Source organism: Pan troglodytes, chromosome X, assembly GCF_028858775.2.
Source record: "Pan troglodytes isolate AG18354 chromosome X, NHGRI_mPanTro3-v2.0_pri, whole genome shotgun sequence".
Classification (NCBI taxonomy): Eukaryota; Metazoa; Chordata; class Mammalia; order Primates; family Hominidae; genus Pan; species Pan troglodytes.
In genome coordinates, this window is record NC_072421.2 from 48397265 (window position 1) to 48469353 (window position 72089).

Consider the following 72089-nt stretch of genomic DNA (forward strand, 5'->3'; position numbering starts at 1 on the left):
TGTGGTGGTGGGTGCCTGTAATCCCAGCTATTTGGGAGGCTGAGGCAGGAGAATCACTTGAACCTGGGAGGCAGAGGTTGCAGTGAGCCAAGATCGCACCATTGCACTCCAGCCTGGGTGACAGGGCAAGACTCCATCTCAAAAACAAACAAACAGACAACAACAAAAATAAACTTGGAAAATTTGCAGCCTGGCCATGTGGTAGAGAAGGAAAGAGCATTTTCAAGAGAGGAATACAAGTGGGCTTTGGAGCACCCGCTTGCTAGAGAGATTAGCATGACTGAAAAGGAGCCAAGTGCCAATAGCCAAGACAATGGGGGAAAGGCCTCAAAAGCATTTCAGAAACCTTCGGGACAGTCCCTCTCATCACAAGCCCAGAGGGCTAGGAGGAAAGAATTGTTTCATGGGCCAGGGCCGGGGCACCAATGTCCTGCACCACCTCAGGAGGCTGTTCCTCACATCCCCGCTGCTCCAGCTCTAGCCTTGGCTCAAAGGGCCCCAGACACTGCTCTTGCCACCATTCTAGAAGGCACAAGCCATAGCCTTGGTGGCTTCTCCATAGTGTTAAGCCTGTAGGTGCACAAAATCCAAGAATGGAGGAGGCTTGGCAGCTTCCAGCCAGATCTCAGAGGATGTATTGGAAAGCCTGTATGGCCAGGCAGAAGCCTTCCACAAAGGTAGAACTCCCGCAGAGAGACTCTACTAGCGCAGTGCCAAGGGGAAATATGGGGCTGGAGCCCCCATGCAGAGTCCCCACTGGGACGCTGCCTAGTGGAGCTGTAGGAATGGGGCCACTGCCCCCCAGACCCAAGAGTGGTAGAACTACCAGTGGCTTGCACCCTGAGCCTGAAGGCACTTAACTCCAACCTGTGAGCGCAGCCAAGCCACAGATGCAGAGTTGCCCAAGGCCTTGGGAGCCCACCTGTTGTACATATGTGCCCTGGATGCAGGACATGAAGTCAAAGAAGGTTATTTTGGAGCTTTAAGGTTTAATGTCTGTCTTGCTGGGTTTCGGACTTGTGTGGAGCCTGTTGCCCCCTTTTTTTGGCTGCTTTCTCTCTTTTGAAATGGAAATGTTTACCCAATGCCTGTACCACCATTGTATCTTGGAAGTAAATAACTTGTTTTTGATTTTTATAGGCTAATAGGTGGAAGGACTTACCTCGTGTCTCAAATGAAACTTTGGACTTCTGAGTTAATGCTGGAATGAGTTAAGACTTTGGGGGACTATTGGGAAGAACAGTTGTATTTTGCAATGTGAGAAAGACATGAGATTTGGGGGGCCAGGGGCAGAATGATATGGTTAGGATGTTTGTCCCCTCCAAATCTCATATTTAAGTGTAATCCCATTGTTGGAAATGAGGTCTGGTGGGAGGTGTTTGGATCATGGAAGTGGATCCCTCATGGATGGCTGGGTGCCATTCTTGCAATAATGAGTGAGTTCTTGCTCTATGAGTTCATGCAAGATCTGATTGTTGAAAAGGGCCTGATACCTCCTCCTCTCTCCCTGTGCCACACTGGCTTCCCTTTACCTTCCATCATGAGGTCCTCACCAGAAACAGGTGTGAGCACCATGCTTCATGTACAGACTACAGAACCATGAGCCAAACCTCTTTTCTTTATAAACTACCCGAGTTGCAGGTATTCCTTTACAACAATGCAAAAACAGACTAATACAGTGGGCTTATAAGAGAAAGAGACTAGAGCTGTTTCTCTTAGCCATGTGAGGACACACGAGATGATGCCATCTGCAAACCAGGAAGGTGGCCCTCAACAGACTTCAGATCAGCTGGTGCCTTGATCTTGGAATTCCCAGTCCCCAGAACTATGAGCAATACATGTTTGTTGTTTAAGCCACCCAATCTATAGTATTCTGTTACGGCAGCATAAGCTGACTAAGGTTCTCTCTGCCCAGTGTTGATAGATCTTTATATATTTTTTGCCATATTTGCTTCAGATATATACACACACACATATATATATGCACATACATACATATATAGATATACACACACCATTATAGATAAATGCAGTTGAAGCTCCCTGTATACAACTTCCTTCTTTCGCCTCATTCTCTCCATAGAGTTCATGGCTATCCTGAATTTGGAGGTTCACTTCTCCGTGTCTGATATTGGTATAAACATACCTACTTTCTTAGGTTAGTCTTTGCGTAACATATCTTTCGCCATCTTTGCTCTCTACTTTTTTGTGTACTCATAATAAAGGCACCCTGCTGTCCTCAGATGCTGGAGATCAAGGCAGCACTACAGTTATAACGTTAACAGATGAGCCAATACCTGAGCCCACACATGTATCTCAAGCCCAAGGATTGGTGGCAGACCCTTTATAATAAGCCCAAAACATATCCTGTTGAGTGCAGCATCCTTTGTGTGAACAGAGAAGAAAAAGAAGTTCCCATATATCTTTTACTTATCACCCAGGGATGGAGCCATCATGTGTTGTTGCAGGATTAGTGGCATTGGAGGATGAGGAATGAAGGTAGCTTTCAAAGCCTCAGTCTGCAGTGGGCCATCATGTGTTGATGCAGGGACCAGTGACATTGGAGGATGAGACTGAGGACTTCACCTGGCAGCAGTGGCACTTGGACACTGCTCAGAGGACTGTGTGTGCAGACGTGATACTGGAGAATTACAGTCAGCTGGTGTCTGGGGAGGGAAGGTAATTTGGTATTTATGATTATTGTGTCTAGGTTGACCCCTTTGGCATGCAATTGACATACCATGTCTTTCTTAAAGGAAGTGGGTCTCTGGTGGTTACAGGACATGGATACGAGCTCCTCAGATGAAAGGACATCTCCACGTCTCCCCCCATTCTTTGCTTAGCTTTGAGAAAGAACCCTGCTTCTCTTCCTTGTCCTCAGGATCTGATCCCTGCCTCCTTCAGCTGGAGCAAGCCTTTCTAGGTCATCCTCCCTTTCTCTAACCCTTTTCACTTTCCCTCCAGCCACTTGTCATCAACTCCACTCCTTATGCACTCAGACATTTATAGATCTGTCCTTTTTCAAATTTGCGACTTGTACTTCTACTTCCGTTTCTCATTCTTGTGAAAGGCTCAGGTGTTTTCTACTTGTGTTATACAACCAGATTCCACCCCACCCCAAACTCCTCCTTTCAAGGATCTCCATTAGGTGGCCCTATCAGTTGTTTCTCTCTGTTCCCCCAAACTGAAGTTATGGTGTTGTATTAGTCTACTCTCGCACTGCTACAAAGAACTGACTGGGTAATTTATAAAGAAAAGAGGTTTAATTGACTCACAGTTCCACAGGCTGTACAAGAAGCATGTCTGGGAAAGCCTCAGGAAACTTACAATCATGGCAGAGGGCGAAGAGGAAAGAGGCACATCTTATATGGCTGGAGCAGGAGGAATAGAGAACAGGGGGAGGTGCTACACACTTTTAAACAACCAGATCTCATGAGAATTCACTCACTATCACAAGAACAGCAAGGGGGAAATCCACTCCCATGATCCAATCACCTCCCACCAGGTCCCTCCTCCAACACTGGGGATCACAATTCGACATGAGATTTGGGTGGGGACATAAATTCAAACCATATCAGCTGTCTTTGTTTTCTAGTTGTTTGTTGCTGATGCAAAGAAAAACAATTTCTATAGTTTGAACTTATATTTAGCAATTTTGCTAAATTCACTTATTAATTCTAACAATTTATCTATAGATGCTTTGGATTTTTCTATGTACACATCATCTGCAGAAATTGAAAGCCTTATTTATTCACTTCCAGTCATTACTCATTTTCTTTTTCTTGTGTTAATGCACTGCCTCAGACCTCCAGTACGATGTTGATTAGAAGTGAGCACACCAGGTGTCCTTGTCTCATTTCCAATCTCAGGAGGAAATTTTTTCCATGTTACCATTAAGTTTTGCCATGCTTCTTTTAAACACACCCTTCATCAGGCTAAGGAAGTTCTCTTCTACTTCTAGTTTGCTAAGAATTTATATTGTGTTGAATTTTCTCAAATCCCTTTCTCTTTAGAGAAATTAAGATTATATAATTTATTATTATGAATATATGAATTCATATATTCATATACATTCAACACAATATCATTAAAATAGGTTATATGATCTCTAAGAAAGATCATATAACCTATAATTAATTACATTGACATTTTTACATTTATTGGCATATTTTTCATAATTCCCTGTCCTTTTAATGTTTATAGAATCTGTAGTGATGGACATTTATTATGGACATTTGAAAATTTGTATTTTATTTGTTGATCAGTCTAGAGTTTCTTGCATATATTAATCTTTTTAGAGAACTAGCTTTGATTTTTGCTATTGTTTGTCCTCTAGAGGTCATGAAAACAAATGTGAAGGAGGAAACTCACAAGAAGTGCTAAGCATAGATAGTAAGTAAGCTAGACACTTATGAAACATGAAGAAAATGCACAGGATGTGTGAAGTATAGATAAGTAAACAAGTAGCTTTTGAGACAGGCAAAATTCATAAGATGTGTTATAGTTAGCAAGCAAGTAACTTGTAAGATGCACTAAAGATAAATAGAATACATAGAATATGATAGAACAAACAAGGATATTACTTATAGATAGAAAGGGACAGGAACACCAACTCATAAGGTATCCTACCACCTTGGTTATATTATACTTAAATTAACCACCAACTGGTGACACTTAGTATTGTTCCACTGAACACAGATAAAACCCATCACTGTTCAGGCTAATTGGTAAGCTATAAGCTGAGGTAAGCAAGGTATGTCATTGACCTTGAGCACCTTCAGTCTGAATGGGGCCCTTTTTCAAACCTCAACTCTGGTCCTCGTAACCAATAAGGCTGATGGAACAGAGACAGACAGAGACAGAGGCAGGGTCTATGAATATTGCATAACACAGGACTCAGGAAATGTAGTCCTTCATTCTGTTTGTACCCTAAGTCTGTCAACTTACTCCATCTCTTTGCTTCTTCGTGTATATATATACACATATATATACATATATGTATGTATACATATACATATCTGTCCTATATGTATATATGTATACATATGTATATACACGTGTGTATATGTATACATATGTATATACACGTGTGTATATGTATACATATGTATATACACGTGTGTATATGTATACATATGTGTGTATATGTATATATGCATATACGTGTGTATATGTATACATATGCATATACGTGTGTATATGTATATACATGTGTGTATATGTATACATATGTATATACATGTGTATATATGGATATGTATATATATTTGCATTTTTCAAAAAAATTGATTTAATAAGCCATGTGACTCAACCATTTTATTTCATTTTATTTTATTTTTTTTGAGGCAGAGGCTCACTCTGTCACCCAGGCTGGGGGCAATCTCGGCTCACTACAACCTCCACCTCCTGGGTTCAAGCAATTCTCCTGCCTCAGCCTCCCGAGTAGCTGGGACTACAGGCATGTGCCACCACACCTAGCTAACTTTTGTATTTTTAGTAGAGACGGGGTTTTACCATGTTGGCCAGGCTGGTCTTGAGCTCCTGACCTCAAGCAATCCACCTGCCTCGGCCTCCCAAAGTGCCAGGATTACAGGCGTGAGCCACTACACCCGGCCTGACTAAAGCATTTTAATTTGGTCTGTGAGCCTTTCTATTCTGAGACTTCTAGGGTAGCTTGCCTGGTCGCATATTGAAGACTATCATTGTATCAAGGGAACTTCTCACATTAACAGACCCCAAAGGATAAAGTGAGAAGGGATCATAATTCAAAGTTTGGAGTTTACCTAAAGAAATAGGACAATAATATGAAATAATTGGCTAAAATATTGGGGGCCCAGTATTGATCTGGGTGGTTATAGGGTCAATCAAGGGACACAGGGCTGATCTTAGGAATCCAGGATAGTTTCGGGAGCCCTAAGAACAAGGTGAAGAAGGACCATAATTAATTTTATTTTAGACATTTTAGCTAAAGCAGTAAGACAAATTAAGTAACTGGCATAAATAATGTGGGGGTGGGACTTAGGGCTGGCCAAGGGGGCACAACAGAGCTGATTTGGGGGCGGTGTCAGGGACACCTCTTGCAGTGGGCCCTCTCCCCCTCTGAGTATATATAAGTAGCAATGGCAAGGAGATTGTATTAGTCTGTTCTCATACTGCTAAAATACCTGAGACTGGGTAATTTATAAAGAAAAAAGGTTAAGTTGGCTTACTGTTCTGCAGGCTGTACAGGAAGCATGGAAGCATCTGCTTCCAGGGAGGCCTGAGGGAGCTTTTACTCATGGCAGAAGGCAAAGAGGGAACAGGCATCTTACATGGCAGGAGCAGGAGGAAGAAAGGAAGAAGGTGCTACACACGTTTACACGACCAGATCTCACCAGAAGTCACTAACTATATGGTACCAAGGCGGGATGGTGCTAAACCATACATGAGAACTCCACCCCCAAGATCCAATCACCTCCCATCAGACCCCTCCTCCAACACGGGATTACAATTCGACATGAGATTTGGATGGGGACACAGATCCAAACCACATCAGGAATGGAACACAGAAGTGACATTCATTGAGCACTGTCTAGAACACAGGCTGATCCCATCCCATACACCTGTGGTCACTACAGGGACTTCAGCGCAGCTCCTCTTTGTACAGAAACCCCAGGGATCACCTCCCACCTCCACCCAACTCCCCATCGCCACCAACGCAAGGTCCTGCATCACTGAGACCCCAAGACCCTATAACCTCTGACACCACAGATCCCCATCACTCACCTCACAGAGTGCCTCCCATTCCAGCACAGTCTTCCCACCTTGACTGCCCGGCATTCTTCCCCTCTTCATTCATTAGCGTCATGCCATGCTTTGCCACTTTCCTGCACTGCTCTTCACCCAACCCCATTAACCACTGTCATTCACACTGTGCCTCATATCACTCCCAATTTCCTCCACTCTGCACCCACTCACTGCCACTCTACTCCCTCCTTCTCTCCCCAACACTACTCATGTTTACTTACACTCAACTGTTTCTTCTCCAGTAACTCACAACACTGGATATTTCCCCCATTTCGCCCTACTCTTCCCTGTTCACCACCCTTCTGTCCCTCTTTACTCCATTCACTCCCCACTTAGCCCTTCATTACCCTCCTCTCTCTTCCTCCAATCCCAATCCTTTTATTCACATGCTGATGTTCATCTCCATCCATTCCCCTGTCTGTGCTTCACTCATCTCCATTCATCCACATGTGGGCCATCAGCTTGCCATTTGTGTCCCAGGAAGCAGGAGTCCAAGATCTACCTGAAATGGTGAGATCTGACCCTCACCCCCACCCCACTACAGGATAGCCTTCAATGGACCTGAAACCCTAGCAAGATTCTCTATAAGTAGAAAGGCAAAATAGCTTTATTTCCAGTGCCCTTGGGCATCTTTCAAGGAGACTGCACCAGGAGCAAGCCAGTCTGCCCCACGTTTCCTCTCCCTGGAAAGGCACTGAATGTGATAGGTTTACCTTAAATAGTTCATAAAGTGAGCCCACGGTTTGTTTCCTTGCAGGATTACTCAGGGAAAAAAGAAGGCCCGAACAGGCAGGGTCTCAGGTCTAACTCACCCACCCATTTTGATAAATCCAAACATTGCCCATCCCTAGTTTTTCACAGCTTAAGTTGTCCAGTTCCAGCAAAGAGATGGCCCCAGTGAAAAGCCACAGAAGCATGAGGGCCACAAATACAGTAATTCACAAGCAGGACCTCTTGTTCTGAAGCAAATGTCCTGTTATGTGGTCTTTGGCTATGTCCATTCAGACCATCACTCTCAATCTGTCTCTCACCTTGGAAAATATGTATCACCAGCACTAGAGCAACCTTAGAGAAGCAAGTTATTCAACCTCTCTATGGATTCGTGTTTTGCAGCACTTGTAAAAAGCGTTTGTATGAATGATGTAATAAAAATCATTTCGTTAAGATATGGAAAGTCCTCGGTGGGCTTTAGTACAGGATCTTTTCACAGATGTCACTGTGCATGTTCCAGTCTCAATTATTTTAGTTACCTAATGTGGTCCCAGCTGACCGGAGAATCACTTCATTTGGCAACCTCAGGAAAATAATGCCTATGTGCCTCTGGAATTGATTGAATAACTGTTGTTCTATCTGCTTGGTTCTTCAATTTATTCACCAAAAATAAACTCTACATTGAGCATATCTATATTAAATGTTATAAAATCCTGTACCTAGACTGTGACTTTAACAGTAAAACAAAATAGCTTTTTAAATGTTTTATTTTTGAAAAGGTAGTACATCCACATAGTACATAGTACACCCACATTTTCAAAAGCTATGAAAGGATACAGTTGTCTCCCTCTCAATTCCATCCCCCCAGCCACCACTGCCCCTTCCCCTCCCAAGGTAATCAGGGTTACCAGGTTCTCATGTCTCTTTCCAGAGATAACTTATGAATTCACAATTATGTACTTACCATTTTTCTCCTTTTTATATACAAATGGCAGTGTATTATACTCACTGTCCTCAACCTTATTTTTCCTACCTAATAACATAAACTGAAGGTTATCCCACATCACTACATAAATGGTTTCCAAGTTCTCCTTATTTATTCATTGTTGTCTACCCAGGAGTAGGCTGTATGAATATACCACAATTTAGGGAACCAGAACCCTGATATGGTGTCATTTAGACAGCTTCCAATCTTTTGTTTTCACAAACGCTGCATTAATGAATACTTCTGTATGTTCATCATTTTGTACATGTGTGAGTATGTACATTCCTAGAAGTGGAATTGCTGGCCCAAAAACCAAATGCATTTGTGGTTTTGATTACTTTTGAATAATTCCTCTTTGAATGAGAAGAGTTTTTCCTGGACTTGCTATTTGCTGGAGGTTCATGTGGGAAAAGAAACCAGGGCCACATTCTAAGCAGATCAGTTTTTTTTTTTTGACAACTGAGAATTTTTTCCCCCCACAGCTGTTCGTTCTTTCTGACTTTACTTCTCCCAAGTCAGTAAATAGGGGCAGCTGTAGGGCTCTTCACAAGGAAAAGTCCCTTCTCTTCCCCCAGCATGCCATAACTGTTGCTCCCATCAGTAGACTACTTTCTACAAATATGGCTTGTCTGAGTGACTCCTTCTCGAGGCCCCAGCCTGTTTCTCCTCAGACCCCAAATGGTCTAGGAAACATCCTACCTCCTACCTACCCACGCACGGTTACCACTGTTATATCTATGGTTCCACGCCTCGGGGTATATCCCGAACCTCAGCTAAGAGTCCTTACCAGTGCTGTCTTGCATCTGCAGCCTTGAGCACGCTCACTCTGAAATCTCCTGCACCAGTGCTTCATTTCCTCTGCCTGTGGCAGCCCTCTCATTAGGGTTGCAGCTGTCTCCTAATTTTGTCAGATACAGAGATTACACTTCTGCTTTTTCTCCCGTAGCTTTTGGGTTATGACTGAGATGAAAAGAAGAAAGGCTGAATTTACTCCCATATTTAAACCACAAGTCAAAATATACTTTTAAAATGTGAGTAAAATTGACACAACTTTCTTTCAGTGTCCATAATAGATACTGCTGATTAGCTCTCTAATGTGCCATGAACTTTGACTTCCGAGTGTGGCCTCTTCCATGGGCTTTCTTTCCTGCATGGGTTCGCTGATGTACAATAAGGTTTGATTTTTGGGTAAAGGCTTTCCCACATTCTGTACATTTATAGGGTTTCTCTCCAGTATGAGTTCTTTGATGTACAGTGAATGTTGACTTTTCTCGGAAGGCTTTGCCACACTCAGTGCATGCATAGGGTTTCTCTCCCGTGTGCGTTCTCTGATGTATTATGAGCTGTGACTTCTGGCTAAAAGCTTTCCAACACACAGGACATTCATAAGGTTTCTCTCCTGTATGAATTCTCTGATGTATAATGAGCTTTGACTTTTCTCTGAAGGCTTTGCCACATTCATTACATTTATAGGGTTTTTCTTCTGTATGAGTTCTTTGATGTATAATGAGATATGATTTCTGTGAAAATGCTTTTTCACATTCATTGCACTCGTAAGGTTTCTCTCCTGTATGACCTCTCTGATGCAGCATGAGGTAGGACTTCTGAGAGAAGGCTTTCTCACATTCATTACATTCAAAGGGTTTCTCTCCTGAATGAGTTCTCTGATGTACACCAAGGTTTGACTTTTGCGTGAAGGTTTTTCCACACACATCACATTCATAGGGTTTCTCTCCTGTATGAGTTCTTTGATGCACAATGAGGGTTGACTTCTCATTGAAAGACTTCCCACATTCAGTACATTTATGAGGTTTCTCTCCCGTATGAGTTCTCTGGTGTATAATGAGAGTTGACTTATCACTGAAAGTTTTCTTACACTCATTACATTCATGGGGTTTCTTTCCTGTATGGGTACTATGATGTATAATTAGATCAAGCTTCTGTATGAAAGATTCTCCACATTTAGTGCATTCATAGGTTTTCTCTCCAGTGTGGGTTTTCTGATGGACAATGAGGTTGGACTTCTGAGTGAAGGCTTTTCCACATTCATTACATTCATAAGGTTTTTCTCCTGTGTGAGTCCTGTAATGTATGATGACAGTTGACTTTTCTCTGAAGGCTTTTCCACATTCAGGACACTCAAAGGGTCTCTCTCCTGTATGAGTTCGCAAGTGTATAATGAGCTGAGATTTTTGGCTAAAGGCTTTTCCACATTCGGTACATCCAAAAGGTTTCTCTCCCGTATGAGTTCTCCAATGTACAATGAGGTGTGACTTCTTGCTGAAGGTTTTCCTACATGCAGTACATTCAAAGGGTTTCTCTCCATTTTTAATTCTCTGATGTAGACTAAGGCCTTTCTTTCGCCTAAGACCTTTCCCACACTCTTTATAGCCATAGGGCTTCATTCCAGGATTTGTTTTCTCATACTCAGTATGGAAGAACAATTTTGCACATCCATTATCATATTTATTTTCTGCAGAACTTCTACTAAATAAGTCTAAATTATCTACCATATTATTTCCAAATGATTCGTGTTTATCGGGTCTTTGTATTGAAGCAACAAGGTTTGTACTCAGATGAAGTATGTTTCCAAACTCATGACAGTCACGAGCACTCTTGGTGATAATTGTTTTCTTGTCAGAAAATCCAACTTGCATCAGCAGACATTTATCTTGGTCATCCTGATGTTGCCTCTCAATCTGTTCATCAACTTGACAGACTTCTAGAAAGAAGTACAATAAACCACCTTTACGCTTTGACATTACGGAGCGGACCTTCTTTAGAATTATTCTGCCATATGAAAGCTGATACTATAATCTCATTTTATCAGAGTTCCTGGAGAGAGAGTTTTTTACTAAACTCCCACCTGCTGGTCTTTTTGTTACCAAGAACAATCTTACCCTGACACCTCAGTCTTTCTTACGTCTATTTATACATCATACCTGACTTCCATCAACTCTGCGAAACTTATACCCTTGATCTTCAGTTATCATATAAACTTTTTTTTTTAAGAGACAGGATCTCAGCTCTGTTGCCAGGCTGGAGTTTAGGGGCAAAATCACAGCTTACTGCAGCCTTGACCTCCTGAGCTCAAGTGATCCTCCCACCTCAGCCTCCTGAGTAGCTGGGACTGCAAGCGCGAGCCACCACATCTGGCTAATTTTTGTATTTTTTCGTAGAGACAAGGTCTCACTATGTTGCCCAGGCTGGTCTCAAACTCCTGGTCTCAAGCAATCCTCCCGCCTCAGCCTCCCAAAGTGCTGGGATTACAAGTGTGAGCCATCACACCTGGCCAGTATCATATGAAGTCTTAACTGTACCTGACTTACAGAATTTCTGTCTAGGTGGAAATGCAACAGCATGATTCCCAGACTCATGTGTTACAATAGTTAACACTGAATCCACATTCTCAATGAATGAAAGAAAAATACAGAATGGTTAGCTTGACAAAAACAAAAAGCTAAAAATATTGGCCCAGTCTGGGTTCACCCGTGTATCCATCAAAGCTTGCATTCACAGTTCTTCAACACCACCTTCTCTGCTCCTGCCTATACGATTTCCACTAAAACCTCTGCCTATTCTGTACTCCAAACCCTTCTTCATGTTCCATCACCCACATAGCCCTGTGTTCCATATTTTGCTATATTCAGAATCTAGATAACTTTCAAGAGGCAGGTCAGTCTTTTCTAAAAAGCTTACTCTGATCTTCCTATATAACTTAAATTTTTATTAACTTCTAAAGTAGTCAGTCATCTGTATCACTCATTTAAACAGTTAAAATTGCAAAGCTTTGCCTTTAATTTCATCAACTGCAAGCAGCACGTTATTTCACATTTTAACATCTCTGAATCCAGATGCATCTTACAATCAATGTCATAGGTTAACTGGTGGCAATTTTTCTTTCTTAGTGGTATGTCTTTAAATCTATGGCATCTTGAAGTTAATAAGATATGGCAAGTACTTTTTGTACATATGGTGAATTTTAAATCTTTTTTTATAGTTTACTTTTCTTCTTACTTTTCCCCAAATTTTTACATGAAAATTTTCAAGCATAGAAAAAGTTGAAAGAAGAGTACAGTAACTACTCATATTACCACTTAGATTCAATAGTGTTAACATTTTGCTATAGTGATACTGAATTTTAACATGGATTGTGCAGCTGTGGTTTTTCTTCCTGTGACTTCCTTTCTTTGGCTAGCTAAGCATTAGTTCTTAACCAGAGATGAACACAAAATCACATGAGGAACTTTTTACAAAATGCTCTCCATGGGACCCAAGCTCCACCAAAGATCTGCTGAATCTGAACCTTCTTAGGTGGTAAGAAGCAGTTTGGTCCACGTGGTTAGGGTCCTGGGCTCTCTAGCCCAGGAGAAAATCCTGGCTCAACCTTTCACTTGGTCTATGACCTCAGGCAAGTGATCTAAACTATTTGTATCTTACTTCTCCACCCATAAAGGAATTATAACAGTGCCCACCCAAATGGATGTTGAGAGAATTAAATTACTTACAACAGGGCTTGCAGGGTACACAGGAAGTACTTTAAATCATTTACCACCACTACTACTATTACAACTACTACTATTATGACTTTTAAGAATCACCACATTACTGTAAAAAGAAAGAGTATATTTATATATTTAACATGTTCTAGAATATTAAGTGAAAAATGGTGAATAAAACTGTGCATACACTGTTACCTGAGGCAGGAAACAAAGGGAAAAACTGGGTGATGCTGGAGGTTATTTTGAGCCATAGGAGAGGGAAGCTGAAGGGTTTTTAAAGTGTGTGTGGGGTGTGTGTGTGTGTGTGTGTGTGTGTGTTATGGTATAAGTTTCATCACTTTGCTTCTTTTATAGCAAGGAATGAGATGAGATCATTTGCTAAAAGAGAGGGAAAAACAACTTGGAGTGGAGGTTTGAAGGAAGCAAGAAAGGTGTTATAAGACATGGAATCAAACCTAAGTGTCCATCAAGGAATATCAACGGATAAAGAAAATGTCATCTATTTACACAATGGAATACTGTTCAGCCATAAAAAGGAATTAAATACTGTCATTTGCAGCTACATGGATAAGCCTGGAGGACATTATGTTAAGTGAAATAAGCCAGGCACAGAAAGACAAATACTGCATGATCTCATTTATATATGGGAGCTAAAGGAGTTACTCTCATAGAAGTAGAGAGTAGAATAGTGACCAGACACTGGGAGGTGAAGAGGGGAGGAGAGGATAGGGAAAGGTTGGTAAATGGGTGCAAAGATATAGTTAGATAGGAGGAATAAGTTTCCGTGTTACATTGCACAGCAGGGTGTCTATAGTTAACAATATAGTGTATCTTTCAAAATAGCTAAAAGAAAAGATTTTGAATGTTATCCCCACAAAGAAACAAATATTTGATGTGATGAATATACTAATTACCCTAATTTGATCATGACACACTGTATATATGTATCAAAACATCACACCATACTCCATAAATACGTACAATTATGTGTCAACTAAAAGTAAAACTTTTTAAAATGTTTAAAAAACTGTGCATAGTAGGAAATGAATAAATATATATTCTTATAGGCTCATGTTGTAAAAAGTGATGGAAGAATAAACCTTTAAATTTTAATAAAGGTTACCTATGAGGAAGGAAGGAACAAAGGGAATGGAATGGAAAGGGAAAGAAGCTGGACTTTTCTGAATATACCTTGTTTTCTGTGTTGGACTTTGGAACCAATAAATCTTTTGTAACTATTTTATATAATCATAAAGCAAAACTGAACATAAAAGGATTCCTTAAAAATAGTAAATATACTTTCTGCTGCGTTTCCTAATGACCATGCTGGAAAGTCTTGATTCTCAATGGCACCAAAATGATTACCTCAATTCATTCAACTCGCTATACACAAGCAACAGCCTCAAGAAGAATACTAACAATACTACTGTCAGATGTAAGATTCATAAATTAAAAACCTTTAAGCACAAAATTTGATTTGGAAATATTAATTTGAACATGAGATATTTTTTCTGTAAAAAATGTATACATAATAGTTCCTAGCTTTGTCAATGAAAAGGCCTCAAAACAATTCTCTAACCTCTAAATCGTGGGCTTAAAACATTATTTTCCACTAAAAAGAACCAGAGCCCCTTGAAGAAATCACCAATTCTAGGTCAGAGGCAGGAAATATACAAAAGGAGCCTGGGACACGTTGTAACACCAGAAAGCAAGGAAGCTACCAAAGACTCAGGAGCCAACTTGAAGGAGATTCCACTGGCCAAAGATGGGACAGTGTCATGTGTAACATGGAAAATAAGACAATGGATTAAAACATAGAAATGTATACAGCCATAAGTCCATAAATGAGTCACAAAAAAGATATAACTTAGTGGTCACCTTTGGATGATGCTACAAAATCAATTATTTTGAAAACTAGTAAATAAATGGAAAAGCTCAATCACTGAGCCTGTCTTTTCTGTACAATATGTAACTCATGGTAGCCAAATAATAGATAAGAAGCAATTTCTCTTTATAGAATTATTCCAGTGGGGCCGGGCACAGTGGCTCACGCCTGTAATCCCAGCACTTTGGGAGGCCAAGGCAGGTGGATCACAAGGTCAGGAGATCGAGATCATCCTGGCTAACACGGTGAAACCCCATCTCTACTAAAAATACAAAAATGTAACTGGGTGTGGTGACACGCACCTGTAGTCCCAGCTACTCGGGAGGCTGAGGCAGGAAAATTGCTTGAACCCAGGAGGCAGAAGTTGCAGTGAGCCAAGATCACACCACTGCACTCCAGCCTGGGCAACAGAGCAAGACTCTGTCTCAAAAAAAAAAAAAAAGTTAAACATACAGTTCCTTTTATACCACCACATGGTATAATTCCAATCCTATGTATCTACCCAAAAGAAACAAAACATATATCACCACAAAAAATGTGTACATCAATGTTCACAGCACCATTATCCATAATAACCAAAAAGTTGAAACAAGCAAAATTTCCATCAATTGAACGGACAAACAAAATGTGTTCTATCCTAACAATGGAATTTTATTCCTCCATAAAAAGGAATGAAGTACTGATACATGGTACAATGCGGATGAACCTTGAAAACATGCCAAGTGAAAGAAACCAGACATAAAAGGCCACATTTTGTCTGACTCCATTTAAATAAAATGTCCAGAACAGGCAAAACCATAGAGACAAAATAGATCAGTGGTTGCCAGGGAGTGAGGGGAAGAGGGATGAGAATGACTGCTAGGGAGTAGGGGCTTCTTTTCAGTGTGATGAACACGTTCTAGAATTAGGTAGTGGTGATGGTTGTACAACTCTGTGAATATACTAAAAACTACTGAATTCTGTACTTCAAAAGGGTGAATTTTATGATATGTGAATTATATCTCAATAAAGCTACTTTTAAAAAATAGATAAGATGTTTTAGGAGAGCAAATCTGACAAATATCTAAACTGAATGAGAAGACTGGACTCAGGTTGTTCAATCTGAAATTAGAGCATTAGAGTCCAGGCCTGTGACTAATGTGGGCCTGGCTTTAGATAAGTCGGTGACAGGTGAGAGTCGTGAAAGTGGCAAGGCCAGGGGGTTGTGGCATTTAAAAGACTCTTTCATACGGGACAAAAGGAACTGTGCAGAAACTTGCAGGTAAGCACCAACTTAAGGAGAGTGGCCTGGTGTATGGGGGACAGCGGGAGTGTCAGTTTTGTGTCTGAGGTGTTCATGTCCCTGTCCTCCAACAGTGCCAAGGGCCAGAACCTTTTCCTAAGATATTCCTGAAAGCCCTGTCAGAGGGCCTCACCTCTGACTAATAGGGTGGAACTTCATGTCCCCAGAGCCTGGGTCAAAATTCCACTTACCTGGAAAGTTCCAAAATGGGATTTTTCCTTCTGCTGGGCATTCTTCTACCTCCAACTTGAGGATGAGGTTTGGTTTGGTAACCTGCTGCCCTGTTGATGAGAAATGACAGTGATACCTCCTTGGCTTTCAGAGCCTCTGAGACAGAAGAAGTTACATATTGGGGGCAGCACAAGGAATCTATTGCTTGACATAATGGTAAAGTCAAACCATTTAACCTGCATTTTGAGCTCACAAACACTTTTTCAGGAGAGAAAAGGGGGAACTGAGAAAGGAAATGCCTTCCATTGGATGCAATAATCATAAACCACAAAATTACCTAAGGAAGCTATTCTTACCCACAAAGACCAAGTTGCTGTAGGTCTCCAGCATCACGTCTCTGTACAGGGTCCTCTGTGGTGGGTTCAGGTACTGCCACTCCTCCTGGGTGAAATCCACAGCTACATCTTCAAATGTCACTAGCCCCTGTAATGGTACATTCCTTTTATTTTAAAATGCTGACCACTAGATGATGAGGATAAAATGCACGGGAACTTCTGATTGGGTTCCTGGTTCATCATGATGACTCAATATTGGATGCCTATTTCATATCAAGTTAGTGATCTACTTTGTGGGAGAATCACAAATCATGGTTAAAAAAAACTAAGTAAGAGAATACTTGAGACAATGTCATTATCAGCACAAGGACAGACAAACAGTCCAGTGGAACTAAAAAGAGAATCCAAACATGTATGGACACCTGATTTATGACAAAGTTGGCACAGTAAAGCAGTAGGGAGAAGATGACCTTTTCAATAGATGTGGATGGGTTATTAGATATCTATATGGAGAAAATGAAATTTAACCCTTCTAGCCACACATAAAAATCAGCTACAGGTAAATCGTAAATCTAATGTGAGAGGTAACCAATTAAGTGTCTATAAAATAATACAGGAAAATGTTTTCATAAGCTTTGGAGTAGGGAAAGAATTCTATAACAAAACATGAAAAGCACTCCTCATAAAGGAAAAGACAAGTGTTACAAGATCAAAAGTACTACAATGAAAAGGCAAGCCACAGATGGGGAAATTACTGGCAATATTCATGAGGGATAAAGGTATCGTATGTAGAATATATAAAATAATCCCTTCAAATCAATAAGAAACACACACAAAAGAATGGATAAGAGAAGTGAATAGGTACTTCACTGAAAAGCAAAACCAAATGATCTATGAACACAAGATAATGTACTCAACCCCATTAGCAATCAGGTAAGTGAAAAATTAAGCCACATTGAGACACCACTATACACCCACAAGAAAGGTTATAATTAAACAGACTAAAATAACATAATATTGTGTTGAAATGAGAACTCTTACACACTATTAGCAGGAATATAAACTGGTGTAATCGCTTTGGTAACAGTTTGGCATTATTTACAAAGGTTAATGGTTTGCATATACCATGACCCAGCAATTCTACTCCTAGGTACACAGCTTAGAGAAAATCAGGCATATGTGCTCTAGAAAACAAATATAAGGATGTTCATAGCAGCACTATTTCTAATACTAGATCACAGATAAAATCCAAATGTCCATCAACAGTAGAATGGGTAAATTGTGGCACAATCATTCAATGGAATGCTGTATAGTAATGAAAATGAATGAACTGCATGTTGTGAAGCAGGTTCACCTGCTTCGAAACTCGAAGATTGAAGAAACTCTTTTTAACCTTGGGTTAGACAAATATTTCTTAGATGTGACACCAAAATTCAAAAATCACTTGTTAAGAGATTAAAAAGACACAGAATGGAAGAAAATATCTGCAAATCAAGTATCTGGCAAATAACTTTTATTGAGAATATATAAAAAAAACTTTCAAAATTAAAACAAAGTGGGCAAAAGAGATACTTCACCATGGGAGATAAACAGATGGCAAATAAGCACATAAAAAGATGCTCAACATCATTAGGCATGAGGGAACTGTAAATTAAAACCACAATGAGATACTACTACACACCTATTAGAATGGGGAAAAAACTGACAATACTAAGTGTTGGTGAGGATGTAGAGCAACTGCACCTCTCCTGTCATAAGCAGGAATGCATATGTATGTATATCTACCTTACAACCCTGCAATCCCACTCCCACGTTTATTTACCTCAGTGAAATGCAAACTTAGGTAAACCTAAAAGCCTGTACATGAACATTTATACAGCAGCTACATTTTTAATGATCAAAACCTAGAAACATATCAAAGGTTTTCCAACCAGTGAATGGATAACAACCTGGAATCCTCCATACAATGTAATACCACTTGGCAATAAAAATGAGAGAACTAATGATTTATGCAACGACATGGATGAACCTCAAATGTATTATGCTAAGTGAAAGAAGCCAGACTCAAAAGGCTGCATACTGCATGATTACATTTATATATTACATTTATGGGAAATAAAAACTACAAAGACTGAAAATATATCTATATTTTCCTTGTCAACAATACTACTTCCCTGGTCAGCAATACTGTGCATATTGTCACATCTCAATGTGCTGGGAGGGTGACATGAAAGTGAACAACAGAAGCTTCATGGCTGGGACCCTCTGAGACCTCACCCTATGCATCTCTCCCTTTGGTTGGTTCTACTTGTATCTTTTTGCTATAACAAAACTGTAATCATAAGCATGTACTTTTCTGAGTTATATGAGTCATTCTACCAAATTATTAAACCTGAGTGTATACCGAGAACCCTTAAGTTGAATCAAGGTGTGGAAGTGGAAGTGGCACCATTCACCATCACCCTTAGTGACCCACTAGCAAAATTTTTGCTTCCTGTTCCTGCAACATTATGTTCTGCCGGCCTAGAGATCTTAGTTCCAGAGGGAGGAATGCTGCCACCAGGAGACACAACAATGATTCCATTAAACTGGAAGTTAAGACTGCCACCTGGCTACTTTGGGCTCCTCCTACCTGTAAGTCAACAGGCTACAAAGAGAGTTATAGTGTTGGCTGGGGTGACTGACCCACACTATCAAGATGAAATCAGTCTAATACTCCACAACGGAGGTAAAGAAGAGTATGTGTGGAATACAGGAGATCCCTTAGGGCGTCTCTTAGTATTACCATGCCCTGTGATTAAGGTCAATGGGAAACTACACCAACCCAATCCAGGCAGGATTACAAATGGCCCAGACTCTTCAGGAATGAAGGTTTGGGTCACTCTACTGGGTAAAACACCACAATCCATTGAGGTGTTTGCTGAAGGCAAGGGGAATACAGAATGGATAGTAGAAGAAGGAAGTTATCAATATCAGCTATGACCACATGAGCAGTTGCAGAAACGAGGACTGTAATTGTCATGAGGATTTCCTCCTTATTTTGTTAAAAATATGTCTGTGCATGTTTACACCTGTATTAAGAAAATATCTTCAAGTTATTTCCTTTTTCCTTTATCATGTGACATAAGATTTATTGACTTCATATCAGCACTTAAGTGTTGTTAACTTTATGTAACAGCAATTAGGCTAAGAATTAGTGTGCTTCCAGTTGTACAAGGGATAGCTGTATTATGTTAGGCGTAATTACGACCTTATTATTGTCTTTACTTGAAGATTTATGTGTGATTTCAGGAGATGTGTACAGTTTTAAGTTGACAAGGGGTAGACTTATAATGGTTAATATTGAGTGTCAACTTGATTGGATTGAAGGATGCAAAGTATTGTTCCTGGGTGTGTCTGTGAGGGTGTTGCCAGAGGAAATTAACATTTGAGTCAATGGAATGGGAAAGGCAGACCCACCCTCAGTCTGGGTGGGTACCATCTAATCAGCTGCCAGGGCAGCTAGAATAAAGCGGGCAGAAGAAGGTAGGAGGAGCTGGCTTTCTGAGTCTTCCGGCCTTCATCTTTCTCCCATACTGGATGCTTCCTGCCCTCAAACATTAGACTCCAAGTTCTTCAGCTTTTGGACTTTTAGACGTATACCAGTGGTTTGCCAGGGCCTTTGGCCACAGAATGAAAACTGCACTGTTGGCTTCCTTATTTTTGAGGTTTTGGGACTCAGACTGGCTTCCTTGCTCCTCAGCTTGCAGAAAACCTACTGTGGGACTTCATCTTGTGATCGTGTGAATCAATACTCCTTAATAAAATCCCCCTCATATATTCATCTATCCTATCAGTTCTGTCCCTCTAGAGAACCTTGACTAATACAGAAGTCACTGCAACTTAATATACATAATGATTATAAAATAAAACAACATGTCCGAGTTTAGACCAAACATACCAGCCAAATCAATTAATGTTATTAGGCCTTAAGAAGGCTTCTTAAAAGAAGATCTCCAGATTGACTCACAAGCAAGATCCAGCTGTATGTTGTATACAAGAAATACAACTAAAACAAAGTGATTCGAGAAGGCTAAAAGTAAAGGGATAGGCAATGGTTGACCAGACAAATAAATGGAAACAATAAGAAAGCAGAGGTTGAGATCCTGACATTATCCTTAGTCTAAAGATAAAAGGCATAAAAACAAATTGTGTATTATATTCAGTAGGTTGGTTTTCCACAGTGATGTGGGTGCAGCAATTCTGACTCTACTTTCTGTATATTGTAGACTGAACAAATGAGTGAATTATTGATGCTAGGAACCAATGCTCTCACTGTTAAAGAAGGGAGATGCAAATATGCAACGAGGGATGACTAAGATTCCCAGGATGCTGTATGAACTCAAAGTATGTCTGTATGTGTGTGTGGTGTATGTGTGTACACATATAGATGTAGACATACAGATATAGATATATATGTACATACACACATCTCTGTTCACCGAAAGGGCCTAGAAGTAACAATGCCCCAGCAGCAATGAGCACAGCTAGCACCCAGATTTTGGTTTCTAAATATAATTATCCATTAACAGGAACCAGAGCTCCTTGGAGAAATGGCTGATTCCAGGGCAAGTAAAGTTAAAGATGAAGGCCGGAACATCTTGTGCCAGAAAATAAGAAAACGCTCAGAGCTCAGAAATGGACCAAACCTACCAAAGCCTTAAAATTCCACTTTCAGGACTGATATAGTTTGGCTATCTCTCCCTCCAAATCTTATGTTAAAATGTGATCCTGGCTGGGTGTGGTGACTCACGCCTGTAATCCCAGCACTTTGGGAGGCTGAGGTGGGTGGATGATTTGAGGTCAGGAGTTCGAGACCAGCCTGGCCAACATGGTGAAACCCCATCTCTACTAAAAATACAAAAATTAGCTGGCAGTGGTGGCGCATGCCTATAATCCCAGCTACTCAGGAGGCTGAGGTATGAGAATCGCTTGAACTCAGGAAGCGGAGGTTGCAGTGAGCTGAGATCACGCCACTGCACTCCAGCCTGGGCAACAGAGTGAGAGACTGCCTCAAAAAAAAAAAAAAGATCCCCAGTGTTAAAGGGAGGGCATGGTGGGAGGTGCTTGGGTAATGGGGATGGATCCCTCATGAATGGCTTGGTGCCATTCCTTTGGTGATGAGTGACTTTTCACTCTATTTGTTCAGACGAGATCCGGTTGTTAAAGAGTCTGGTGCCTCCCTCCCCCACTCTTGCTCCCACTCTTGCCATGTGACATACCTGTTCCCTCTTTGCCTTCTGCCATGAGTAGAAGCTTCCTGAGGCCTCACCAGATGCAGATGCTGGTGTCATGCTTCTTGTACAGCTTGCAGGACTGTGAGCCAAATAAACCACTTTTCTTTATAACTTTTTTTTTCTAAAGAAAATGTTCAGAAAATTATAGGGATGTCTCAAAACGACACAAAAGCCAGCTTAAAGGTTCTCTCACTGGCCAACTCAGGGACAACTGAGCATCGAAATAAATAATGACAGTAATATTCACTGACTAAAATAAAAACCCATAAAAATAAAAATTTTCTATACCAGATTATAAATAAATAAAGGAGATAAAGAAGGTCTGCCTCATAGTAAAATGACAATAAATACAGAAGAAATAATAAGAGTTAGAAAATTGTCATTTGGCACCCATCACAATAACTGATTCAGGCAAGATTAATCAATGGATAATAATACTAATTGGTGAAAAGTTTGATGAAGAATGGGACAATTATGTAACCTCAAAGTATCATCCACAAATTAGTTATTAATTACAAAGGAAAAATAGTAATGTTACAGCACAGAAACGTGGTTAGTGAGAGAAACAAGTGATCAAAGTTAATATCATAAAAAATGAGACAAATTGGGCTGGGTGTGGTGGCTCACACCTGTAATCCCAGCACTTTGGGAGACTGAGATGGGCAGATCACTTGAGGCCAGGAGTTCAAGACCAGCCTGGCCAACATAGTGAAACCCCATCTCTACTAAAATACAAAAATTAGCCAGGCACAGTGGCTCACACCTGTAATCCCAGTTACTTGGGAGGCTAAGGCACAAGAATCTCCTGAATGCGGGAGGTGGAGGTTGCAGTGAGCTGAGATGGCGCCACTGCACTCCAGCCTAGGCAACAGAGTGAGACTTCGTCTCAAAAAAAAAAAAAAAAAAAAGACAAATTGACATCATATGCCCCTGATGTGATACAAGGATACATCACTTACATTTTTTTCCTACCAGAAATGCATGACCTCAATCAAACCATGAGGAAACATCAGACAAATCTAAAGTGAGGGACGTTCTACAATACGGATGGCCTATGTGCTTTAAAAATGTCACAGACATGAAAAACAAAGAAATGCTGAGGAAGTCTTCCAGATTAAAATATAAAGAATATACACTGCATAATAGTATTATATCAATGTTAACTTTCTGAGTGTGTTCAGTGTAATTTAATGATATAGGAGAATGTCCTTGCTCTTAAGAAATTGAGGAGGCCAGCTCCTGGCTAAAACTCTATGTGTGATTTTTAATTATTAAGGCCTGACCAATGACAATTACAAAGACTTCAGCTGTCAGGCTTTGTAGGAGAAATCTGCCCCCACATCAGACTTGGAATATATAGCCAGAACGTTATAATCTCTAAAGAGACTGGCCAGCCCCACTCTTACAAATATCTGTATTCCTAGGCCAGGCACCTTCACTGGAGAATGATGATCATTAATTCAAATTTCTAGGTTTGTTCATGCCATTCCTGCTGATTATTGAGCCAGAGTAGCCTTCATCAGGAGGTCAGGTCAACTAGTCCACAACAAAATCCAAATCATAGCTGACAAATTCTCAGGCATTAAAAAAAACAGCAACTGACAAAATAATAAAAATTAATCACCAACATCTACAAATATATTTTTGTTGATATCTACAATATCAATAAAAGTACAAATCAGGCACCCTCCCCTAAATAATATGGGCAAGAGCCTTCCTCCAAAAATCCGCGTCTGGTTACTCAATAACGGGGTCTCTAAGAGACTGACGGGCTTCTCACTAAAAAATTAATGGACAGGTACTGGACTACACAGGGCTCAACATACAGCCCCATTAGGGTCTGCACAGTGATGACTAACATAAAGACTATCTGAAGTGGGTAGCAGGAGTAAGCTGTCATTATGCTATTGTGTCTGCCATTAACTCTCAAACTGTCACCCCCAAAATAAATGCATACATATGTGTGTATGCAGACACACACATACACATATACATACAGAAATAAAGTAAAAATAAATGTGGGAAAAGGTCAAAAATTGGTGAATCTAGATGAAAGCTATATAATCATTCATTGAACTATTCTCGCAGCTTCTCTACAGGAAGTGGCTAGCACATGTGTAAATTTGGTCAATCTCATTAATAAATAAATGAAAATGAGCAATCATCCATCAATTATATGATTGGCAAGGTATAAAAACACTGATAATATATGCTTGTGGGGACAATATTCAGAAACAAGCATTCTGTTGCACTCTTGGTGACAGCATAACCTTGTTAAGCCTTTTTAGAAGAGAATTTGGCAAGTCCTGTTAAAAATTAAAACAATTTCTTCATTTCAGAAATTCCAGTTATAGGAATCTGTCCTACAGAAATGTCTCCACAAGAATACAGACATGCACATTCATTCCCTTCCTAACTCTCTGTGATAAAACAAAAGTGGAAGCACCCCAAAATTCTATCAATAAGGGAACAAATAAAAGAAAAATGATGGTTTATGCTTGAATTATAATTGTTATGGGTTGAATTATGTCCCCCCAAAATTCATATGTTGAAATCCTAACCCCCAATGTGACTATATGTAGAGGGAGAGTCTTTAAGGAGGTAATTAAGGTTAAATAAGGCCATAAGGGTAGGTTCCTCATCCAAGAGGACTGGTGTCCTTATAAGAAGAGAAAAAGACACCAGAGCTCCCTCTCTCTCTCTCTGCACCCAAAGAAGATAGGCCATGTGAGGCCACAGCGAGAAGACAGCCCTCAGCAAGCCAGGAAGAGCAGCCTCACCAGAAGCCAACCCTACTGGTGCCTTGATCCTGGACTTCCAGCCTCCACAGCTGTGAGAACACAGATTTCTGTTGTTTAAACCACCCAATCTCTGGTATTTTGTAATGGCAGCCTGAAATGACTAATACAATAATCTTCCGCAACTGTTAAGAAGGAAAAGGTGACCACACTTTGGTTACTCATTTGATGAGTATTTGTTAAATTACCACACTGAGTGAAAACCACGAGGTGGCAAACTATACTTACAAGCCTTCCTTGTTCCATATAAATGGATATTAGATAGAAATGGTAGACTTCTAGTCCTGACATGATGGCAGAGACTCCTCTTTCCCTGCTCTTCCCCACTAAGTACAACTATAAACCCTGAAAGTGATGCAAGAGACAACCAAAAGAGGACTCTGAAAGGAGGAAAGTGGAAAGCACACAGGTTAGGGACCCAAGGACTTAAACAGTGGCAGGACATCTTATGATCCCCCCACCCCAACAACGGAAGGCAACCCAGGCCTGTGTCTCTAAACCCCCAACCTAGCAACAGAACACAGCCTAGGTAGTCTCTGTCTTACCCCAAATCAGCAGGAGTCCTTCCAACAACACCAGACAAGCCTGTGACACCAGCAAAGGAGATTAATCTGGAGCCTTGCTGACAATAAGCAGCCACCGGAAGTGCTTCTTCTTCTCCACTGAGCCTGAGACTTCTTTCCCCTATCTAGACACTCCCTCTCCACTTCAAGACATCTGGCAGTCAGGTAGGACGGCAGGGGGATCCCCACACAACAAGCACCCAGCCAGGAAATGTTCTTCATCCCTGCTGGCCAAAGAATTGGCTCTCTCACCCAAAGAACAGACACCATGCAGATGCAGCAGGGGAAAATCTGGACACAACAGGCACCCAGCCAAGGAAGCACTGTTTGTCCCCTGTGCAGTGAATTCCTGGAATTTTATGTTGCTTTAGCATCCACTTTGAATATAAGTTGGACTTTCTCGTACAAGAAGCAGGACTCAGTCACCCTTGACACAGTCTCCAGTCCTCCATCTCCTCCCTGTTCCTAAATGTGGTCGACTCAGATATCAGCCTTATATAACCACCTACTGGTGACCACCTCCCTAGGGGACAGCTAGACACAACCCACTTGACTCGCCCCTCTGATCCCCACACCCCGCATGGACTGCACAGATATGCCACACTGACCACCTTCCAGTCACAGCGTGACTCCATGGAACTTGCACCTGCTTGCTCCAAACCCATCAGTTAAAACTCTCCATGAAAAGGCTCCACCCCACAGGTCTGTCCCCCCGTGCCCCTCTCTGTCCCCACTCGCTGGCTGAGCACATGTGTCATGGTCAGCTCTCTGTGTCCCATTGGCCCTGTGAGGTGTGCTGCCCTCTTCCGTCTGGACCTGTGAGGAATGTGCTACCTCCGTGACTTTCCGTGTTCTGTTGAGTTGCCTCCTCTGTGTCTCACCTGCCCCACACACCCAAACCTAACTTCTCTCCCAGTCAGGGCTCTCCTAGAGAGTGGCTATCTTGGTAGGAATAAGCTTGACCCAGATCAGACAAGAGCCACAAGGGTGTCTGCCAGAATAAACAGGTTTCCTGGGAGAGGGACACCTGGTCATGGGTCAGACACAGGCACTAAGCTGCTCACCAGAATAAAGAAGAATTCTCTGAAAGGCACATTTGTAAACACCCACAACCACATTCCCTGGAGCCCCACCAGGATGGGGTTAGAATTTAAAGCCAAGCACATTATTAGAAGGTTAGAACTTTCAGGCCCACCCCCAGACCTCTAGGGAGGGAGCAGGGGCTACAGACTGAGTTAATCACCAATGCCCAATGATTTAATCAATCATGCCCATGTTATGGAACTGCCATAGAAACCTCTCAATGGCAGGGTTAGGGAGCTTCTGGTTCAGTGAACACACTGTGTTGGGAGGGCGGCACACCCAGAGAGGGCACGGAAGGAAACCCTGTACCCTCCCATGCCTTGCTCTGTAGAACTCTTCCATTTGACTGTTCCTGAGTTGTATCCACCATAATAAACTAATAATCATAAGTGCTTTCCTGAGTTCTGTGAGTTGTTCTAACAAATTACTGAACCTGAAGGGTACATGAGAATCTCTGAATTTGTAGTCAACCAGGCAGAAACGCAGGTAGCCTGGGCACCCCACTCGTGGCTGGCATCTGAAGTGGAGGTAGTCTTGTGGGAATGAGCCCTTAACTTGGAGGTTCTGCACTAATTCTGGTACCTATGTAGGAATTTGAGGAGGACACAATTCAGCCCAGTAACAATTTACAAAGATTTAAAGCAGCCAACACAAAAATGCTCCCATGATTACAAGTTCTTCTGAGATAAAAACAAAATCTCAGCAAAGAAACAGAAGTTATAAAACAGAGAACAAAATGGAGATTATAGAACCAAAAAATACAACAAGCAAATAAAAACTCACTGAATGAGATCAATAGTTTAGTGGTGATGACAAAGGACAGAATTAGTGAACCTGAGAAAAGATCAATAGAATTTACTCAATCTGAAAAACAAGAAAAAGAAAACTGAAAAAAAAAATGAACAGAATCTCAGGGATACATGGGACTATAACAGAAGATCCAAATTCATATCATTGCCATTCCAGAAGGAGATGAGGAGAAACAGAAGGTGGTAACAAGAGTATTTGAAGAAATAATACCTGAAAACTTCCCAAATTTGGCAAAAGACATAAACCTACAGATTCAAGAAGCTGACCAAATCCCTAATTCATGCCAAGCCATGGCAAAATTAAGCTTCTGAAAACTACAGAAACAGAAAAAATTTTGAAAGCAACCAGAGAAAAACAATGCATTACCTATAGGTAAAAAATCAAAACAAAAAATAAACAACAACAACAAAAAAACAATTTGAATGATAGCAGATTTCTCAACAAAAACCACGGAGGCTAGAAAAAAGTGGCATAATATTTTTCAAGTGCTAACAAAAAGGGACTGTCTACCACCAATTCTATATCTGGCAAAGTTATCCTTCAGGAATGAAGGGGAAATTAAGACATTTCAGGTGAAGGAAAACTGAAAGAATTTGTCTCTGGCAGACCTACTCTTAAGAAAATGCCTAAAGGAAGTTCTTCTAACACAAGGGAAGTGATAAAAGAATGAATCTCAAAGCACCGAGAAAGAACCAGGAACAACAGAGCAGAAAAATGACCAATTCGATATAAATACATAGGGAGGAGAAAGGGAATCAGAGGAAGGGGTGGAAAGAGAAAGAATGAGAGACAAACTTCCCTAGGGACATTTAGCAAACTGTGAAGATGAGTCCCCTTCTCTCCAGAGGGTGATTTAACCAATCATACTTTTTTGTGTGTGTAAGATGGAGTCTCGCTCTGTTGCCCAGGCTGGAATGCGGTGGTGCGATCTCTGCGCACTGCAACCTCCGCCTCCCAGGTTCAAGCGATTCTCCTACCTCAGCCTCCTGAGTAGCTGAGATTACAGGCACCTGCCACCACACCTAGCTAATTTTTGTATTCTTAGTAGAGACAGGGTTTTGCCATGTTGGCCAGGCTGGTCTTGAACTCCTGACCTCAGGTGATCCACCTGCCTCAGCCTCCCAAAGTGCTGGGATTACAGGCGTGAGCCACTGCACCTGGCCAATTGTGCCTTTTTATATTCACATTTTTTTTAGATTCCTGAGTAGTTTGTGTGCAACTGTTCCATCTGCAATGAGAAAGAGTTCCATTTCTTTTATAAGACCAGCAGAAGAGGCCGGGCGCGGTGGCTGACGCCTGTAATCCCAGCACTTTGGGAGGCTGAGGCGGGCAGATCACAAGGTCAAGAGATTGAGACCATCCTGGCCAACATGGTGAAACCCCATCTCTACTAAAAGTACAAAAAAATTAGCTGGGTGTGGTGGTGTGCACCTGTAGTCCCAGCTATTCGGGAGGCTGAGGCAGTAGAATCACTTGAACCCAGGAGGCGGAGGTTGCAGTGAGCCAAGATCGTGCCACTGCACTCCAGCCTGGCAACAGAGCAAGACTCCCTCTCAAAAAAAAAAAAAAAAAAAAGACCAGCAGAAGAGAAAAAAAATCCCACAATGAAACTACAATAAAAAGATATATGAGTGCACAGCCAACCTTCCAACTGCTTGCAGAGTCTGCCTGGCAGTTCAGCAGTATGGCAACTATGGTTTATCAAAGGCCCACAGTGATGGTGGTAAAAAGCAGCTGAGATGGCAGACAGGTTTGGTACAGTGCCTTCTGGCTGGTGCTAGGCAGCTGGAGCACACAAGTACGTACCCGAGATCTTGGTCCCATGGGCAGTGCAGGATGGCACAAGCAAGGTGGAAGAAGCACATTCTACCCTGTCTTTCCCACTGAATACAAGTATAGAACTTGGACAAAGGCCAGGCACGGTGGCTCACACCTGTATTCCCAGCACTTTGGGTGGCTGAGGCAGGCAGATCACCTGAGGTCAGGAGTTGGAGACCAGCCTGCCCAACATGGTGAAACCTCATCTCTACTAAAAATACAAAAATTAGCCAGGTGTGGTGGTGGGCACCTGTAATCCTAGCTACTTGGGAGGCTGAGGTAGGAGAATCACTTGAACCTGGGAGGCGGAGGTTGCAGTGAGCCAAGACTACGCCACTGCACTCCAGCCTAGGTGACAGAGCGAGACTCCATCTCAAACAAAACTTGGACAGAATGCATGAACTAGCAGTTTGATGACTCTGAAAAGTTTTAAAAAAAAAAAGGAGCAGGTAGATTATGGGAAAACATCAGAATTTAAAGTACCACTAAATGGACTGTGAGTTTGCCACTTATTATCTGGTATCTCCTGGCCCAGGATCAAGGCATTATCAAACCAAGAAGAGAGCACTGAGACGCAGAGAGAGAGAGCTCAAGAAGCAGCCCTCTGGATCTGGCTTCAAGAGTGGTAAAAAGAACCGGGCACAGTTGGGGGAAGTGTGCAGCATAGCACAATAAGTGGAGTCTCAGTTTTCTGTCAGGAGGACAGACAAGGAGGGCCACAGAGAACCAAAAAGTACACAGGAAATCATGGAGAGGAGGAGTTCACCCCATAAAATCATTTATCCACTCCCAGGCTCATCCTCAAGCTGTGCATGGATGGATCCAATCCTAAACAGAAAAGCGAACACTTTGAGAACTGAACTAAGGGACAAACCACTGCCTGCCTAGGTCCCAGAATGGCCACAGGGCCGCACACAGACAGGACAGGTCTGAATGGCACTGCATAGGTTTGAAAACTGAACTGACATTGAAACCACAAACCACAGAAGGTTGATTAGAACTTGCAGCCTGAACTCAACCAGGCTGACTGCCTATCACAAACAAAAACATCAACTTTCTCCTCAGGATTTAAACATAACCCCAACTTATAACACCATCTTCAAAATGTCCAGGACACGATCCAAAATTACATGGTACACAAAGAACCAATCAAATCTCAACTTGCATGACAGAAAACAATCAACAGACACCATCACTGAGATTACACAGACGTTGGAATTATTTGAGAAAGTATTTAAAGTAGCTATTATAAAAACACCCCAAGAAGCAAGGGCAAACACTCTGGGAACCAACAAAAAAATAGAAAGTTTCACCAAAGAAACAGAAGATACAAAGAACAACCAGCCGGGTGCGGTGGCTCACGCCTGTAATCCCAGCACTTTGGGAGGCTGAGGTGGGAGGATCATGAGGTCAGGAGTTCAAGACCAGCCTGGCCAATATGGTGAAACCTCGTTTCTACTAAAAATACAAAAATTAGCCAGGCGTGGTGGCACGCGCCTGTAGTCCCAGCTACTTGGGAGACTGAGGCAGAAGAATCGCTTGAACCCAGGAGGCAGAGGTTGCAGTGAGCTGAGATTGCACCACTGTACTCCAGCCTGGGCGACAGAGCGAGACGCTGTCTCAAAAATAAAAAAAGAACCAAATGAAAATTTTGAAACTGAAAAAGATAATAACTGAAATAAATCCCCAATTGATGGACCCAACACAACAGAGATATCAGAGAAAAGAGCAAGTAAACTTCAAGGTAAACCAATAAAAATTACCTAATCCCAAAAATAGAAAAAACACTGCAGAAACATGAACAGATTCTGGGACCTCTGGGACAATACCAAAAGGTCCAAAATTCATGCCATCAGAGTTCCAGAAGGAGAGGAGAAAGAGGATAGTACAGAAAAATATCTGGAAGAAATAATTCCTGAACACTTCCCCAAATTTGGCAAAAGACAAAAATCTATATGTTCAAGAGGCTCAGCAAGTCCAAAACAGGATAACCCCAAAGAAATCCACACTCAGACACATTATCACCAAACTGCTGAAAACTAAGGACAAGTGAAAAACAACATATTATTTACAGGAGAACAACTATTTAAATGACTGTGGATTTCTCATGAGAAACCAGGGCGTGCAGAAGAAGTGGAACAGCATTGTTAAAGTTCCAAAAGAAAACAACAGTCCACTGAAAAATCTATATGCAGTAAAAATCTCCTTCAGAAATGAAGGTGAAAGAAGACATTCTCAAGGAAGGAAAACCAAGACTATGTTGCCAGCAGACTTGCTCTGAAACAACTGCCAAAGGCAGTTCTTCATAACAGGCAATTGATATCAGAAGGAAACTTAAGATTGTGAACAATGAAGGAAGAACATCAAAGTGGTAAAAATCTGGGTAAATAGAATAGATTATCCTTGAGTTCTTTAAAATACATTTGACAGTTGGAAGAGAAATAACATTTTCTGGTAGAAATTTCAATGTATGTGAAAGTAATATTAATACATAAGACAACAAAAACATAAAGGGGAGAGGGAAAAGGGACTTATAAGATGGTAAGGTTCACACACTCCATTTAAAGAGGTAAAATATTGATGCTAAGCATGTTGTGTAAACTTAAATATATATGGTAATTTGCAGGGCAACCACCAAAAAAAAAACTATGTAACTCTGTAAATAGATATAGTAAAAAACACAATAGACAAATAAAAATGTAATCTAAGAAAATGTTCAAATAACCCAAAAGGCAGAAAATGAGAAACAAAGGAATAAAAAGGGAGAAAAACCAGAAAACAAATAATAAAGTGGTAAATACCTAAATCCAAGAGTATCAATAATTACATTAAATGTCAATGGACTGAATGTACCAATTAAAAGGAAGAAGTTTTCAAAATGGATTAAAAAAATATTACCCAACTGTTATGGACTGAATTGTACTCCCACTCCACAAATTCATACATTGAAGCCCCAACCTGCAATGTGACTGTATTTAGAGACTGGGCCTTTATAAAGGCAATTAAGGTTAAATGAGGTCATAAGGGTGGGGCCCTAACCCAGCAGAACTGGTGTACATATAAGAGAAATGGACATCAGAGCTTGCTCTCTGTGTGTGTGAGCAGAGGAAAGGCCATGGGAGGGCACAGCAAGAAGGTGGCCATCTGCAAGCCAGAAAGAGTGCCCGAGGCTAAAACCAAATCAGTCAGTACCTTAATCTGGGACTTCCCAGCTTCTGGAACTGTGAGAAAATTAATTTCTGTTGTTTAACCCACCCAATCTGTGGTACTTTGTTATGGCAGCCCGAGCAGACTAATATACCCAGCTACATGCTGTCTAAAAGAATATACTGGCCGGGCACGGTGGCTCACGCCTGTAATCCCAGCACTTCGGGAGGTCGAGGTAGGCGAATCACCTGAGCTCAGGAGTTCGAGACCAGCCTGGGAGACATGGCAAAACCCCATCTCTACAAAAAATTAGCCAGTCGTGGTGGTGTGTGCCTGTGGTCCCAGCTACTTGGGAGGTTGAGGTGGGAGGATCACTTAAACCCGGGAGGTCAAGGCTGCAGTACGTTGAGATCATGCCACTGCACTCCAGCCTGGGTGAGAGAGGGAGATCCTGCTAAAAAAAAAAAAAAAACACAACATACTTCAAATATAATAATACAGGTAGGATAGAAGTAAGAATGGAAAAAAGTACATCATTGAAATACTAACCAAAGAAGACTGGAGTGACCATATTTAATAACAGCCAAAGTAGACTTCAGAGCCAAAACTCATCCAGGATAATGAATGACATAAGGATAAAAAAATTCACCGGCCAGGCACAGTGGCTCACACTTGTAATCCCAGCACTTTGGGAGGCCGAGGCGGGCAGATCACTTGAGGCCAGGAGTTCAAGACCAGCCTGGCCAACATGGCAAAACCCCGTCTCTACTAAAATACAAAAATTAGCTGGGCGTGGTGGTGGGCGCATGTAATCCCAGCTACTTAGGAGGCTGAGGCAGGAGAATCACTTGAAACCGGGAGGGGGAGGTTGCTGTGAGCCAAGATTGCACCACTACGCTCCAGCCTGGGTGACAGAGCAAGACTCCATCTCAAAAAAAAGAATTAATTAATTCACCAAAAAGATACAACACTCCTAAAAGTGTATGCATCTAACAACAGAGCTTCAAAATATATGAAGGGAAACTGATGCAACTGACAGGAGAAACAGGCAAATCTGCAGTAATAACTGTATACTCAATACTCTTTTCTCAGTAACTGATAGAACCAGTAGACAGAAAATCAGCAAGAATATAGAACTAAACACCATCAACCAACTGTATGCAACTGAGATATACAAAACACGCCACTATAAAACAACAGAATATACATTCTTTTCTTTTCTCTTTTTTTTTTTTTTTGAGACAGAGTCTCGCTCTGTCGCCCAGGCTAGAGTGCAATCAATGGCATGATCTTGGCTCACTGCAACCTCCGCCTCCTGTGTTCAAGCAATTCTCCTGCCTCAGCCTCCCGAGTAGCTGGGACTACAGGCACGTGCCACCACACCTAGCTAATTTTTTATATACATTCTTTTCAAATGCACATGGAACATTCACCAAGAAAGGCCATATCATGAGTCAGAAACCCAAATTTAACAAGTGAAAAAGAACTGAAATCACGCAAAGGATAATATGTTCTTAGAACATAATGAATTTGTTTATAGTAATAGATAACAGGAAAATCCCTAGGTACTTGAAAATTAAACATCATTCTTCTAAATAATATATTGGTCAAAGAGGAAGTCTCAAAGAAAATTAGAAAATACTTCAAACTGAACAAAAATGAAAATACAACATATGAAAATGTGTGGGATGCAGCTAAAGACGTGCTTAGAGGAGGCCGGGTGTGGTGGCTCACGCCTGTGATCCCAGCACTTTGGGAGGCCGAGGTGGGTGGGTCACCTGAGGTCAGTAGTTCAGGACCAGCCTGCCCAACATGGCAAAACTCTGTCTCTACTAAAAATACAAAAAAATTAGCTGGGCGTGGTGGCGGGCGCCTGTAATCCCAATTACTCGGGAGGCTGAGGCAGAAGAATTGCTTGAACCCAGGAGGCAGAGGTTGCAGTGAGCCGAGATCGCACCACTATACTCCTAAGTGACAGAGCGAGACTCCGTCTCAAAAAAAAAAAAAAAAAAGAATCACCATATGATGCAGTAATATCACTCCTGGGTATACATCCAAAGGGTCTGAAATTAGGATGTCAAGGAGATATCTACAATCCCATGTTTATTGCAGCATTATTTGCAACAGTCAAGTTATGGAATCAACCTCAGTTTCCATCAGTGGATGAACAGATAAAGAAAATGTGGCATATATACACAATGGACTATCATTCAGCCTTTAAAAAGAAGGAAATTCAGGCCGGGAGCAGTGGCTCATGCCTATAGTCCCAGCACTTAGGGAGGCCAAGGCAGGCAGATCACCTGAGGTCAGGAGTTCAAGACCAGTCTGGCCAACATGGTGAAACCCCGCCTCTACTAAAAATACAAAAATTAGCCAGGCGTGGTGGCAGGTGCCTGTAATCCCAACTACTCAGCAGGCTGGGGCAGGAGAATCACTTGAACCTGGGAGGCAGAAGTTGCAATGAGCCAAGCAGCCTGGGTGACAAAGCAAGACTCCATCTCAAAAAAAAAAAAAAAAAAAAGAAGGAAATTCTGCCATTTGCAACAATGGATGAACCTGGGGGACATTATCCTAAGTAAAATAAGCCAGGTACAGAAAGATAAATACTGCATGTGCTCACTCATATGCAGAAGCTTAAAAAATTCTTCTCATACAAGTAGAGTTGTTCTCATAGAAGACCAGTGGTTACTAGAGGCAGGGAAGGGTTGGGGGGTGGGTAGCCAAAGGTTGGTTAACAGATACAGAAGTACAGCTGGATAGGAGGAATAAGTTCTAGCATTCGACAACACTGTAGGGTGACCATAATTAACAACAATTTAGTGCATATTTTCAAATAGCTAGAAATTTTTGAATGTTCTCAATACTAAGAAATAAATGTTTGAGATGGATATGCTAATTATCTTGATTGGATCATTACACATTGTAGACATTTACCAAAACATCCCAGTATACCCCATAAATATGTATAATTATTATGTGTCAATTTAAAATAATAAGGCTGGGCACAGTGGCTCACGCCTGTAATCCCAGCACTTTGGGAGGCTGAGGCAGGCAGACCATCTGAGGTCAGCAGTTCGAGACCAGCCTGCCCAACATGGTGAAACCCCGTCTCTACTAAAAATACAAAAATTAGCCAGGCGTGGTGGCACATGCCTGTAGTCCCAGCTACTCAGGAGGCTAAGGCAGGGGAATTGCTTGAACCTGAGAGCCGGAGGTTGCAGTGAGCTGAGATCGCACCACTGCACTCCAGCCTGGGCAATAGAGCAAGACTCCATCTCAAAAAAAAATTAAAACATTAAATAATAAAATAATAAAGCAAAAAAAAATTCTCAACAATTGGGGTTAGAACAATTGGAAATCCGTATGCAAAATGATGAAACCTGACCTAATCCTCATACCTTATACAAAAATTAATGCAAAAGAGCCGGGCGCGGTGGCTCACGCCTGTAATCCCACCACTTTGGGAGGCCGAGGTGGGCGGATCACCTGAGGTCAGGAGTTCAAGACCAGCCTGGCCAACATGGTGAAACCCTGTCTCTACTAAGAATATAAAAATTAGCCAGGTGTAGTGGCACATGCCTGTAGTCCCAGCTACTCGGGAGGCTGAGGCACGAGAATCACTTGAACCCAGGAGGTGGAGGTTGCAGTGAGCCAAGATGGCGCCACTGCACTCTAGCCTGGGCAACAGAGTGAGACTCCATCTCAAAAAATAAATTAATGCAAAAGGAATCATCTATCTAAATGTAAAATCTAAAACTATAAAATTATACAATAGGAGAAAATCTTCATGACCTAGTGTTAGGCAAAGTTCTTAGACATGACACCAAGGGCATGACCCATAAATAAATGATTCATAAATTGGAAATTTTCCAAATTAAAAATTCTTGCTCTGCAAACAACAATGTTATGAGAGGAAAAGGACAAGCAATACACTTGGAGAAAACATTTACAAACCATGTATCTGACAAAGGACCTGTGTAAAGGATATATAAAGAACTCTTAAAACTCAACAGCAAGAAAATCCAATTGAAAAATGGGCGGAAACTTTTGAACAGACATTCATCAAGAGGATAGACCAAAAATAAATAAGCATATATAAAGATGCTTAACATCTTTAACCATTAAGGAAATGCAAATTAAAATCATTATGAGATAAATGACTACATAAAAAATACTGACAATACCAAGTACTGACAAAAATATGGAACAATTGGAACTCATACATTGCTGGGAGAAATGAAAAATGGTTCAACCACTCTAGAAAATAATTTGGCAGATTCCTAAAAAGTTAAACATACTCTTACCATATGACCTAGTAATCCAATATTTACTCCACAGAAATGAAAACCTATGTTCACACAAAACCCTGTGCATGATTGTTTAAAGTAGCTCTACTCATAATTGCCAAAAACTGGAAATAACGCAAATGTCTTTCAACAGGTGAATGGATAAATACACTGTGGTACATTTATACCATGGACTACTATTCAGCAATAACAAAGAAACAACTACTGACACACACAACTTTGATGAATCTCCAGGGAATTGTGCTGAGTGGAAACAAACAAACAAATCCCAAAAGGTCACATACCATACGATCCATTTCTATTACATTCCTGAAATGACAAAATTCCCAAAACAGAAAACAGATTTGTAGCTGCCAAGAGTTTAGGAATGGGTATGGGGGAGGAAGGGCAGTGGCTGTGGCTACAAGGGACAATTTGAGGGATCCTTGCGATGATGGGGCTTGACCATATCAATGTCAACATCCTGACTTTGATATTGTACTATGGTTTTTGCAGGATGTTATCATTGGGGGAACCTAGGAAAAGAGTACACAGGATTTCTCTGTATTATTCTTTCAATTGCATATAAATCAATCATCTCAGAGAGAAAAGGTTACATAATACATGACACCTCACTTATATGACATTCTTGAAAAGACAAAACTACAGTGACACAGAACAGACCTACCGCTGGCTGAGGTTACAGGTTGGGGAAGATATGACTATTAACAGAGTAGCATGAAGGAGTTTTTTGGGGGTGATGAAACTATTATCTATCCTATAGATTAGTTACACCAATCTAACAAAAATCAATTTCACTGTATGTTAATTTAAAAAATAAAAATGTTTAAAGTGAAAGAAAAAATATGGTGGGCTGCAGGTATCTGAAAAAATTTTGTCTCTTGGACAAAAGATAATTCAAAGTCCGACTAAGAAAATTGCTTCAGGAAAATCATTGGAAAGACAAGCAGGTTCCCTAAGAGATTTCATTCCCAAGTTACATTTTGACATGATGTCTCCAGCTCACTGAGGAAAGCTGTAGCACATATCTGCAGGAAAGCATTTGTCACCAGGCTGTGGTTGAGGGCAACTGCACTATCCACATGAAGACCCAGCAAAGAAATACCTTTAAACACAATTCCAGGCAACCTTGACTTCCCATGAAGGCTGTGTGCTCTCTCCTGATGAGTAAGGTGAGCCAAGGTACTGGTTATGTTTCCCTTTGGCTACCAGAAGGCTCAAAGAGAAACTGACAGCCCAACATCAATATCTGTTACACCCTGAGTCCTGCACACCTCTACATTCTAACTTGGCCTTGATCTGTTGTCTCTTATTTTGCCTGATCCTAATCCTTACTTACAAATACTTTCCTATTTTATGGCAGGGATTTCCACATATTTCGTCACATCCACAGTAAAATAGAGGAATGAAGAAACAGACAACATACTTACCTGGGGTTTGGCCATTTCCTGCTCTTCTTGGGAAAAAGCAGAGATGTGTGACGGCCGAGCTGGAACAAGTGGAGAAGAGTACAGCAGATGAGGAGACCCCATCAGACTTTCAGTGCCCAGAATTAGCTGCCTAGCAATCCCCTCACATCAGCTGGCCATCAGACTGCTCTCTGGAAGAGTCTGGGCAACCATGTGATTTTAACAATCTGTGTATTATTCAGTCTTCATGTGAACATTGAACACAAAAGGTTTTATATACACGTATATTAAATTGTGTACTGACCCATAAAGTGTATTTGTAGGTATTTTCCTTAAGGAAATAATTTATCATAATGTATCATAATTTCTCTGCACGTACCCACGTCTCAGCATTGATTTCAATAATGCCAAACTTAAACGATCCTCTATGACCCATAAGGGATTAATAATAACAAAATATAAAAGATAAAATGCTACAAAGCTGTTAAAAGCGTTATATGGAACTGTACAGTATCTATGCACTTTGTGGTATATGTATCTCAACTAAACGTTTTTAAAAGGTGTACAAAAAAATCTTAAGGTGAATTACAAAGTAGGTTTTAAAACTGCGGGAATCCATTTTAAAGTTATATGTTAAATGTTTAAAAGGCATACCCCTATACACACCAAAAATGTCTAAAAACGGACATTTAAATGTGTGGGGGAAGAATTAGTTCCTGTTGATTTTCTTTTTCTCTATTTCAGAATTAATCTATAATTCAAATGTTATTTATTAAATGCCAAAAAAAAAACTACACTCTAAAACTATTATCCCAATTACATTTTACCCCCATCTCCCTCAGACCCCGCACCTACCCCTCCTCCCAGGCCCCCAACTCTGGGCGAGGCCCGGGGTCAGGTGAGACCTCGCAGGTGCCTCTCCTTCCTTCTGCTCACCTCACCGGGGCCGCCTTGCCCAGGAGCCGGAAAGAGGCCTTCGGGTGCGGGGGTGCAGGTTCACTTCGGCCGGAGCATCCACACCAGGCCCCCACCTCGGGGCTTGGGCAAGGGGAGAGGGCAGAGGGAGAAGCGGGGCGCGTCTAAAGAGGGGTCTGAGGGATGCGCATGAACCCTTAGGGGCAGGTCACTGTGCTGGAAAATGTGTAAAAGTCAAAGTTTAATAAGCCCCATTTAATCCTGCTTAGCCCTCATAACTTTGTTCACCAGTGAGCCCCTAGAACCTCGTCCACTGACCTCTCGGTCCCCCATCACTCAACCCCCAACTCCCACTTCACTCATCCCACAGAACTCCCCATCACTCAGCCCACGACCCCTAGCACTTGCCCCCTCAACCTCACTCTCTCTCGATAACAGATTTTCTGCTCGCTGCTCAGGAGACCGTTACAAAGCCTGGCCCCAACAAGCACTTCCGCTTCGGGACCGACTCTTTGGCACCGCAGCCTAAACGGCTGCAGGGGTCGGTTCTGCGCACGCTCAGTGGCGCCTTTGAGACCCCGTCCGCCAATAGTCAACATGGGGCCACAGCGCAGGCGCAGAGGGAAGGTAGCCTTGCCGGTGACGTCACTGCTCCAGGCGAGATGGCCGTGACCACCGTGTCTTTTTGCTGCTGGGGCTGCGTCGCAAAGCGGTTGTTTACTTAGTTATGCAGAGGCAGGCACTCCTAAGACTTCAGACACCAATTTTCTTACGGCAGGGCGGGGAGGGGAAGTGCACAACTAAGGAAAAGATTCTAGCAGGCGGCAATTTCGCACTTTGAACTTGGAGGGCAGCAACAGGGTTGCAGGTGTAAAATAACGGGAAGGCGGGATGCGTGGCTAAATTGCTCTGCGTGCACAAAGAGTAGGAGGTAGGGAAAAGCCACTGGCTTCATCCAGTGGCCAGGACTGGGAGTTTACGTTGTAGCGTTTGAAGGACGGTGGGTCGGTATGCAGACAAACAAGCTGAAAAATAAATGGCGATGTGGGACACACACACCGGGGGTGAAGGGGTATATTAAGTGGTGGCTAACAGGTTGCTTTTTCTGGATGAGTAGACAGTGTCAGTGTGTTGGGAGTGTAGGGGGTGTAGGCTGGGGCCAGGTGCTGTAGGGCCTCCTTGGCCAGGGAGCTCATATTTCATTCTGGACATATGGGAAACCATAAGAAGGATCCGATCTGTAAAGACCAGTCTGAAGCAATCTAGCATTATATAGTAACGTTAAAAATACACATATATTGGGCTGGGTGCGGTGGCGTGCGCCTGTAATCTCAGCACTTTGGGACGCCAAGGTAGGCGGATCACCTGAGGTCAGGAGTTCAAGACCAGCCTGGCCAACATGGTGAAACCCCGTCTCTACTAAAAACACCAAAAATTAGCCGGGCTTGGTAGCACGCCTGTGATCCCAGCTACTCTGGAGGCTGAGGCAGGAGAATCGCTTGAACCCGGGAGGCAGAGGTTGCAGTGAGCCAAGATCACACCACTGCACTCCAGCCTGGGCAACACAGTGAGACTCCATCTCAAAAACAAAAAACAAACAAACAAACAACAACAACAACAAAAGGAATGGAGCTTCCCAGTAGACAAGACAAAGAAAGAAAGAAAGTAAAAAAGGAACTCACATCTGTTGCTCCCTGACACATCAGCACCTCCTGGGTATACAATTTATCCACTCTCTCAATGCATTAGGAGGTAGAAAATAGAAAGGGCTGGTCCTTTAGGGCCCATCAAGTGTCGCCCCTTCTAGCACCTAAACGTCATCTCCAACCACCTTGTACACACACACCTACACAAAGGAGGAAATCTTTTAGGGTTGGTGGGAGTTGGGGGGCAGAGGAGCCAGTGATACAGCCCCTCAGAAACTATCCGAGAGCCCACAGTGTGCATGCACAAGCTATGTGAGGCTAACTTTGCTGCTGCAGAGCGAGGACTCCCACTCTGTGTCCTGGGTATCCTCTACCATCATTCCCTACAGGTGTGACCTCCTCATACAGTAATCTAAGCAGCAGGTGGGTAGGTGAAGGAGAGTGAGAAGCTGACAGGTGGCTGGTCCCACCACAGAGTCTGCATGATATGACATTCCCACCCAAAGACAATGAGAGAAGCCCCCACGTGGCTGGCGAGTCATCATTACAATTGCTCTTATGATACATTTTATCAAGACCACAAAAGCCTTGCCAATTGTGAGCAGTCATTTTGGACCAGAAGCAGCAGGTGAGGCTGACAGAGCAACAGCACAGAAGGAGCCAGGTCTCTGGTGACCTTGGAGCTACCACACTAGCCCTGGATTACCTGCCTCCAAAAGAGGAATCTGCTTCCCTCCTCTTGAAGCCACTGGTGTTTGTGGTGGGGTTGGTGCGTGCAGCCAAATCAAATCCTGAGCAATCCATCAGATGCTTCTGTGTTGGCCAATGTGAGTGTCAGTGAACAGGAGATACATGGGACTGGTGGGTGAGGGGCATGAATAATGGTGACTGAAGGGCAAATTGGGAGTAAATGAGAGCAAGGAGAGGCAAAGGGCAATGGAATGGAGGTGAATGAACACCAGAGTGGAGTGGATGTGGGCCAAAGTGAGGGAATGACTATGCATGCATTCAATTATGAATGAATTTGAGATTATGATGAGATTAAGTAAATGATGGGAAATGAGGCACAGTCTCAGCGGAAAAAAGGTGAAAGTGGGAGCAGACTCTGAATGAATGGGGCAACTGAAGGGGGTGAATGTGAGTGGAGTTTATGTGAGTACTGAGGATTAGAGTGTGAATGAATGGTGGTTTTATGAGGCACAAGATGAATGAAGAGAGGGGAATTTAGGGAGACAGTAGGAGTGAATGGGGGTAATGTGGGATGGAAAGGGAAGAATGGGGTGCGGGAGGGACAGAATAAAAGAGTGGAGATGGATACATGGTAGAATGTGAAGCAGGCCGAGTTTGAGTGTGGGTGCTACGAGGGAGAAGGATGACTAGAGATGACTGGGATTACATGGGCGTTATACAGGGTAGTAGCCCAGGAACGTGGGTGCACAGGGATCCCAGTGGGAATCGGCAAATGTGAATGAGCTGAAGAGTGCGCATGAATGGAGGTGATGTTGGGCAGAGTGAGAGGGAATGAAAGTGAAGAGCAGAGGATGGGTGAACGTGGGTATTGTGAGGCAGAGAGTGGACGAAGGCTTCATGGCCTCGGGTGAGTAAAGCGAGGAAACATGGGGAGCCCGATGTGAGCAAAAGTAACGAATTTGAGGCACAGTGTGACAGAACGCGGGTACTGGGAGGCAGAATGGCAGCCATGAATCAGGAGCAGAATATGAGCAAGAAGAGGGTGATAGGGGTTACAATGGGAATAGATTTAAATGAATGAGGCAGTGAGAGGCAGAGTAAGAGTAAATGGAAACAATGAAGAGAAAACTGAGAAAGAACAGTGACTGGAGTGCAGTGGTGCGATCTTGGCTCACTTAGCGTAGGCTAAGTATATGTGGGTAACTTCAGCTAGTGTTTGGGAGTAATAGGGACAGAGCTCCAGGAAATGGGGGTGTTCCTGGGACAGCATCTGAGAGAATAGAGGTGAAGGAGGGGAAGAAGGGGAGTGAAGGGGGGAAATAATGAGGCCCCGGGTCAATGAAAGAAGCTGAAGGCTGGGCCACGTGCGAGTAAGCCAGAGTCATTTGATGCAGGGGCGGGAAATAGAGGCAAAGATAGGGAATGAGTCTGAGTGAGAGTGAGTGGGGTGAAGAAGGAATATGACATGAAAGAATTTGGGTAATGCTAAGTAGACTGTGGGGAATTGCGATAATATGAGGCCCAGTATGGGTGAATATAAGTGGCTGAAAGGCAGTGTAAGTGAATGGAGGAACAAAAGGCAGAATGAGAATGAAGTTGAAAAAGCAGTCAAGCATAAGAATGTATATGTAATACGCCATTTGTAATATGAAATGTGGGGCACATTCCAGTAAATTAGGATGGAACAGCACTTTAAGTGCAGAGAGGTGAACAAGGTACCAAGGATGAGTGCTATGGTTTGAATGTGTGCCTTCCAAAATTCAGATGTCAGAAACTTAATCCCCAATGCAACAGTGTTGGGAGGTGGGGCCTTTAATCCCCAATGCAACAGTGTTGGGCGATGTTCAGGCTTCTGTGTTGCGTGTTCCAGAATCTGCCACTTAGACCTTTGCTCATAGAGCCCAGAGTTCCAGAATGCCCCTAATTCCGAACACCACAGGGTGAGTCTGGAGCAAGTCACCTGGGAGGGCTTACAGGTGCCATAATGAAGGCCTGGGGCACTGTGGTAGTGACCTTGGCCACGCTGATGGTTGTCACTGTGGATGCCAAGATCTATGAACGCTGCGAGCTGGCGGCAAGACTGGAGAGAGCAGGGCTGAACGGCTACAAGGGCTATGGCGTTGGAGACTGTGAGAATCCAGTTGCCCCAAATCCCATCCAAACTCTGAGCCACCCACCACATTCAGACCCAGGCCCCCTCTTGTCCTTTATCACCTCTCCAGGCCTGGGCATGATCCCTTGAGTCACTCCCTGACTGACTATGCTGAGTAGTTTAACTAACACCACCACCATTATTGCCTTCACAACCATCACCTCCATCTCTGCCATCAACACCATCACTACAATCAATATCATCACCACTGTTACCATCATGAATACCATCGCTACCACCATCACTGATGTCTCACCAGAATCACCAACATCACCACCACTAAACCAAGATCACCACCCTCACAACTGAGAGGACAACCATCCCTGTCCTCCCCCCATCCTATCCTTCCCTATTCCCAAGCTCTATACCTACTCCCTGCCTCCCTTCTCCCTGCCCCAGGGCTGTGCATGGCTCATTATGAGAGTGGCTTTGACACCGCCTTCGTGGACCACAATCCTGATGGCAGCAGTGAATATGGCATTTTCCAACTGAATTCTGCCTGGTGGTGTGACAATGGCATTACACCCACCAAGAACCTCTGCCACATGGATTGTCATGGTAAGTCAGCACTGGGGACCCACTGAAGCCCTGCTGGGCCCTACTCTCCCACACATGGAGGGCAAGGTTGTTTAAGCCATAATCTCCTGCAACAAGAGAAAAATGATGGGAAAAGGAGAAAAGTTGCCTGAGCTATTAAAGACACCATCCTCTACCCCTACCCAGACTATCCTGAGAGGTTGTTTAGGACAGAAGAGCTCAGAGCTCCCAATCCTCACCCAGAATGGACACTGCAGTTTTCTTAGACTCAGGAAACAGGAAACTTACCTCCATGTGGAACAGAGTTAGAAACTGTCCTGATTTGGGGTTGAGGTTACCCAGGCCCCGAGGAAAGAAGCAGAGTGTCTGGTTCTAGAAACAGAAACAGATAACCTCCATGCAGAAATGACAGAACTTTCCAGATAAGACTGGTGTTGTTGAGGACAAAATAGAATAGCCGTTAAAGTTGTTCAGTGTTGGCCAAAATGGTGGTTGAGGTTGTCCAAGACAGGAAAAAATGGAGACTGAGGTTATTTGGGGCCAGCCCAAATGGAGGTTGAGGTTGTCAAGGACCAGACAGTATGGAGGTTGGGGTTATTCATAACTAGCCAACATGACAATCTAGATCATCCAGGATCAGTCAACATGAGTTAAGGTTGTATAGAACCAGCTAACATGGTGATTAAGATCATTCATAACCAACTGACAAGAGAATCAAGGTCATCAAGAATCAGTCAACATAGTGGTTGAGGTTCTTCAGGCCCCAAGGAACCCAAAACCCTTGGGCCCTCCATTCACTGTTATCCTATCCCCAATGCACCAGATCACCATGTCCCTCTCTTCCCCCTCAGACCTGCTCAATCGCCATATTCTGGATGACATCAGGTGTGCCAAGCAGATTGTGTCCTCACAGAATGGGCTTTCTGCCTGGTAAGTTCATGGGGATGGCCCAGACCATGGGCAGCCAGGGATAGTGTCACTGCCACCCCATCAACCTGTCCACTTCATCCTCTCTCCTTTCCTTCATTTCCCAGGACTTCTTGGAGGCTACACTGTTCTGGCCATGATTTATCTGAATGGCTCAAGGGGTGTGATATGCATGTGAAAATTGATCCAAAAATTCATCCATGACTCAGATTCAAAGAGACAGATTTTATCTTCCTTTCATTTCTTTCTCTTGTGCATTTAATAAAGGATGGTATCTATAAACAATGCAAAAGATGCTCTGATGTCTGACTCTCTTCATTTATTCAATGCCTGGAGGTACCCTCATTCCGTCACTTCCTCCATGTATTCAAAGCTCTAATTAAGAAATACCAGATCACTCAGAGTGGGGAAGGAAGGGAGGATAGTGTTGTGAATCAAGAGTATGTTGTTCTCCTGGGTTCAGAAGCCATCTCTACCACCTACTAGCTGTGTTGCCTTGGAAGAGATACTTAAATTCTCTGAGCCTCAGTTTCCTCATCTGTTAAATAAGGATGATAATAGTAACTACTTGATGGGGTTATTGGGAGGATTAAATGAATTAATATTTGTAAAACGCATAAAGTGCTTGGTACATAAGACAGTTGTAGGTTTGGAGATAGAGGAGTGGGATGGGAGAGATGAAAATTGGCTTCCCTTAAAAAGAATCACTCTCGGTGGGGTGCAGTGGCTCATGCCTGTAATCCCAGCACTTTGGGAGGCCAAGCCAGGTGGATCATGAGGTCAGGAGTTCGAGACCAGCCTGGCCAATATGGTGAAACCCCATCTCTACTAAAAATACAAAAAAAAATTTAGCCGGGTGTGGTGACATGCACCTGTAGTCCCAGCTACTCAGGAGGCTGAGGCAGAAGAATCGCTTGAACCCAGGAGGCGGAGGTTGCAGTGAGCCGAGATCGCACCACTGCACTCCAGCCAGGGTAACAGAGCGAGACTCCGTCTCAAAAAAAAAAAAAAAAAAAAAAAGGGTCTTTATTTAAGGCAGATACAGTCTCTTCAGGGGAGAATGAATCTAATAGGATTGTGCTTACACAGGAAGCTCAGTGGGAATCAGGAGTTAAAGGTACATTTCCCCACATCCTCCCACATAACACCATTCTTCCAGCCCCCAGCCCCTCTTTCATGATCAAAGTCTGAAGTTTAAAATGACAGAGCGGGAATGTAGGCAAAACATTCAATGGACACACGTGGTAATAATTTCTTCTTACAGAGTGCCTGAGTGTCACTTTGTGTCTTGAGCAGAGAATTTAGGAATTTCAATTTGCCATTCTTTGCAATGGCCAGCACCTTTGGAAGCAGCCACTCCCATAAGGAAGCAGTCCCTCATGTTCTTTGTACTCTTTGATTGGGGTGGATACTCAAGCACCTGAGACCTTGAAGTGTTCACTTCAACCAAGATAATCACAGATGAGCATGAAAACAGCTAGCTGCCACTGCATGCCAAGGAATGCCGGAGCCCCCTTCCTTAATGCCAACTGGATTTCCCCCACCTTGCACCCCAACCAACCTAGGTAATCAAATCTCACATCTCCCTGTGGGTCCATAAAGGGTGCCAACACTTTGGGTACTGATTTCTTGTTTTTTCTTATTTTCTTTCCTTCTTTCCTTTCTTTTTTCTTTTTTCTTTTTCTTTCTTTTTTTTTTTAAATGGAGTCTCGCTCTGTTACCCAGGCTGGAGTGCGGTGGCTCACTGTAACCTTTGCCTCCCGGGTTTAAGCGATTCTCCTGCCTCAGCTTCCCGAGTAGCTGGGATTACAGGCGCCCACTACCACGCCTGGGTAATTTTTGTATTTTTAGTAAAGACGGGGTTTCACCATGTTGGGCAGGCTGGTCTTGAACTCCTGACCTCAGGTGATCCACCCGCCTCAGTCTCCCAAAGTGCTGGGATTACAGGCGTGAGCCACCACACCCGGCCTAAAGTATATTTTTAATTGTTGTTTTTTAATGGCTATCTTTAAATCTGTAACTTCCTATAATTTGATAAACCCTTTTGTTCTTGTATGGCACTTATTCTCCATTATGACAAAACAGCGATTTTTAATAATAGTAGATTTTATTAATTTTTCTATGAGAGTTTGGTATTAAATCTGGAGACATTTTTCCTGAGTATCATTTCCAAGGACTATGCTTATTTAATTAATTAAATTGGGTTTCCTTTAATACCTGCATCTAGATTTATGCTGAGGTTTGGCTTCCAACTGACAGCCCTCATACCTTCAAGGCCACAAAAGGTGCCTCTTTAGCTGGTCATCAGCTTGCCAGGCTTCTAGAAAGAATAATAATAATCCACACTCTAGCCTGTGAATACAGCTTTGTCAGAAGTAGGTCTCTGGTGGGACTGACTTTTCTTTCAAGCCTATATACCAGTCAGAAAGAAATTCCAAGTACATTGCTTTCCTACACTCTGAGCTTGAGAAAACAAACAAACAAACAAACAAACCCAAGTTGCTCTAATAGAAATTGGAATGGGAAAGTGATGATAAATATAAGTGAATTTGATTGTTTAAGAAAAATACTTTAAAACTGGGGAGAGGCTGGGCACGGTGGCTCATGCCTCTAATCCAAGCACTTTGGGAGGCCGAGGTGGGCGGATCATGAGGTCAGGAGATCGAGACCATCCTGGCTAACATGTTGAAACCCCGTCTCTACTAAAAATACAAAAAACTAGCCGGGCGTGGTGACGGGCACCTGTAGTCCCAGCTACTCGGGAGGCTGAGGCAGGAGAACGGCGTGAACCCGGGAGGCGGAGCTTACAGTGAGCTGAGATCCCGCCACTGCACTCCAGCCTGGGGCGACAGAGTGAGGCTCCGTCTCAAAAAAAAAAAAAAAGAAGGTATTTCTGAGCTTTCAAAGATGTCCAGCCCTCACTGACCCACTGCAGTATCCTTCTCATCACTTCCCATCTGCTTGCTTGCTTGCTTGCTTCCTTTCTTTCTTTCTTTCTTTCTGACAAGGTCTCACTCTGTCACCTAGGCTGGAGTGCAGAGGTGCGATCTCAGCTCACTGCAACCTCTGCCTCCGGGGTTCAAGCGATTCTTGTGCCTCACCCTCCCAAGAAGCTGGGACTACAGGCATGGCCACCATACCCAGTTAATGTTTGCATTTTTAGTAGAGAAGGGGTTTCACCATGTTGGCCTAGCTGGTCTCAAACTCCTGACCTCAAATGATTCACACGCCTTGGCTTTCCGAAGTGCTGGGATTACAGGCGTGAGCCACTGTGCCTGGCCTGCTCATTTCCTTCTTATCTGTACAACTCAAACTTGGGACTTCTCTCTCTGTGATCCAAAGTCCTCCTTCCTCCAAAGAGGCAATCACATCTGGTTTGGTCACGGGATACCCTGTAACGGAAAATGATACAAGACTTGGGCACGTCTGTGTGGGCTTTGGGACCTCAAAAAGTTAGGAAGGCACATATTCATGAGGCTAAATTTCACATAGGAGATGAAAATAGAAACACCTTGTTCAGTCTAGGAGGGATTAAGAATCTTTAATCCCTAGAACCTGAGGTCAAAATATTGAAGCACTTCAGAGATGGAAAGTTATTCTACTGGATATACCATGAATTACTCAGAGAAGCAATCCTCACCCACAGAGACCAGATGGCTATAGTTCTGTAGTATCACATCTCTATATCTCTCTACATTTCTCTAGCATCACACGGTCCTCTGAGGAGGATCCAGTCAATTCCACCACTCCTGGGTGAAATCCGCAAGACACATCGTCAAATGACACGATCCCTGTAACAGAATGCTTCTATTCAATTGGTTGGATAAAAATTAAAATGATAATACTTTTTAAAATAAAGAAAATATTCTTCAGAGAGAAGCTACTCTTTAACCATTTCAAAAAGGGCTTTTCTGAGATATTCGCAATACCTATATATAGCAAAGGACTTTTATACTACAGAAACTATAAAGAACTCCTACAAACAATAAGATAAATATAAATAGATAATCCAGTAGAAAAACCAGAAAAAAAGATTTGAACAGGTAATTCACAAAAGAGGATATCCAAATGGCCAATAAATGTATGAAAAGGTGCTCACCATCATTAGTCATCACAGAAGGGCAAACTTAAACCACAGTGAGATACCACTATATGCCAACAGAAAACTGAAATTAAGACCAACAACCTTCAGCTTTCCTGAAAGGCTCTTTGAATTCTTTTTTTTTTTTTTTTGAGATGGAGTTTTGCTCCCATCATGCAGGTTGGAGTGCAGTGGCACGATCTCCGCTCACTGCAACCTCCACCTTCCAGTTTCAAGAGATTCTCCTGCCTCAGCCTCCGAAGTAGCTGGGATTACAGGCGCCCGACACCACGCCCGGCTAATTTTTGTATTTTTAGTAGAGTCAGAGTTTCACCATGTTGGTCAGGCTGGTCTCAAACTCCTGACCTGGTGATCCACCTGCCTCGGCCTCCCAAAGTACTGGGATTACAGGCGTGAGCCACCCCACCAGGCCCAGCTATTTGCGTTCTATTTGAGTCTTTCTCCCCCTAAATCCTGTATCTGCTACCCTTCCAATTTCCTTCCAAGTGTTGGCTGGATGTAGAGCAACTGAAGCTCTCATACATTGTTGGTGGAAGTAAAATGGTGTAGGCACTTAACAGATTGGTTGAATCTACTAAAGCTGAACATCTAAATTAACATCTAAGTTAGTTTATCTAACTTATCTCATCTGCAAGAGGTAGATGATACACCTAACCTAGGATCCAGCAACTCCACTCTTAGGTATATATCCAATGGAAATGCACACATATGTTCACCAACACATGCACAAGAATACTCACAGAAGCATTATTTGTAATAGCTAAAATGGAATATCCACCAGCAGGGGAATGGATTAACAACTGTGTTATATTTATACAAAAGGAATAGTGAATAGTATGGAAAAAGAACAAACTACTGACACATAAGGTAACAAGGATGGATCTCAAAAACATTATGGTAAGTAAAAGAAGCCAGACCCAAAAGAATAATAATGTATAATTCCATTTATATGACATTCAAGAACTGGCAAAAATAATCTATGGTGATAGAAATCAGAAAGTCGTTAGCTGTGAATCAAGAGATAGTGATTGGAAGTGGCATGATGAAGGCTTCTGGGTGGCTTGTCATTTCCTGCTTTTTGATACAGGTATGGGTTACAAAGGTGTTTTCACTTGGCAGAAGTTCATTAAACCATATACTTTATACACTTTTCTCTGTATGTTCTGCTTCAATAAAAGGTCTGACCCAAAACATTTTTAACTAAGTTAGTTTTCCATACAAGGTTTTAAAAAACAGTAAGAGGGCCGGGCACAGTGGCTCACGCCTGTAATCCCAGCACTTTGGGAGGCTGAGGCAGGTGGATCACATGAGGCCAGGAGTTCGAAACCAGCCTGGCCAACATGGTGAAACCCCGTCTCTACTAAAAATACAAAAATTAGCAGGGCATGATGGCACGTACCTATAATCCCAGCTACTCAGTAGTCTGAGGCAGGAGAATGGCTTGAACCCGGAGGCAAACGTTGCAGTGAGCCAAGATTGCGCCACTGCACTCCAGCCTGGGTAACAGAGCGAGACTCTGTCTCAAAAAAAAAGAAAGAAAAGAAAAAAGAAAAAAGGAAAAAGGCCGGGCATGGGGCTCACGCTTATAATCTCAGCACTTTGGGAGGCCAAGGCAGGTGGATCACCTGAGGTCAGAAGTTCGAGACCAGCCTGGCCAACGTGGTGAAACCCCATCTCTATTAAAAATCCAAAAAATATTAGCTGGGTGTGGTGGCACATGCCTGTAACCCCAGCTACTTCGTAGGCTGAGGCAGGAGAATCACTTGAACCTGGGAGGGGGAGGTTGTAGTGAGCTGAGATCGTGCCATTGCACTCCAGCCTGGGCAACAAGAGCTAAACTCCGTCTCAAAAAAAAAAAAAAAAAAAAAAAAGTAAGAGAAAGATTTAAAAATCCCACAGGAAAAAGAGTAGCATTTGTGAAAGAATGATTCACAAAAGAAATATAAAAAGAAAAACGTATGAAAAGATACTCAATTTCATTGACAAACACACACAAAAGAAATGAGATATTTTCAACTATCAAATGGCAAGGATTAGCTCTCCCTCTCCCTCTCCCTCTCCCTCATCCCTCTCCCTCTCCCTCTCCCCCTCCCCCTCCCTCTCCCTCTCCCTCTCCCCTTTGCATGGTCTCCCTCTGATGCAGAGCCGAGGCTGGACTCTACTGCTGCCATCTCGGCTCACTGCAACCTCCCTGCCTGATTCTCCTGCCTCAGCCTGCCGAGTGCCTGGGATTGCAGGCGCGCGCCGCCACGCCTGACTGGTTTTCATATTTTTTGGTGGAGATGGGGTTTCGCCGTGTTGGCCGGGCTGGTCTCCAGCTCCTAACCGCAAGTGATCTGCCAGCCTCGGCCTCCCGACGTGCCGGGATTGCAGACGGAGTCTCGCTCACTCAGTGCTCAATGTAGCCCAGGCTGGAGTGCAGTGGCGTGATCTCGGCTCGCTACAAACTCCACCTCCCAGCCGCCTGCCTTGGCCTCCCAAAGTGCCGAGATTGCAGCCTCTGCCCGGCCGCCACCCCGTCTAAGAAGTGAGGAGCGTCTCTGCCTGGCCGCCCATCGTCTGGGAACTGAGGAGTGTCTCTGCCCCGCCGCCACCCCGTCTGGGAGGTGAGGAGCGTCTCTGACTGGCCGCCCAGTATGAGAAGTGAGGAGCCCCTCCGCCCGGCAGCCGCCCCGTCTGGGAAGTGAGGAGCATCTCCGCCCGGCAGCCGCCCCGTTCGGGAGGTGGGGGGCAGCCCCCACCAGGCCGCCGCCCCGTCTGGGAGGTGGGGGGCGCCTCTGCCCGGCCGCCCCATCTGGGAAGTGAGGAGCCCCTCTGCCCAGCCGCCACCCCGTCTGGGAGGTGTACCCAACAGCTCATTGAGAACGGGCCATGATGACGATGGCGGTTTTGTCCAATAGAAAAGGGGGAAATGTGGGGAAAAGAAAGAGAGATCAGATTGTTACTGTGTCTGTGTAGAAAGAAGTAGACATAGGAGACTCCATTTTGTTCTGTACTAAGAAAAATTCTTCTGCCTTGGGATGCTGTTAATCTATAACCTTACCCCCAGCCCCCTGCTCTCTGAAACATGTGCTATGTCCAGTAAGGGTTAAATGGATTAAGGGCGGTGCAAGATGTGCTTTGTTAAACAGAGGCTTGAAGGCAGCATACTCGTTAAGAGTCATCACCACTCCCTAATCTCAAGTACTCAGGGACACAAACACTGCGGAAGGCGGCAGGTCCCTCTGCCTAGGAAAACCAGAGACCTTTGTTCACATGTTTATCTGCTGACCTTCCCTCCACTATTGTCCTATGACCCTGCCAAATCCCCCTCTCCGAGAAACACCCAAGAATGATCAATAAATACTAAAAAAATTTAAAAAAAAATGGCAAGGATTAAAACCATGACAAGAAGATTAGAAAGGGTATTTTCATTCATTATTAGTGGGGGGTGTCAACTTGTACTAACTTTTCAAAAGGCAATTTGGCAATGTCTATGAAAGTTCAAAACGTGCCCACCTTTTGAACCAGACACTCTAGAAATGCTCACCACTGTGTACAAAGATAGATGACAAGATAAAAAAAAAAAACAGGTACTGCTGAGGTTGTAGAGAAAAGGGAATGCTTATACACTGTTGGTGGGAATGTAAATTAACTCAACCATTGTGAAAAGCAGCGTGGCAATTCCTCAAAGAGCTAAAGAGAGAATTACCATTCAACCCAGCAATCTCATTACTGGGTATACAGCCAAAGGAATATAAATTGTTCTACCACAAAGACACATGCATGCATATGTTCATTGCAGCACTATTCACAATAGCAAAGATATGGAATCAGCCTAAATGCCCATCAATGGTAGTCTGGACAAAGAAAATGTGGTACATATACACCATGGAATACTATGCAGCCATCAAAAAGAATGAGATCAGGCCAGGTGCAGTGGCTCATGCCTGTAATCCCAGCACTTTGAGAGGCCAAGGTGGGAGGATCATGTGAGCTCAGGAGTTCAAGACCAGCCTGGACAACATAACAAGACCTCATCTGTAGACCTCGTCTCTACAAAAAATTAATAATAACAATTTTAAAAAGAACAAGATCATGTCCTTTGCAGCAACATGAATAGAGCTGGAGGCCAGCAACATGAATAGAGCTGGAGGCCATTATCCTTAACACACTAACACAGGAACAGAAAACTAAATACTGCATGTTCTCACTTATAAGTGGGAGCTAAATGATGAGAACTAATGGACACAAAGAGAGGAACAACAGACACTGGGGCCTACTTGAAGGTGGAGGGTGGGAGGAGGGAGACGATGAAAAAAAAATAACCATTGGGTTTAGTACCTTGGTGATGAAATAATCTGTGCAACAAACCCCCGTGACATGAGTTTACCTATATAATCAACTTGCACATGTACCCCTGAACCTAAAATAAAAGTTAAAGAAAAAGACGACAAGAGAGATCACTGCCACACTGTAGCAGAAATTACACAGAAGTCCTTCAATATGGGGCTGATTAATAAATCGTAGTACATGCATACAAGAAAAAAAGCATCTCTTAAAAATATCTCTATGTCCTGATACTGAAATACCTTCCATCAACAAGTGTTCATTAAGTAGGGGCTATTCCAGCTATGCCAGTGAGCAGCTGTGCAAGCCCATGCAATCTGCTTATCCACTCTGGTACTCAGCTTCCTTATCTGTAAGAGGTAGATAAAAATGGTACCTACTTCCTAAGGTCATTGTGAGAATTAAAAGTGATCATGCATATATAATGCTTAGTATGGTGTCAGGTGCAGTGTGAGCTCACTACATGTCGGCTCTTGTTGTGTCACTTTTGTTATCATTATCATTTGTATTATCATTATCATTACCACTATGACCATTATTAATATTATTCTGGAAAGGGCAAATGGAATGGCAAAACAGTTTTACATAATGAGCAGATTTTAGCAAAAGGAAGACATTTACATACGTATATATTTATATGTGTATGTAAATATAAAGAGAAAGAACAAGGGGGAGAGAGAGGTGTATAGGTGGAAATTAACCAAATTCATCAGAAATTGGTTATTTGGAATGAGTGGTGATATGAGATTATAAGTGAATTTCCCCTTTCAGATTGTATATTCCTCAAGAGTTTGGATTTTTGGTGTGCCACTTCTAAATCACTTCTGTAGGAAGAGAAAAAAATGACAAAATAATATAGACTTTCTTAAAAAGGGCAGAAGGGAAAGTACTGAACATGCTTAGGGACATCATGAATTCCGAGCCTAAAAAGGAAAAGGCCAGACCTTTGGGTTGCTCAGGCTGTTCTGAAACCCCAGATGTGGAAAAACTACATATAGATCAGAAAAGAATTTGAAGGGCATGAGGTTTACTGATTCTTCCTGATGATCAAGGTCCATATATTGAGCCAGAACATAAGAGCTATTTGTGCAGACATGGCTTTGATTTCCTGAAGAGTCACATATTTTTAGTTCTGCTTTAGCAGGACACCTTTGGTTGACATGCAGACATATTTTAAGTCACAGCAGAGCAATCCTATCTCTGTATTTATCACAAGATTGCTGATAAGGGACTTGGCTGACGCATCAGAGAACTGTCTTATCAAAGAAATCTTTGCTTCTGAGGAAGTGGCTTACTTTCTCTGTATGGGTGAGATAAATAAAGCAAATGAGCTTTTTTCTCCCTCTATGTTGTGGCTTCTAGGAAGCTCAGAAAAATAACTGTAGCTCAACATAATTATGTAGAATCCTATGATCTACATATAGACATTTCAACCTGGCCTTGGTTTTGCTCTACTTCCCTATTCCTTTTTATGTGTTTATATGTATCCATTTTATGGTATTAATAATAATATAATAATAATATTAAACTCATATATAAGACTTACGTATGTGCTAGGCATTGTTGTAAACACTTATATTGACTCAATTGATCTACACAACAACCATACAAGGCAGGTATTATTATTATTATCATTAACATCATCATCCCTATTTTACAGTTAGAGAAACTAAGGCACAAAGAGGTTAAATGACGACTCTGTCCGCAGACCACCAGCCCTCTCACTTCCGTTCGATGTAAACTCTCTGCCCCGCCTCATACCCTGCTCTGATGTTAAGATCCGAATGCTTATTCAGGCAAGGTCCCCTTGTGTTTCCAAAATCAGTCACAACTTCCTCTGACAGCCACCTTTTTCCGACCTTTATCCTGCATTAGGTACTGCCAGTCACTATACTTGCTCATGCGCAGTACCGTTCCCAAAGCCGTCGGCGCTAGCAGCCAAAGTTGTTTTGTGGTTTTCTTTAATTTAATGATTAAATTTTTTTAATTGTACATATTTGTAGGGTGCAGAGTGGTATTTCAATACATGCATACAATGTGTAATGATCAAATCAGGGTAATTAGCATGTGCATCACCTCAAATATTTATCATTTCTTTGCGTTGGGAATATTCAAAATCCTCTCTTCTAGGTATTTGAAAATGTACAATAAATTATTGCTAACTATAGTTATTAAGCACTGCTATAGAACACCAAAACTTTTTTGTTCCTTAACTGCAATGATTGTACGTATTTGGCTGGCAAGAAAAATGGCCGTGCCAGTAAACCAGCTTGTCAAGGGAGCAGGCATCTTTACAGCCCTTACCATTCCGTACAGGAGAGTAATATGCCTTTTAAAGTTTGGAAAAGATAGAACTCCGAGAGGACTTTGAAAACTTGGCGATAAAAGTGGGGCCCTTTGTGCAAAGCTAGTGACGGGCAAATTATGGGCGTGTTTAGGGGGGTTTCAAGAGAACGGGTATGTAAAAATGTTGAGTTCAGGACCACAGACCCCTCCGCCGGGAGATACCACTGCGGAGACGGGGGAGGCCTGAAATGGTACGGACCTCCCTGGTATCTATTACCGGGGAAAAAGGATGCAGAGCCGGTGATAATACATTCCTTCACCGGTCAGTATCAGTGGGGAGATGGGGAGAACGTGTGGAGCTGGTAGTTCTCTCAAGAAAATAACAGTAGGGAGATAGATACTATTAAGCTAGCGGTGGCGAAGGCTCAGGTTGGTACAGTCCGTTGTGGGAGATACCACTGGTGCAAATAGGGAGGTGTGGTACAATCTGCCCTCGGAGAAAGAAACGTGAAGAAAGTGACATTGGTAAACATAGGCGCAGGGAGAGTTGGAGACATAAGCCCAGGGATAAAGGGGCCCAGGTGAGGTGGAATATTAGTCGGAGACTAGGTGAGAAGACAGATCTGATCGTGACCCCGCCAGGACTACATTCCGTCCTCCTCCTGGGAAACTGTTGCAGAGAGATTTGAGAGGGCGGAGATTCCAGGGTCCCAGTCCTATGAGGCCTCCCTGAGGCCTAGGGGAATAAGCAGGAGACAGACAGTGATCAGGTTCCGGACCTCAAACACTCTGCCCTATTAATCATATTCTACCAATTGATCACCTGAAAGAAAATGCACAGGTGAGCCCTTTCAGGCTATTGCAATAGGGAAAACTTTTCTTAATGAGGAACATCCCAAAGACAAGGAAAGAGACCTCGGGTTGTATAGAGGCAGGTAAGCAAAAGAGTCATCCTTGAGTCATCATGACAGATAGAGATAGGTCTTATCTCAGAATGTGTAAATACATTAGGGACTACTATAGACTGAATTGCGCCCCTTCCCCCGCCCCCCCGATTCATACGTTGAAGCCCAAACTGTCAATGTGATGGTATTTGAGGATGGGGCCATTGGGAGGTAATTAAGGCTATATGAGGTCATGAGGGTGGGGCCTTGGTCTAATGGGATTAGTGCCCTTATAAAAACAGACGTCCAAGAGTTTGCTCACTCTCTCTCCATTTGCACAAAAAAGAGGTGATGTGAAAACACAGTAAGAAGGCAGTTGTCTGCAAGCCTTATGGCTTTCTTTATAGAGAACCCTCACCAGGAACCAAATCAGCTGGCCCCTTCATCTTGGACTTCTTCCAGCCTCCAGAACTATGCCAAATAAACTTCTGGTTTAACCCGTCCAGTCTGTGGCATTTTATTATGGCAGCCCAAGCAGGTAATCCAGGGACTTTTGCAGTTAGCCCTTTGCTGGAACCCCAAAGGGAGCCAGGGGCTGTGAGAATTTTGTAACCATGACTGCTTTCCAGGAGCACAGGACCCACTCAGATATAAAGTAACAGCATCACTCCCCTTCCAGCTCACTCTGCCCCTCATGGCTCCTACTCCTTCCCACTCTACCAATCATTAACATGTATTCTCTCCCACGGTGCCCCCAATTTCCCGCCATTCAGTCACACTGCCATTTTCTTTCATTCATTCTGCTTCATGGCCACCATTCACGCATCTTGTACCCCGTATAAACACCTTTCTTTTTATTGTGGTAAAATATACATAACATGAAACTTACTATTTTAACTATTTTAAATTGCACAATTCAGTGCCATTTAGGACATTCACAGTATTGTGCAACCATTACCACTATTTAATTCCAGACTGTCTTCACCACCCCAAAAGGAAACCTCATCCCCATTAAACAATCATTCCCTATTCCCCTTTCCCCCCAGCCCCTGGCTACCACTTAATCTGCTTTCTGGTGCTATAGATTTGCCTATTATGGATATTTCATATAAGTAGAATCATACACTTTGTGGTCTTTTGTGTCCGGCTTCTTTAACGTAGCATAATGTCTTCAAGGTTAATCAGTAACAGTACTTCATTCCTTTCTGTGGCTGAATAATATTCCATTGTATGGATATACTATACCATATTTGGTTTATCCACTCATCAGTTGATAGATATTTGAGCTGTTTCTACCTTTTGGCTATTATGAATAGTGCTGCTATGAACATTGGTGTGTAAGTTTTTGTTTGAATACCTACCTGTTTCCCATTTTATTAAGTATATAACTAGGAGTGGAATTGCTGGATCATATGGTATTTCTATGTTTAACTTTTTGAGGAACCACCAAACTGTTTCCTACAGTGGCTGCACCATTTTACTTTCCAACCAGCAGTGTATTAGGGTTCCAATTTCTCCACATCCTCTCTAACACTTGTTGTTTTGTTGGTTTTTATTGTAGCCATCCTAGCAGACATAAAGTGGTATCTAATTGTGGTTTTGATTTGAATTTCCCTGATGACTAATGACAAATCTTTTCATGAGCTTATTGGCCATGTGTATATCATGTATATCTTATTTGGAAAAATATCTATTCAAGTCTTTGCCCAGTGTTAACTGGGGATTTTTTGGTTATTAGATTGTAAGAGTTCTTTATATATTCTGGATACCCTTATCAGATTATAATTTTCCCATTCTCTGGGTTGTCTTTTCATTCTCCTGATAATGTCATTTGATACACAAAAGTTTTCATTTTTATTAAGTCCAATTATTCATTTTTCTTCTGTTACTTATGCTTTTGGTATCATATCTAAGAAACAATTGCCAAGTCCAAAGTCGTGAAGATTTATTCCTTCATTTTCTTCTAGTTATTTTACAGTTTTAGTTCTTGTATTTAGGTCTTTTATCCATTTTGAGTTAACTTTTATATATGGTATGGGGTCATGGTACAACTTCATTCTTTTACATGTGGATATCTATTTTTCCAGTGCATCTGTTGAAGGGACTATTCTTTCCCCATTAAATGATCTTGGCACCCTAATCAAAAATCATTTGAGCTGCATGGGTTTTTTTTTTCTGGACTTTCAATTCTATTACATTGATCTATATGTTTATCCTGGTGCCAGCACCACACTGTTTTGATTACTGTACCTTTGCAGTAAGTTTTGAAATAGGGAAGTGTGAGTCTTCCAAATTTGTTCTTCTTTTTCAAGATTGTTTTGGCTATCCAGGGACCCTTGCAACTCCATATAAATTTTAGGATTAGCTTTCCCCTTTATGCACAAAAGGGATTTGGGATTTTGTTAGAGATTACATTGAATTTGTAGGTTGCTTTGGGGAGTATTGGCATCTTAACAATGTTAAGTTTTCCTTAATTATCCACGAACACTTTCCTTTTATTTAGTTTTATTTTTTATTTAGTTTTTCCTTTTATCTAGTTTTCCTTACTTTTTTTTTTTTTAATGGAGTCTCGCTCTGTCACCCAGGCTGGAGTGCAGTGGTGTGATCTTGGCTTACTGTAACCTCCGCCTCCCAGGTTCAAGCAATTCTCCTGCCTTAGCTTCCTGAGTAGTTGGGATTACAGGCACCCGCCACTATGCCTGGCTAATTTTTTTTGTATTTTTAGTAGAGACGGGGTTTCACCATGTTGGCCAGGATGGTCTCGAACTCCTGACCTCAGGTTATCCACCCACCTCGGCCTCACAAAGTGCTGGGATTACAGGCGTGAGCCACCACACCTGGCCTTCTTTACTTTCTTTCAGCAATGTTTTGTACAGGTCTTGCATCTGCTTGGCTAACTTTATTTCTCAGTATTTTATTCTTTTTATCCTATCGTAAACAAAATTGTTGTCTTAATTTCCGTTTTGGCTTTTTCACTGATAGTGTATAGAAAAGCAATTGATAGTTGTATGTTGATCTTGCATCCTGCCATTTAGCAGGATTTGTTTATGAGTTCTAACAGTTGTTTTTTTTTGCAGATTATTTAGGATTTTCTATATATATATATAAATCATACCATCTGGGAATAGAAATAGTTTTACTTTCTTTCTAATTTGGGCATCTCTTATTTCTTTCTTTTGCCTGAAAATTTATCTGGCTAGAACTTTGAGTACAATCTTTAATAGAAGTGACAAAAGTAGGCATCCTTGTCTTGTTACTATAACTCTCTACCCTTAAACTTTTATGCCAGAATTTCTAAGGACCAGATAGAATGAATTATGCCTTTACTGTTATATAAGTAAGCCAAAGATGGCCTCTATGTTTGACCCCCAGGTTGTTTATTTCTTCACTGCAGGCTGAGACCCCTTAACTCAAAAGTTTGCTGGCACCAAACAAATTTTTACATACCCAAATATTTCATAAATAGCCCAAACACATAGATTTTTAGCCACTGAGAGTCTTCCTGCTTTACATACCCCAGAAAACCTGGTACTACATCTTTCATCTTTGGGGAATAGATAAGTTAGGCCCCAGGCCATAAAATACCCAAAGCTGCTGCTGCTGCCCTTCAGAGTTCTCTGACCCAGAGACTTTTCTCTTTGCTGCTGAATGACATCACCTAGACAAATAAGCCCCCGTCTTGATGCCCCAGCACTTCCCTTGTCGTTCTGCCCTTCCGAATAGTTGACCAGTGGCCATAACCTCTGTACAGGCTCGGGCTGTGAGGGACTTCATGCAAACCTGTCTCAGAATCACCCCATAACCCTTATTGTGCTACGCCACCTTGTGGTCATTTATTTCCTTCATCAGCGCCCTAAATCGCTCAAACTCCCTGTAAGTGACAAAGAGGAAAAGGGAAGGATTTCTGGTAATCATGAAATAGATAGGAGACAGTAGGACAAGTAATTGGTAAAAGAATCCTGGATGGTCTCAAGCGGTGGAACTCTAAACTTGGAATGCCATTGCATCAGTTTGGCATGGGACTGCTTTGTGCTGTGTCACATACTCTACATTTGTGGGTTTTCTCTGTGCCTCACTAGCCTGGCCAAGCAGTAACACCAGTATTTGAATGAATCCACTTCATTAGAACTGACTTTTAGGATCAGGTGTGGAACTGCCTGGGGAAGGAGGTCACCCTGCCCGCCTGGAGCCCCACTAGGCAGGGAACTGCTGGGGCACGCACAGGGCGCTATAAGGCCTGTGGGTCTGAACACAAAAGGTTGGGGGAGTACACATCTCTGGACTGAGGGTGGGCTATCCTGACCCCATGACTGGCTAGAGTGGGAGGAGCCCCGTGAGTTGGCCCTGTGATTTTGGGTACCCTGAGACGCATATGACACGTGAACATGGCTATAAAGCAGCGATGTCGGGCTGACGTGGATCCCCTAAGCACAGCTGGGGGAGGCGCTTTTGTAAACAGCTAGCATGCCTCTGTTCTTGTCGCATTTGAATTTGCTATTACAGATGACATCATTTCTGTTCCTTTCCGGAGCAATATCAAGACCCCAAATTTGTTGAGGTGGGGCAAAACTGTTACTTCACGTGACTAAAGACGTTTATATTGCTGTCCCAACCAGGACTCCAAAGGAGGTGGCTGTCCTCTTGAATCCAAACCAGGGGACCCATGTTGGGCTTGCGCGCTTCTCGCCAGGACACGGCCCAGAGGGTAGGTCTCTCATTCATAGTAGCCACATTAAGCCTGGCTGTCTAGTCTATGATCGGGGCATAGAATAATAATAACCCTTATTGTGCTACGCCACCTTGTGGTCATATAATCTTCTTTCATCAGAAGAGACCAGAAGGCGTAGAAGACCCCGGAGAAGAGGACTGGCGCCCTCTAGAGGATGACGCGGCACAATACCACCATGAGAGAGTGAGGAACTTGACCTTCTCCTTTGCCAGTCACCAACAGCAAAGTCAAAAAGACAGAAGAGACAACAGGGGAGGGTCAAGAAGGAGAGGCCATTTCTCATTTGGAGGAGGAGACACCCTCTGTCTCACCCGGAGCCCCTGCCTGTCCGTAAGGACCTAGCCAGGGAACCAAATGAAAAAGCTACGGATGGCCGGGCGTGCTGGCTCACGCCTGTAATCCCAGCACTTTGGGAGGCCGAGGCGGGCGGATCATGAGGTCAGGAGATCGAGACCATCCTGGCTAACACGATGAAACCCCGTCTCTACTAAAAATACAAAAAGAAATTAGCCGGGCGTGGTGGCGGGCGCCTATAGTCCCAGCTACCGGGGAGGCTGAGGCAGGAGAATGGCGTGAACCCGGGAGGCGGAGCTTGCAGTGAGCCGAGATCACGCCACTGCACTCCAGCCTGGGCGACAGAGCGAGACTCCGTCAAAAGGAAAGAAAAGAAAAGAAAAGAAAAGAGCTACAGACAATGTATCGAACAGAGCACAGCAAGATCCACCTGACAGGGGCTGAAGTGAAGCACTTGGCTGCCCCAGGACGGTATGGAAAAGTGGCTTCCCTACTAAAGGATTCTGCACAGTTAGTGCAGAAGCTGAGAGTGACTCCCAGGAGGCTTTGCATTGCAGTCCATGTACACCTGGTCAGTATGGATTTTGCATTTTTGTGAATTTTGGTGGCTTGGAAAGCTGCCCACCCTACACGAGGCCTCACAACCCCCTGGGCAGAATGGCGGTGGAAAACGTTAGCTGAGGCCAAAGATGTCCTCCATCAGCTCTGCACATTCCAGTGGGATTATCTGGTGACAGATGGCACGGCATGAGGACTCTATAGTCTGAGGAGGCTGAATGGAGTGCTGAGCCCACACAGTAGTTTCTCAGGGAGCACCTGACAAGTACAAGTCCTGATTTCTGTCAGCGATGGCTAAGGCTAAACAATCCACCAGGCCATGGCTGCCCTGGATGGAATAGAATCTCATGGAGGACAAACTCACAGCCTAGTGTTGCCTGCAGTTATGAAAACAATGCCCCACCTGGCCTAAATCACAAGGAACATCACTGGCAAGGCCGCCCCCTCGTAGTGCAAATAAACCACCACCAGCCAGGCCCCCAGTTGAGCGGGAACCCTGAGATGCACGGAAGAGGTCATCTATTAGTCAGGGTTCTGCAGAGCAACAGAACCAATAGGAGGCGATATGTCTACGTCTATGTGGAGATATGCGGGATTTATCGTAAGGAATTGGCCCACATGGGCCCAGAGGCCCACAGATCCCAAGACCTGTAGTTGGCAAGCTGGGAACCCAGGAGAGCGGGTGGTGCAGGTCCAGTGTGACGGCCAGCAGACTTGAGGCCAATGAAGAGCTGACGTTTTAGCTCATGCTCCAAGGCGGGAATAAACTGATGTCCCAGCCCCAGCACTCAGGCAGGAGGAGTCCTCTCTGACTCACGGAGGGTCAGCAGTCTTGTTTGCCTCAGGCTTTCAACTGGCTGGGTGGGGCCCCCCACATCTGGGAGGGAGGTCAGCTTCACTTAGTCTTCCAGGGAAAGGTTAAGCTCACCCAGAAACACACTCACAGCCACACCCAGGACAGTTTGATCCATTGTTTAGGCACCCTGTAGCCCAGGCAAGTTGACACGTAAAATTCACCATCCCAGGTTGTATGGAGCCCTAAGGGACAAGAGGATCCCAAATTGGATGTGCTCTGATAAATCAGTGCAACAACACAATACGAGCCAGGGTGAGGGGACAGCCATGGCAGGCCTCTGCTTCCAAGGCAGCCTCACCTTCAGCACCTGCCTTGATCTCTGCCAGTGACAGGGACCCACCCCACACAGATCCCGTGGTCATGGAAGCAGGTCCCTCTGGCAGACAATCAGCCTTTTCCATATTAACTGTGGTTTGCCCTCCAGCAAATCAACACCACAGGCCAACACAGGTGCTGGAATCTCCCTCATCCCAGGCAACATTCAAGCTTTAAAGGGCCCTCCCCAGGAGGTGGCCCGCTTGGGAGGAGGAACCAGGAAAGCATCATCACCCTCTTCCCTATTCAGGTTGGCCCAGGGTTGCTAAAAGACGTTTCTGTCCTGGTTGTTGTCCCCAATCTGCCCCTTTTCCCATCGCTGGAACGGGCCCTCTCAGTCAGCGGGTGACCTCAGAGAACGGCCTAAGGGTCCTGTGCTATTGCTGCCACTGACAGGTGGGAGCCGGTTAACCAAGCCCCTTCCCCTGCCAGTGCGGGGGTCCACACACCCCATAGCAGCGGAGGCAAGTCCTGCTGCGCTCACTTGGTTAGGGAAAGGGAACGAACTCCTACCATCTCACCTTCCAGCTCCCCAGTACGAGCTGTGCTGAAAGCCACTACTAACGTATGAGGCTAACTCCAGACTACAGAGCCTTAAACAAGGCTGTCCCCTGGCTTAGAGCACTTCTACCAGACATCTTTGCCTTAAGACAACATTCAAAACAACCTGGCTAAATAGTTTGGAGTTGAAGAGTCTGCTGACATGTTCTGTTCTGTGAAAATGTCCCAGGAGACTCACCACAATCGCCTTCCCCTTCAGGGCCAACAAGACACCTTGTACTGGTCGACTCTGGGGTGGTTCAGTAGCTGCCCCCCACCATGATTGCACACGGGATTTGCACACGGGCTTTGCACACAGGACCTGAGTGCTGCCTGCACCCCCGTCAGATCTCGGCTTTGCCATCACATTGGCAACATCCTCGTCACTGAAAGGGACCAAGGCGCTGTCCCACAGGCGGTCGCAGTCTTGAGCAAGCACCTCACTGCGAGGGGATGGACAACTGCCCCTCTAAAAGGTCCATGGCCCCTCCGGGTCTGTTGAATTCGGGGGCAACGTGTAGAACTCAGAAGGGCAAACTGTACCTGATCCTGTAAAAGACAAGCTCTGGCTGGGCGCGGTGGCTCATGCCTGTAATCCCAGCTACTCGGGAGGCCGAGGTGGGTGGATCACGAGGTCAGGAGTTTGAGACCAGCCTGGCCAACGTGGTGAAACCCCATCGCTACTAAAAATACAAAAAATTAGCCAGGTGTGGTGGCAGGTGCCTGTAATCCCAGCTACTTGGGAGGCTGAGGCAGGAGAATCGCTTGAACCCAGGAGGTGGAGCTTGCAGTGAGCCGAGACCACGCCACTGCACTCCAGCCTGGGCAACAGAGAGAAACTCCATCTCAAAAAAAAAAAAAAAAAAAAGACAAGCTCCCAGAGCTGCAGCCTCCCACACGCCCAACTGCAGCAGGTGTATTTGGATTCTGGCGCCACCACATCCCCCACTTCCAATATTTGCTGGGCGCTATCTGTGGAGTCTCCCTTACCTCTTCCACTCTCCAGTGGGACCTGAGCAACAGAAGCCACATAAACGCATGCAGGCTGTTACCTCAGCTCCCTGACCTGCCCCGAGGGCAGGACTCACAGTGAGAAGGTCCAGCCGCCTCCAAATTTGCTTCCTGGAGCATCTGCCCCAAATGCACAAGCGAGCACCTACCCATGGGCTTCAGCTGTAGGCGGCTGCAGCCTCAGCCCAAAGGTATTCGCCATGAGAAAGGCACCACCTGGCAGCGCCCTGGGCACTTCTGGAAATGGAAGCTCTTCCTGGGACACAGCCCATCACCCTACACGCTGAGATTCCTAGTATGCCCCGTGCAGTGGGAGAAGCTCCCCCTAAAACCCTGATCAAAATAGAAATGAGCTCCACTGGCTCCAGCTAAACTCGGCCCTCCTGGAGTGCCACAACCTCCATGAGCAAACTGCCACGTGCCCTGACTGTGACGCGAACTTGAGAAACCCTAGAAATGCCTCCACCCCTTGCTCGAGGGGAGCCAAAGGGAGGAAGGCCACAGCACTCTCAAGACAGGAAAAGCAATGCTCTTTCTTTACAGATGGAGCGAACATGGGGAATACGAGAGCCAGACACTCGCAGCCCCGCATCCCAGGCCAACAGTCCACTTTCCTTGTCGGGGAGGGGCCCCAGTGCGGGCAGGCTGAGCTGCGTGCAATACTCCTAGCAACAGACCATGCTCTTGGCAAATATTTTCCCAAGGTGTTTCACTGACTCCAGGTCAGAGGCTAATGGGCTGACTACATAGTTGGGGCATTAACAGAATCAAGGCTGAAAATACAAAGCCCAGACATTTGGGATAAAGAGATGGGGTCGGGGGCAGGGGTGGAAATTGCCAAATTCACCCTGCTCTGCCCATGGTTGTGTACCATACCTCCGCTCACATTAAACAAGATGTGTAGGAGGTGCGATACCATGCTGAAGATGAGCTAACCCAACCAGCCAAGCAGGCAGGGCTGCAAAGGAGGGCGAGTCCTCAGACCCTGGAGACAAGCCACCTGACCCCTTCTACAAATGGACACATGAGGTCAAGGCACTTGGGCACCATGAGGTTGTGAAAATATGTTGTTAAGAGAGGAGTTGATCCAGTGGAGGGACATTTAAACAAAGTCATAGGGACCGTACCAGGTGTCAGCAATCCAGACATTGGGACCACCTCGTGGGAGGAAACATTTGGAGAGGAGAAGGGCTACATTAAAACTGGCAATTTGACTCCATTGGGCATCTCCCTGCAGCAGCTGGAACCGTGAAATATGCCTGAACAGCGGTGGATGCCTACACAGTCATCTATTGGCTTACCCATACAAGGTAGCAGCCTCTATTTACGTTATTGCAGGGTTAGCACATCAGCTTTTACAGCATTTGGATTTGCCACAAGGTGTATGATCAGATCAAGGCTCCTACTTCACCGCAAACAAATGCAGCAGTGGATGTTACAAAATCACATTACTTGGGTTTTCCACCTACCCCATCACCCTAAAGAGGCAGGTATCAGAGAGAGACATGATGGGATTTTTTTTTTTTTTTAGAATTGGAGGCTGGGAACGGTGGTTCACGACTGTAATACCAGCACTTTGGGAGGCCGATGCAGGTGGATCGCCTGAGGTCAGGAGTTTGCAACCAGCCTGGCCAACATGGTGAAACCACATCTCTACTAAAAATACAAAAATTAGCCAGGTGTGGTGGCGCACACCTGTAGTCCCAGCTACGTGGGAGGCTAAGGCAGGAGAATCGCTTGAACCCAGGAGACAGAGGTTGCAGTGAGCCGAGATCACACCACTGTACTCTAGCCTGGGGGACACAGCAAGACTCTGTCTCAAAAAAAAAAAAAGAGTTGTAGATGAGGTCTTGCTATGTTGCCTAGGCTGGTCTTGACCAGCTAGGCTCAAGTGATCCTCCCACTTCAGCCTCTGAAAGTTCTGGGATTACAAGCATGAGCCAACGTGCTCCACCCACAGTGGGCTTTTAAAACAAGGACTATTGAGAGAACCTGTAGGAAAATGGCCCACCAAGTGGTAAAAAAAATACTGCCCATAGGCCTGATCATTATTTCACATGCCTATGCCATAACTACACCATATTGAAATTCACGATAAATGAGGAGACTGCCAACAGGACACTGCCACCCCTGCTGGTGTACATGCCCACACCAGAGATAGTTACCGGCTTTCACAAGACTCAGGAGCCTTGACGTAGTTCCCACAGCAAAGGAGCTTTCATCTGGTACTTTCATCTTTACCTTCTGCCTCCTGGAGAGTGCAGGGCCAAGCCACTTCCCTTCAATCCCAATGAGGATCTGACAAGGACCACCCACTAGAACCATCCTCAGCCTGTGTCTCCTCACCCGGTGGAGCAGCAAACCACCTGCCACCATCTGCAGAGAGAGGCGCCCTCATCTGCCGCCCACGTCCTCCACTGAAGGTACCGTGGGACACACCTGGACCTGTTCCCCACACCCAGGACATGCACTCATCACCTCTGAACCACTAATACCACTTGAGCAATACCCAAAGGACAATCTAATCCCTACTCCTGGCCACAGGTGACCTCCGACTTTAACCCCTACTCTGTTGCTGTGCCCTTTTCTTACCTGAGAAGCTCGTACCCTCACCAGTGTCAAGTACACATCCACTGATGGAACACCCTACCCTGATCATCTACACCCTACTGCTGACCAAGGTATGTCTGGAAATACTATTTCACATGTACTCCATGGGGTAACACATGACACAGGGCATCTGGGGATGATGGGAACCACACTGTTGGCTATTTGAGCTGGTCATTCCTACTAACACAACCAGACATCAACCCTGAGGCTAGCATGCCTTCTCCTCTCTCTGCTACTGCAATCAACACCCATTTCAACTAAGCCAGACTCAGATATCACTTGTGAATCATGGGTGCCTTGTAAGTCCTATAGCGCAACTTTTGCTTCAAATTCAATAAAACCATTATTAACAACTGCCATCCAACAGGGCAATGGGCCATACCTATGGAGTCTCATTGAAGGCATGCCCGGAGATACTGTGGATCTGACAGTGCAACCACGATGCTCATGACTGGTGCAATCAAAGTAAAAATGCTGAATCCAGCCAATACCAGTAAGCCCTAAGGATTACAGAAATCAAATTCTAGCTCTTACAAATCCCTGGGATGATGATAAGTATAAACCCTGCCACCAGTGTACACCCTTACAACTCCTGGCCTCTTTTTCTGCTTCTCATAATGATCTCTGTCCCTTTCCAGTACAAGCCCCGCTTGCTAAGAAATTGCACTAACCAAGTGGCCAAGGGCATCTTTCCATGAAGCCTCTCCCTGGCCTCTTCAATATATACAGAAAAGCGATGCATGTTACACCATGTTATCTGCACCAAGGCATGTCTACAATACCAGGGATTACAACCAGCTTAGGAATTCTTTCCTAACCTAATCTCACAATCCCAACAGCAAGTTTTACATCACACTCAGTGGAAATGGTCTCTATGCTCTGCAACAATTGCAACAGTGGCTGCCCACAGTGAGCCATCAAAGTTCTTGGGTGTTACAGCAAAGACAATTCTTACCAAAACCATATTTGGGCTGGGCAAGGTGGCACACCCCTGTAATCCCAGCACTTTGAGAGGCCAGGCTGAGGATTGCTTGAGCCTAGAAGTTCGAGACCAGCCTGGGCAACAAAGTGAGACCCTGTCTCTACAATTTTTTTTAAATTAGTGGGGCATGGCGGCACCGCCTATGCCTACCTACTCAGGAGGCTGAGGCAGGAGGATTGCTTGAGTCCAGGAGTTCGAGGCTGCAATGAGCTGTAATCACATCACTGCACTCCAGCCTGGGCAAGAGTGAGATCCTCTCTCTAAAAAAGGAAAAAAAAAAAAAAAGCCACATTTGATCCCATGGAGAAATCTAACTGCTCTCTACCTGGGACTTTCTCCACTCAAATTGGCAACTAATTGTTTACGCCACTTGCTCCCAAGGTGCCAACCCGGAGGCTATTAAAGCTACACAAATGGCCGGGCGCGGTGGCTCATGCCTGTAATCCCAGCACTTTGGGAGGCTGGGGCAGGCAGATCACTTGAGGTCAGGAGTTGGAGACCTGGCCAACATGGTGAAACCCCATCTCCACTAAAGATACAAAAATTAGCTCGATGTGGTGGTCGGTGCCTGTAATCCCAGCTACTTGGGAGGCTGAGGCCAGAGAATCGCTTGAACACAAGAGGCAGAGATTGCAGTGAGCTGAGATGGCACCACTGCACTCCAGCGTGGGCGATAGAGTGAGACTCCATCTAAAAAAAAAACTGTACAAATGGCTGCCCTAGAACAGTTTCCCCAAGGATGAAAGGAATGGAGCAACTGTCCCCCACAATTGGGAATTCCCAATCTTTTAAACACAGGACAGATATGGCTCAAACATAGAATACAATTGATGTCTACGTTTGAAATAACTTGGATGCCCCTGTGAAGATCCCATATGTGAGTGCCCCTTAGTACAGAATCTACTTTGGTATGGGGCTAAATTAACAACTTTTAAAAAAATGCTCAGAACACCTGCAAAGTTTATCCCATACCCATGGAAGTACAAAGATGCTATTTAATATGGGCAATTGGCAAGAAACTTGAATACCAATGCACACCAATCAGAACGAAGAGGAACATAATAATTGCCCACCAAACCTAGCATGCATATATATAGCCTTAGCCACAGTCATCCACAAATGGCAAATTTAACTGCGTGCTTACTTCTGCCAACCTGATTTTAATCCACATAGTGTAATTCCTCTCTCCCAGCCAAGCTCCCCAACAAACCTCACTCATCAAGATGAGCCTAATTCCCTGGCTATAGACATCCAACAGCAATATCCAGAGGTTAATCTCATGCAAATATGTGGACAATGGTGGGCTGAGCCCATAACCAACTGAGTTGACCCAGGTGCTGAATATGGGGTGGATAACATGCACATTTGTTTCCCTGTAACATTATAAGTTCCTATTAACACCACCTGGATTTGTCCTAAGCCACACAAACTTCCCTTCATAGGAACATAGAGAATGCAGGCAGGAGAAGGACCCTGGTGGGTCTGTAAGGGAATCAAAGGGCTTATTACAAGCTCCCGCTTATCTGACACTGTAAAATATTTCCTGCATTTGGATTTGGCTCAAAATTTCAGTAGATTTTTACTCAGCAATGGAATTCTCTGAGGACTCGCCTCTATAAACCACGCTGGCTGCAATTCTCTGATGCCATAAACGAGCTTTCCAAATACCTCCCCTGGAACTAACCACCTTAGAATCACTAATTTTAGGAGCAGTAGGAACAGCATATGTGCGGGACACCACACCACAATTTAAAAAGAAATGCAGATAGCTATGTCCAAGGAGTTGTCTACGTGAATTAGATGATGGCCCAAGAACCAAGAGCTCTTGGTCAAATCCTGCTGTACTGTCCAAACATGGGGGCCATGGTGTAAGATAACTGCATAGTCCTAGATTACCCACTGGCTGCTGAAGGAGAGGTCTGTGCACTTATTAATACATCTTGCTGTATGTGAGTTGTCAAAGAAAAACAAATCAGGGCTTATTAAGGAGAAACTTTTGTTCAAAAAGATTTTTGTGGGGAAGGAGAAGAGACTATTGCAACAGGGAGAGGGGGATGATTGCAATAGGGAGTATGCTGTGACCATAAGGTCTCCAAGGCGATGAAAACCAGGCAGGAAAAAAAGGCTTTTCTTGTAGAGGGTAAGGAGGCAGGCAGAGATAAGCAGAATCTGTGGAGAGGAAGCTGCACAAATAAGAGGGAATGTCCAGTGGGGCCTGCCAGGAAAATGTCCCACCATGATTGGCCCATTCCCAGGAAAGGCTGAGAAGCAGGGGCACACTCCTCCTTTTCGTGTGTTTGCACAGGCTTAGTGACAATCAGAGTTTGGGGGCCTGTAGAAGAGAGAGAAGCCTGGCTCAAGTTTGGTCAAGACTAAGCAGACGGTAAGCAATGCGTGACTGTGAACCCTTGATCTGTTTCCTCTGTTGTTTTAAGTGTTTTTCTTTGACAACTCACATACAGCAAGATGTATTAATAAGTGCAAAGTCTATCCTGAAACTCTATTAGGGATGGAATAAGAGGCATTGTGAGGTTGAATTTTCTCCAAAGAGTGTCCATGAGTGTATTAGCCTTCACATTCTTGTTACTGAAGGACGACTGTATTATCTGTTGAGTATGCTATCAGACTGACAGCTGTCAGAAGGACTTTGAGACTAGGCACTTAAGGAGAATAGGATAAAAATAATAGTTTTGAAAAGTTGAATAAGGCTGGGCATGGTGGTTCATGCCTGTAATCTCACCACTTTGGGAGGCTGAGGCAGGCAGATTGCTTGAACCCATGAGTTTGAGACCAGCCTGGGCAACATGGTGAGACCCCATGTCTACAAAACAAAATACAAAAAAAGGCCAGGCACGGTGGCTCACACTTGTAATCCCAGCACTTTGGGAGGACAAGGTGGGCAGATCTCTTGAGGCCAGGAGTTCAAGACCAGCCTGGCCAACATGGCAAAACCCCGGTCTCTACTAAAAATACAAAAATTAGCAGGGCATGGTGGCACACGCCTGTAATTCCAGCTACTTGGGAGGCTGAGGTATGAAAATCGCTTGAACCTGGGGAGTAGAGGTTGCAGTGAGTTGAGATCGCTCCACTGCACTCCAGCCTAGGCAACAGAAGGAGACTCTGTCTCAAAACAAACAAACAAACAAACAAACAAACAAACAAACCTGGACGTGGTGGCACGTGCCTGTAGTCCCAGCAACTTGGGAGGCTGAGGTGGGAGGATCACTTGACCTGGGAGGTAAAGGCTGCAGTGAGCTGAGATTGTGCCACTGCACTCCAGACTCTGTCTCAAAAAAAAAAAAAAAAAAAAAAAAGGTAGAATAAGGGAGTAAAACCAAAATTTGAGATTTGAGGTTTGGAGGGAGCCAGTCAAGAAGATTCCTAGCCCTTGGTCTAAAGTGTATTCATATAGTGGAATGAGGATGACAGTAGAAATCTGACAAATTTCCAAGTTTGCAGCCTGTTTTTCATGATGGCAGAGACATCAGAGAGGTTTCTGGGAACATATGTACACCAGTTGCTTCTGATCATTTCACAGGTGCCCCCTCGAGAAGCCAAGATCATGTCCTATTCCAGTTGATTATGAAGAATCACTCTGCTTGCAGAAGTACTTATCATCCTTTGGCAATGATGGTGGTGGTTTTGGTAAGATTGTCCATAGTCATGGTTATTTCATGTAGCAGAACATGGAACATGGAGGAGTTCCAGTGAACTGAGTGGCCCACACAGCAGTGGCTCTAGGCATTAAAGTTGCCCATACATGATCTGTTGCAGCAATCAAGATTTTTTTGGTTTATTCCCAATCTCTTAGCCTCTTGTTCTAAGCCTTCTTGAAAACCTGATGAGAAAGGAAGGTCA

The 72089-nt window shown here is 43.7% G+C and overlaps 2 protein-coding genes across 19 annotated transcripts; one reads left to right on the forward strand and one right to left on the reverse strand.

Moving 5' to 3' along the window:
- Positions 1–8246: 8246 nt before the first annotated feature.
- ZNF182 (zinc finger protein 182) lies at positions 8247–39377 on the reverse strand. 18 transcript variants are annotated; one of them, XM_054676795.2, is made up of 8 exons: positions 39201–39323; positions 38805–38999; positions 37890–37948; positions 32401–32606; positions 21919–22012; positions 16679–16805; positions 16343–16432; positions 8247–11204 (listed from the first exon to the last, which is right to left on the reverse strand). In XM_054676795.2, exons 3-8 carry the CDS (start codon positions 37902–37904, stop codon positions 9574–9576), a joined length of 2163 nt encoding a protein of 720 aa, XP_054532770.1. In that variant the 5' UTR covers positions 37905–37948; positions 38805–38999; positions 39201–39323; the 3' UTR covers positions 8247–9573. The 18 variants fall into 18 exon arrangements, with proteins under 18 accessions (XP_054532770.1, XP_063660509.1, XP_063660504.1 ...); XM_063804439.1 differs by having other exon boundaries at positions 21919–22054; XM_063804434.1 differs by having other exon boundaries at positions 32401–32603; positions 39206–39303.
- A 2911-nt stretch (positions 39378–42288) lies between these two features.
- SPACA5 (sperm acrosome associated 5) lies at positions 42289–45030 on the forward strand. The gene is made up of 4 exons (XM_009439020.4): positions 42289–43248; positions 43671–43829; positions 44660–44738; positions 44843–45030. The coding sequence occupies exons 1-4, from the start codon at positions 43104–43106 to the stop codon at positions 44937–44939; spliced, it is 480 nt and encodes a 159-aa protein (XP_009437295.1). The 5' UTR covers positions 42289–43103; the 3' UTR covers positions 44940–45030.
- Positions 45031–72089: the final 27059 nt, after the last annotated feature.

What these genes read in the sequence shown, in the direction of transcription:
- ZNF182 (XM_054676795.2), bottom strand. An exon ending in CAGCAACTTGGTCTTTGTGG is followed by an intron (nt 16,433 to 16,678) that starts GTAAGAATAGCT and finishes TCTCATCAACAG; the next exon opens with GGCAGCAGGTTACCAAACCA. An exon ending in CCCATTTTGGAACTTTCCAG is followed by an intron (nt 11,205 to 16,342) that starts GTAAGTGGAATT and finishes ACTTCTTTCTAG; the next exon opens with AAGTCTGTCAAGTTGATGAA.
- SPACA5 (XM_009439020.4), top strand. Translation starts at nt 43,104, where the DNA reads ATGAAGGCCTGGGGCACTGTGGTAGTGACCTTGGCCACGCTGATGGTT. An exon ending in GGGCTATGGCGTTGGAGACT is followed by an intron (nt 43,249 to 43,670) that starts GTGAGAATCCAG and finishes TCCCTGCCCCAG; the next exon opens with GGCTGTGCATGGCTCATTAT. An exon ending in CAGAATGGGCTTTCTGCCTG is followed by an intron (nt 44,739 to 44,842) that starts GTAAGTTCATGG and finishes TTCATTTCCCAG; the next exon opens with GACTTCTTGGAGGCTACACT.